General features: G+C 45.7%; 2 protein-coding genes and 2 long non-coding RNA genes across 6 annotated transcripts in view; 1 reads left to right on the top strand and 3 right to left on the bottom strand.

The window, feature by feature from the left end:
* Positions 1-2049, bottom strand: part of LOC117860010 (probable L-gulonolactone oxidase 4) — a 2437-nt gene extending 388 nt beyond the window's left edge. The window contains exons 1-2 of the mRNA XM_034743215.2: positions 1225-2049; positions 1-943 (exon numbers count right to left, since the gene is read on the bottom strand). The exon at positions 1-943 is cut by the window's left edge and continues 388 nt beyond it. Coding sequence (XP_034599106.1) covers positions 1-943; positions 1225-1944 — 1663 coding nt within the window. The 5' untranslated portion in view covers positions 1945-2049. The remainder of the gene's footprint in view (positions 944-1224) is intronic.
* Positions 2050-14804: 12755 nt separating this feature from the next.
* On the bottom strand, positions 14805-16682 carry LOC117861284 (uncharacterized). 2 transcript variants are annotated; one of them, XR_011898515.1, is made up of 6 exons: positions 16275-16682; positions 16073-16171; positions 15566-15669; positions 15410-15473; positions 15257-15321; positions 14805-15144 (listed from the first exon to the last, which is right to left on the bottom strand). It is a non-coding gene; the product is annotated as an uncharacterized lncRNA (long non-coding RNA). The 2 variants fall into 2 exon arrangements; XR_004641737.2 differs by having other exon boundaries at positions 15410-15669.
* Positions 16683-32049: 15367 nt separating this feature from the next.
* Positions 32050-34912, top strand: LOC117860244 (uncharacterized). Of its 2 annotated transcripts, none has more exons than XR_011898488.1 (3): positions 32050-32500; positions 33568-33738; positions 34558-34912. It is a non-coding gene; the product is annotated as an uncharacterized lncRNA (long non-coding RNA). The 2 variants fall into 2 exon arrangements; XR_004641423.1 differs by lacking the exon at positions 32050-32500 and adding an exon at positions 32507-33227 and having other exon boundaries at positions 33309-33738.
* A 14557-nt stretch (positions 34913-49469) lies between these two features.
* On the bottom strand, positions 49470-52229 carry LOC117859525 (protein IQ-DOMAIN 17). The gene is made up of 4 exons (XM_034742648.2): positions 51507-52229; positions 50739-51368; positions 50502-50648; positions 49470-50389 (listed from the first exon to the last, which is right to left on the bottom strand). Exons 1-4 carry the CDS (start codon positions 51657-51659, stop codon positions 49601-49603), a joined length of 1719 nt encoding a protein of 572 aa, XP_034598539.1. The 5' UTR covers positions 51660-52229; the 3' UTR covers positions 49470-49600.
* Between the last annotated feature and the right edge of the window lie 19860 nt (positions 52230-72089).

The following is a 72089-nucleotide window of genomic DNA, read 5'->3' as shown; positions in this document are numbered from 1 at the left end:
CCCCGACGACGTTGGGGCTGCCATTGATGCCGAGCACCTGGTCGCTCCACTCGCTGGAGAAGATGCCGTCGGGGTCGTACCTGTCCTTGACCTTGATGAACTCGGCGGCCTTGGGGTACTTGGCGATGGCGCCGTCGAAAGCGAAGTTGCGGTTCTTGCCCCAGTGCGGCATGGCGCCGTACTTTCGCAGCGCCATCTGCTCGAGCTCGTCGTAGACGTCGGCGTGCGCCCGCGGCGCGCCCTCGGCGTAGCTCCGGTAGTAGGTGACGTCGAAGTCCAGCGAGTCCTCCGCCTTGCCGAGGTACGCCGACGAGGCCTTGACGTAGCGCATGAGCACCCCCATCTTGGCGTCCATCCCGCAGAAGGCGCGCGGGTTGAGGTCGCGCAGCCGCTGCACGTCGGCGACGAACGCCGGGACCTTGGACACGGCGACGCTGAAGCCGGACTGGTAGAAGAAGGGGCCCCGGATGCGGGAGTCCCACGTGCAGGCAGAGAGGAGGGCGTCGTCGCGGCCGTCGATGCAGGTCCCCGACGCCTGGATCCGGTGCTGGAACCCCACCACCGGGTACCCCGTGAAGAAGACGCCGTCGTTGGTGAACCCGTAGGCCTGGAGCTCAAACGTCGCCGCCGGCAGCCGCGCCGCCAGGCACCGGGCGATGTCGGTGCCGTTCTCCTCCAGCCGCTCCTCGGCGGCGCGGGCGGTGAGGAGCCCCAGCGTCGGCTGCGCACGGAAGCCGATGTAGTTGTTGAGGCCGTTCCCCGGCGTGGAGACGTCAACGCGGTTGTCCTCGCGGTAGATGGCCTTGCCCTGCCGCGGCAGCCACGACACGTCGCCGAACTCGTGCAGGCCGCCCCACGCGGCAAGCTTCGCCGCCATGTCCTTGTCGTCGCGCGTCACGAACGTCACCGACCGCTTGAACTGCGGCTGCAGCTCCAGAGTCACCTGCACTTGCATGCATTGCACACACATGCATCGACTCGTTATCGAGATCCAATCGATCTTGGATTTCTTTTTATGTCAACGCATTAGGTTGATCTACTCCATAAATAATCTAGCATGGTAATTGTCAATCAAACTTGTTTTTCACTTCAACTTTCGATCGTTCATGGATGGATGCATGGTACGGCGACACGCATATATGCTGCAGTTAATCTTTACGGTACATGTGCGACATGCAGGGATGTTCACCGACGAGAAAAGCTAGTAGTACGGTGCAGTACTACCTGAGAGATGACGCCGAGGACGCCGAGGGAGACCTTGGCGGCGTCGAGGTCGGGGTCGCCGGCGGCGAGCTCCCTGACGACGGCGAACCCCTGGCTGGCAGGCGCGGGCGTGACGATCCTGAGCCTGACCACGTACTCGTGGACGGCGCTGCCCTTGCCCCACAGCGAGCTCCCGTGCGCGCCGGTGGCGAGCATGCCGCCGACGGTGAGGCCGTACCAGTAGGGCGAGTGAGGCAGCGCCAGGCCGGCGCCGGCGGCGACCTTGATCAGGTCCCTGAGCAGCATGCCGCTCTCCACCGTGAGCAGCCGCCGGGCCTTGTCGACGCTCACCGTCCGGTTCAGCCGCTCGGTGCTGATGATGGTGCCGTCGCGGCCGCCGGGGCAGGCTAGCTTCGGGAAGCTGTGGGAGTGGCTGGTCGCGACCTTGACCTTGCGCTTCGCCGCAGCCGCCGCCGCCACGGCGGCGACGAGCTCCTGCTCGGTGCGCGGGAACGTGGCGTTGGCGGCGCGGCAGATGGTGCGGTCCGGGAAGGAGCCGTACGTGCTGGTCACCGTGCAGTCCGACGTGCCGCGCGCGCAGGACACCGGGTCCGGCGGCGGGCTGCCGCCGGCGAGCCGGCTTAGTAGCAGAACGGGGAGGAGGAGGAAGAAGAGGACCCGCATCATGATTGTGCAAGCTAAGATGAGCTGCTTAGATGCTTGAGGCCTCCCCGCTAGCATCAAGGCAGAGACCTTAATAGATAGCTAGGGTCGGCCGGGGCGTTGAGACGACGGGGTACTGCAACTGGGTCGCCATTTGTTTTAGGCACGTTTGATGGTGTCGACAGCATGCGAGAACAGAGATCTGCTTCGTACCAAACCTCCGCGTTATGGTACTATCGGTCACCTGCAGACTGTGACTTTTTTTGCCCTCGATGTCATAATTTATTCGTACCAAACCCAGGACTCCCGGCGATGGTTCCTTCATTTCTATGACTAAGGCCTTGTTTAGTTTCCAATTTGGGAGTGGTAAAATTGACATTTTGCCATAAATGCGTAACTGTAACATTTCGTTTGTATTTGTGAAATATTATCTAAATATTGACTAATTAGGCTTAAAAGATTCGTCTCGCAAAGTACAACAAAACTGTGCAATTAGTTTTTGATTTCGTCTACATTTAGTATTCCATGCATATACCGCAAGTTTGATGTGATGGGGAATCTTCTTTTTGCATAGTGCCAAAGTTGGAAATTTGGGAGTAACTAAATATGGCCTAAGATTAACTTATTCTCCACGAAGGTTTATTTTAGATTTGATCATGAGCCACCCGACCCAACAAACCCAACCCAACCCACCCAAAAAACCCAACCCGACCCAGTCAATATGTTGGGTGGGCGTGGGCCGATATTTATGACCTGATCTAAACCACGGGTCGGGCACGGTCCAAAATTTTTACCCAAAACCCGACCTAACCTGAAAATTGCACATAAAAATCCGAACCCGACCATGTGACGGGTCGGGCACGGGCCAAAAATTCGACCCGATGGTTGGCACGGGTCGGGCGCGGGCAAAAAAAACCTAAACTAGTTGTTGATCCAACCGCCCATATAATTATTTACCCGAATCCAGTGAGAATTGATGACGAAAAGGATATCGAAATCTGAAAATGAGTACACCTTCTTTCTCTCTCTGTGATCGCCCAACCCACTACCAACAGCTAGCCTCTCCAATGCTGAAAGCAACCTGTCACTCGTATCAAGCTCAAGCCGTCCACGGAAACGGATCCAACCAACAACTACACCTGCAGTTTTTATTTTCTACGCGCACAAGTTAAGCATGCATGGATCGTTGTTAAGCCATGTGATGATTATGCGAAAGTAAAGTTGCTAGACTAGAGTGCAATGCACCTTGCTGTGTAGTAGTAGTCTCAACCGATGCGGCTGTCGAGTCTGGATGGTGCCATGTGACACGTGCGAGCGAGAGATAAGCACAGCCCTTGGAGAAGCGGCCGGGGTTGTACACCTTGAAGCGTGCGTCACCTACCGCTTGCTTGTTGGATGGTTCGTTCGGCTGATGACTTTGGAGCAGCAGCATTGCCAAGCCACATAGGTAACTACTACTATAGTACTATTATACCATTATCGTCACAAGACCAAAGGCCCATCAGCCCATGCATGGAGAGACTTTTCATAGCAAGCTGTTGCTGCGGCCTGTTACTTTTCAACAAGCAACTCAAAGCATTTAATTTGCTGAGATTGCCATGCATTCCTTCCAAAGATCTACTATACCACGAGCTAATTAAATATATATATCTTCGCCATTTGGGAATCGATTAGATCTCCACCTTGACCTGTCTCATTTGTCTTTTTGTATTTGGTAAAGTTTTGTATGTCTTTACTGCATATTATTCAGCGATGATCAAGTTGCATGGGTTAGCGATGACCTGTACTACAATGGTTTGGTGGCATGTTCGCCCGTTATTAGTATATATTGACGCTGAGAGATTAAGTAGGATCGTCTAGCTAGGTTGCCCCCTCCTTGCTGTGTCTCAACTGACGCGGCTGTCAACAAAAGGTCTGGATGGTGCCGTGCGACCTTGGGAAAAAACGGGGTTGCACACCTTGAAGCGTCACCTACGGCTTGCTTGTTGGATCCTTCATTCAGCTGAGATAGATGACTTTGGAGGCAGCAGAAGACCAAAGAACCATCCGCCCATGCATAGACTTTTTATGTTTGCAAAAGGTTAATTCTGAATGGCAATCGATCGCAAGGCGCTGCTGCAGCAACCCGGAGCAGTGGCGTTTTGGATTTTGGAGGCGGTCGATCTCCACGTGACCATCAGTACCAGCGTCTGGTGCGTCAGCATTCGCATCGGGATTCTCCTGCTTCTTGCCCGCTCTCCGTGTGCCCTCGCGCCGGCCAGGCGTCGCCGTTGGCCTCGCCACCTCGGCCTAGTCGTCTTCCTAGAGGTGGTGGCGAACTAATTAACGGCGGAGGTAGGCTAGGGCCTTGCACTTCTCCTCGAGTTCGCTGAGGTGGCCGGCCTCCTCTACGGCCTATCCGCTTATTTCCCGCTTATCGGTGAAAATAAGCGATAAGCCCACCCAAACGCCTGACTTCACTTGTAGAGAATTGACTTTCGATGTGCCTCCTTTTATCCCGGTTTAAAGTTAGCCCGGGACAAAAGGGGGTGCGCCACGGTAGGCAAAAATGGAGGGGAGAGTTAGTCCCGGTTGGTGATGGGACCCGGGACAAAAGGGTACGTCCACCAGGTGGGACTGGGAGCCTACCCTTTTATCCCGGGTGCCACCACCAACCGGGATAAAAGGGGGGCCTTTTATCCCGGTTGGTAATGGGACCCGGGATAAAAGGTCCTTTAGTCCTGGGTGCCATTACGAACCGGGATAAAAGGGGGGGATAAAAGGCACTGTAGGCTCTTCTACCCTCACGCCAGTTACACTTAGCCAAAAATTCGCCAAGATCCCACGCTCTGCTCCATCGCCGCCCGTCCGCCTCCCTTGCCCGCCGCCGTCGTCATCCCCCATTGCCCCGGCTATCGTCGTCCCGCCGCCCGACCGCCTCGCCCGCGCCCGGACAGCCTCCTCCTCCATCGCCCCGGCCCGCCTCGATCCTCCTCTGTCGCGCCCCCTCGACCTTGTTGCCGCCGGCCGCCTCCATCGCGGGGCCTCGTCGCCACCTCCGTCCTCGTCATCACCTCCGTCACGCGCGCCGCCTCGTCGCCCCTCGTCGCTAGCCGCCTCCGCCCGGCGTTTGCTTCGCTCCGTCCTCGCCTCTGCCGTCCCGCCGCCCCGGCCACCTCGTCGCCCCGGCCACCGTCGACCGCGTGAGGTCCGCCGGCAGTGGCGCCAGGAGTACCACTCTTGCTGACGCAAGCCCACCGGATTGCATCAGCAAGGGCCTTTTTTTAGTTAGAAAATAAATAGAAATAAGTAGTAATTAGTTAGAAAATCAATAGATATTTGTATATGAGTTAGAAAATCAAATTAGTGGAAATTAGTAGTAATTAGTAGTAATTAGTTAGTCCCGGGTTACGAAGGGCTCCGCCTAGGTTAGAAATTAATCGTGTTTCGTCGTGGTTCATTTCTTCGCATAGGAGACGGTGGCTAATTCCAGAGACGTCCGTCCTCGCCTCCGCCTAGGTTAGAAATTAATCGTTGCCACGACCACCTCGCTCCGTCCCCGCCTCCACCGTCCCGCCGCCCCGGCCGCCGCCGTCCCAACCTAGGCACCGTCGACCGCGTGAGGTCTGCCGGCACTGGCGTCGGGAACGAATTAGTTATAACATCAATAGATATTTGTATATTAGTTAGAAAATCAAATTAGTAGGAATTAGTAGTAATTAGTAGGAATTTGCTAGAAATTCCAATAAATATGTATAAATTAGTAGAAATTTGGTAGAAATTCGTACAAAGTACTACTAATTTGTTGAAATTTGTATAAACATTCTGGACTTTGTGGGATTCATGTTATTGTAAAATTAGTAGGAATTAGTAGTAATTTGCTAGAAATTCCAATAAATATGTATAAATTAGTAGAAATTTGGTAGAAATTTGTACAAAGTACTACTAATTTGCTGAAATTTGTATAAACATTCCAGACTTCGTGGGATTCATGTTATTTTATGATTTCATGTATATACCCTTATGTACATATAACTAAGGCGATTTCTATGACTGTCATGTATGATTCCATGTATGTTTCAATCAATAGTTGAAATGGTAGACAACGAGACCGCAAGGTATCTCATGGAGCAGATAATCGCTGGTGATGGTAGTGGCGACAACCTTCCACTATCGTACACCGATGAAGAGGGCACCTAGGCGGACATGTTCCTCAACATGTTCGCCGATGGGAATGAAGAGCATGAGCCCCAGCAACACCTTGCCATGGCGGAAGGTTCCGACGAGGTATATATAACGAATCTTGTATTGTTTCACACTACCGTTACTACTACGTACTAATTAACGAATCTTGAACTATTAGCCCTCTAGATCGACGCAAGGGCAGAAGACCCGAGGTCGTACAAAGGTGATGGAAGGGAGGCTTGTCATCACGGAAGTGACAGAAGAGGGCAGGCCGGTTGCTCCCGAGAAAGTAGCAAAGAAGTACGTGAGTCAGATCGGGGCAATCGTTCGGGACAACATGCCTATCAGCATCAGAGAATGGAAGGGCAGAAGGACTAATCCGTACACCCTCCCGGAGATAGAAAAGAATATGCTGTGGGAAGACGTCAAGAGACATTTCACATTCCCCAAAGGATATATTGAAAAGGATGTGAAAGCGTGGACGCTGAAGAAGATGGTTACACAATTCCAGACATTAAAGAAGATGCTGGATGCCCACTACATTAAGAAGGGCCGAACTCCAGACTTCAACGCGTGGCCAAAGTTGAGGGACCACTGGGAGGCATTTGTTGAATATAAGAGGAGTGAAGACGGTGTGAAAAAGATCCTGACCAACACTACAAATGCTAGTCAGAAGGGCTACCATCATCATCTGGGGCGAGGTGGTTATGGCACAGCAATTCCCAAATAGAGGAAGATGGAACAAGATCTGATCGAACGGGGAATCGTACCTGCAACTATTGAATGGCACGAACGATCAAAAAATTGGTATTACGCTCATGGAGGCTCCCTGAGCTAAGAGGATGTGACGTTGATTTTTAATGACATAATACGTGAGAAGGCCGAACGTCTTATGAAGAACATTGAAGATTCTAAGGCTGTGAGGTTGAAGGTGGACCGAGAGAATGGTGAGCTCACATTGGCCCTCGGTAATCCCGAGCATCCAGGACGTTGCCGAGGGTTCGGGGTCATTCCGTGGAAGTTTGCTTTCCGAGGCGACAGCGCATTGTACAGAAGCCGCAAGCGAAGAAAGGAACAGATCGAGGAGAGCTGACGGCAAATGCTAGAATCCAAAGTACAGGCACAAGAAGAAAGAATGTTGGAGGAAATCAATCGTCGAGTGGCCTACGCAGTTGTGGAGTTGGCCCAATCTGGAGCATTGCCGAATCCAAACTACGCCAGCCCTTCTCAACGTTCTTGAGCAGTTGTGCTTCTACAGGGGTCCCTAAGGCGCAGACGCCCAGGTTACCCGTGGAGGAGCAACGGTTCCCCGTGGATGCCATCACGCAACGCACCACATGTGAGCTGCATGCACCGGTCGGCAACCTCACTATTAAGGTATACTTATACATAATATTTATGCAATCTTGTCAATTGATCCACGCCTCGTGATCGGAGTTTAATAACTTGTTTACTTCTGCTATATGTACAGGTAGCGTACGGGAGTGCGTTAGCAACCCTGGTGGGGCAGAGCAGTCATGGCATGGAGATTCCACCTGGCTATGCCAGCATTCGCGTAGAGCAAATTGTTGATAGCCAATATGAAGGCCTAGAGCTCGACCTCCCGGGAGGCGACGGGGAAAGGACACTGGCAGATGCGCTTCATGGGATCATTCTATGGCGAAAACGCTACATCATTGTTCCCGACACGGAGCCATCTTCTCAGAGCTCAAGACCGCTCCCCGTAGATCCCCAGCAGCGACCTTCTCCTCATAGCTCGAGACCGTCATCTCCTGCACAACCTGCTCCAGGACCATCGCTTCCTGCTATATCAAGGTCGCCATCTCCACCACATCCTAGTGGTGGGAGCGACGATGACAATAACAACACCCCTCCCCGATCACTGTCGCCGGCACCAAGAGCAGCCCCCATGAAGGAACCTGCAGCACCACTAAAGAAGTCACGAGCACCGCCTCCCAAGCAAAGACAGAGAAAGAAGAAAACAAAAGAGCCTGAAGTGACTCGTAAGGAACGCTGGGAGGCAATAACTCATGTGGAACAGTGGGCAGAAATGCAACGAGAGGCCAGTGAGTGGTTCAAGAAACAAGCCGAAGAAAAAAAAGCAAGGGAGATGGAGCTACCGCCAGTAAATCGAAGAGATTTAAACTTTTTTATCAGGATGGAAGAAGGAGCCAAGAAAAGGATACCACTCTTATCAAACTATGAACGGGCTTTAGTAAAGGCTGATTAAAAGGACAAAAGGAAAGGAAAGTCATCTTCCAGTGGTGTTGTCCCCGACCTCAGCCATTTATCAAAAAAAGACGCTCAAAGGGTAGTAGCAATGCCCTTGGATCAACAAGCAGAAGTATTGAAATTCATGCAAGAAACAGGTCTGGGACTTGATGAATGTTTAGGGCAAGTTGAGACGCCAACTGCACCGCACCCTGAGCCGAGATGGCCTTATGAGCTAGGCAAACCTCTTGTAAGGCCTTCGTTGGTACGGAAGCTATCAACAAAGATGTACGAATTCCATCAATGGTACATGATGGCCTCTGCCGACTCGAGGGAGATGTTCAGCCTGAAGGTAAAATCGATAGATTTTTACGGCGAAGGCGAGAAAGTGCTGTGGCTAGACTTCAAGGATATATACAAAGTGTACCATCATGATGCCCTGGACGTCTCTCTGATCAGCGCTTGGGTTCTGTAAGTGTCCGTTTATCTCTACATGTAAATTTTGGCGTGCGTCACCATACTAACTTCGTCTTCCATTTTATGTAGGATGCTAATTCAGATGTGCCGACGAGAGGCGTACCTACATATAGGCTTCATGGATCCATCTGTAGTTAACCAACAACAGATACAATTAGCGCCGGAAAAAACCTTGGTGGAAGTATACAATTTCCTAGACAAACAAACATTCAAGGATTTCATACTACTTCCATACAACTTCAAGTAAGTGTGTGTATACCATCTACTTTCGTTGTCTTTTTCCTTATCTCTACACGTTAGTTAGCTCTAATATGCATGAACATTTTACGTATGTAGCTTCCACTGGATCCTTATTATAATTGAGCCTGAAAGAAGCCACGTCACTGTTTTCGATTCATTGAGGAAAGATCCGGTGGAGTACCAAGACATGCAAGACATGTTAGGCTTGTAATAATTCTGAACCTTTATCTCTATGCAAAAGTTTGTTTCCTAAATTTTATCCCTGTTACACTAGATCATTCATTATTCTAATCCTCAGCGTATGGAAACAATTCATAAGGACACTGTTGGCACTAGAAATTGGTCAACCGAATCCCAACAGCCGACACACGACCCGGGAGAATCTGCTTAGCTCCTGTTCGGGTGAATGCCCTGGTGCGGTTCACGCGGCGTGCCAGCCAATCTGACCTGTTGATTGGCAAGGAAGAACACGTGTCAGGTTCAGAAATTACGATCGGCTAAGTTTCCGATCGAGAGAGTTTATCGACGAATCGGCCGATTTTCTGTGATAATGAAATCGGCTATAAGACAGCCTGATCTCTGTAGCCTTGTAGATAGGAGATTGCTAAAGTGATCGATGCAAAGTTTATGATAACAACACTAGGAACAGATCTAATCAGCAATAGATGAATCTAACGATAGAAAACAAAGAAAGCCGACACTACCGATTCCTAGCTGGATAACTGGTGATAGAGACTAGAAAAACAGGTAGAAACCTATGAATCTAGCAAATATCGATAACTAGTGAATAAATCTAAACGAAACAACAGCGATACGCCCGGAGTTAAAGCTTAGATATTACTCGATAAACGGAACTTACAGAATCGGCCGGAGATCAAGATGATGCAGCCCTGCCAACCCGCACGAACTCGTGGAAGAGAAAAGCAATAGCGAAGTCGCTTGAAAGTAAGTACTAGGAAAAAAGTAGCTTGTTGTATTGATTGGTTGATGATTACAGATTTACAAAGGTAGCTATTTATAGCCCCGTACAGATAATTCCTTAACCGACTAGAATCCTATCTCTAATTCAAACAGAAAACGAATATCTACAAGCACAATTCGTGCTAGGTTAGTTACTCCACGCTTTGTGGGCTAACCTCCACCTTATCCTTCCATTCCTTTCCAAGCCCATACAGGCCCAATTAGTCCACCCTCCTAATCGGCCGATTCCTTATCGGCAAAAGATTACCGATTGGGACTCTGGTGCATTCGTCCTAAAGCGAGACAAAAGTCACCGACCGATTCCGCACTATAGCACCATTTGGCCGATTCCCAACTGTGCTTCCCCGAATTCCTCTCTTCTTGGCGCTGATTTTACTAGTGACGAAATCTGGCGTCAACAGACACACAAAGGTCCATTCAAAGAAAAACTTACATGGAACACAGACTTCCCGGTACGTATGAAGTCTGCACATTTATTACATTGTATAACACGAATATTTCATAACTTATTTTTTCCGCACTGAAGTGCTTAAGACAGGAACCCGGGAATAATCTATGTGGCTACTACATCTGTGAGCACATGCACAGTTTTATGGAATCCAAGGGACTAAAGATGACGCCGCACAACTTTAAAGTACGTAAAATAAAACTATTACTAGTTAATTATTTTCTAGCTTCTTATATTTATTTGTTCGTGTAACATTCACAAATTTCCAAATTATAGATGTTAAATGTTCAACAAGGATTCTTGAAGGAAGAAAGAGTAGCGGCAATATGTGAAGGTCTCATTGGATTCCTAATGGACGAGGTGGTAAATACAAAAGGAGAATTTTATTACGATGGATGACAATTAGACGCTCCGAGTAGCAACACCTCGACAGGAAGATTGTAGATATATAGTTTGATATATTTGTATATATAATATACGCTAATTATGATTGATTTGTACTAGTTGAATTGTGTATATGAATTGTGTATATATATAGTAATTGTATAATTACAAATTTCATTCGTTTAAATACTAGTTGATTTCATTCTAAAAAAAATCTCAACTACTAAAGGTGAACAAAAGGGCCGCCGCCATGCAGGGTGCCATGCAGGGCGCCATTTAGTCCCGGTTGGGTTTCCCAACCGGGACTAAAGGGGCACCCTTTACTCCCGGTTGCTTTTACCAACCGGGAGTAAAGGGCCTATCCCGCGCCTGGCGTGGCAGGCCCTTTAGTCCCGCTTGGTGACACCAACCGGGACTAAAGGGTGACCTTTACTCCCGGTTGAAAGACCCGGGACTAAAGACCCCCTCCTTTTGTCCCGGTTGGTTTATCCCGGATGGATTTTCGGGAGATATGCACCCTACCAACCGGAACTAAAGGCCAATTCTCTACTAGTGCTTATTTCCCGCTTACCACCCAAGCCGCTTAGCCCACAATCTAGAAAACAACTAGTGCCCCGCTCATTCTCTACGCGGTCTCGAGGCCGCTTCTCGGGCAAACGAAGCTCTTTTTCCCCGATACCCTCACCCGTCCACCGCCTGCCGCTTGCCGCTCTCCGACTGGCGCCGGCGCCGGCTACGTCTCCGTCCGTCGCCCACCTACCTCCACCGCTTCCTTGCACAAATCCCGCCCAGATCCCGTCGCCGCCGGTCGCCAGCACTCTTGCCTAGATCCCGTTGCCGCCGGTTCCGTTCGCCACCCGCCGTTGGCCGGCCCTGCGCTTGGCCCTTGCTGCTTGGCCTCCAGCCGCCCCTGCGCTTGTCCTTGCGGAGTGCTGGCCGTGCGCCCCTACGCTTGGCCTCCGGCCGGCACTGCTGCTTGGCCTCCGGCTGCCCCTGCTGCTTGGCCCCTGCGCTTGGCCTTGGCGGAGTGCTGGCCGTGAGTGCTGGCCGTCTGCTGCTGAGTGCTGACCGTGAGCAGCATTTGAGCTGGCCGTGCATGCTGTTGTTGTTGTTGAGAAGGAGCTATGATATGGGTGCATTGCATGATGTTATTGTTGTCGTATGGTTTTGTGATTCGTCGTTGTACCTATGACGGATGTTTCCATATAGACCGATCTATTGTATGAATTTCATATTATTGTAATGAAATTTCTATTTAACAAACTTCAAAAATATTGGAATTATTATCTTCTCCTTATATTCACAACAAAAATGAGCTATTATCAGCCTCAGGGGCATTTAGGTCAATTTACCAGCCAGGACAGACAATCGACATAAAATAATCAGGATTGCCAAACACCTAGCTTATTCAGACTGCAGATTCTCTAGACAACAGTCTTATCAAATAAGCATGCTTGCCAGATAAGCGAGTTCCAGAAAAACGTATACAAAAAGGACCTACGTCGCCCCGCCGGCCTCCAGTTCCTCCCTCCTGTAATCACCCTGCGCTGCGCCGACCAAGGTGGTCGCTGCAAAAGCAAAACTGCGGATCCGATTTAGGAGGTTTTCTGCAAATATTCGGATCGTGAGTAATAATCGCGATCCGACTAAGGGGGCTATATGTAAATACTTGGATCGCGACCAAATGGTCGCGATCCAATTTAGGAGGTTCCGTGCAAATATTTGGATCGCGATTAATGTTCGTGATCTAATTCAGGGGTTTGTATGTAAATGTTCTGCCCGTGCCGGCGAGGTCGCCATGGCTCTCACCTCCTGCAGCCGACGGCGACGACCGCCTCCTCGTCGCTCATCGACTCATTGTCGCTCAACTCCATGTCTCTCATCCTCGCCTCCCAACCAAACCCGCCGCCGTTACATCGCCCCGGCCTCTCCTCCATTGGAAGTGGATGGTCCCATGCTCCCGTTCCCAATCCGCGCCCCAATTCTCACCCACCTCCTCTTCTTCCGCTCCAGGCGAAAGACCTGAAGCACGAGACACCTCCGCCTCCGCGAGGAGCTCAAGTTCTGTTATGTTGTATCTGTGCGGTTGAAGGAGGAGCGATGGCGAGTGGTGATCGATCTGTTCCCATGAGTAACTTGATTTGTCGGTTTTACTGGCATTTTACTGAAACCTGAACTTTACATTTGGGAGTTCTTTAGATAATGATACACATTTGGAGTTTGGACTGCACTGCTACTGCAAAATACAACAGAAAATTTTGGAGAATAGCTCTCTGCTTCCAGATTCAGTTTACCATAGGAGTAGGACATTCAGTTGTCTGAAATGTAGTTTCAATTTTTCCATTTTGCAGCTTTCAACTGTGCGGATGAGATGCAGAAACTTGGCTTGTCAGCTGATTTCCTGGGTGAAACTATCAGGCAGCATTTTCTCTAGACTAAGTTTCTATAATCTGCATGTAACTAGTATCACTTGTTCAAGTATTCCTAATGTTATTTGCTTGTGCATAGTGAAGCTTGCTCCTCATTTGCTACATTTTCTCAACAAGCAGTGGACTTCATTGGGTAAGCTACAATTGTGCTGTTATATGTTTAATTGCTCTTGAGCAATAGTCTAAGTTATGGATTCTGCTTGTTCAGACCCTAAAGAAAAGAGCCCTTTTACGGTGCACAATACTACCAGGTGGTAGTATAGAGTATAGGTCCTTTTTTAGTATGGGTAAAATTGTAATTAGCACCACGTATATTATCTGGAGATTTATTTTTTTCCACGAGTCGTATAGGTCCTTTCCCCACGCGCCGCCAGTCCCCCGCACCGCGCCCCTACCGCCGGCATGCCGCTCCGCCCCCACCCGTCGCGTCGCGCCGTGCCTCCACCGCCCGCATGCGCCCTGCCGGTCGCGCCGCCACCGCTGCCTCGCCGGCACCGCCCGCACGCCGCCCCGTCTTTGCTTGAATCTCGCAACAGCTCGTAGCTTCCTTCCCATCTCGATTTTGTTGTGATTTCAGGTCAGCTGTTGCTCACCTTCGCCGATTTGTTTGCTCCCGAGAGCCAGCCTATAAGAATCCCCACCCCACCTTTCCTTCTTCCACTCCACGAGCTCGCGTGGTTTCTTCTCCCAATGGGCAACACGTTCGCGTGCATGCCATGCAAGGAATAGCGGACGCGGCCGCGGTGTCGCGCAACAAGCGGATGGGAAGCATGCGGTCGGCGCGCGTGGGCCCAAGCTGACGCCGGCGGAGGAGGAGCTCCTGCACCGCCAGGCGCTGGCCATGGCCATCCACCAGCACCTCGACGCCGGCGGCTCCATGTCGCGCCGCATCGACGCCGGGGCCTCCCTGTCCCGACGCATGGGCCCCGGCTCCACCAGCTCTCGCCGCCGCGGCGACCTGCTCGACTCCGTCACGAATGCAACCTTGGGGATTGTGTTCTCCCACAATCCAGTCTCAGTATCATTCATGTTTCGTTGTTAGTTCCATCTTAGTATTGTACAATTTGGTGTTCCAATGAACTTCAGTATCAGTCTGCGAAAATTCTGTAATTCATACTCCATTACTCCAACATCGGCCTGGACGCATTGATTTATACGTAACTGCTCCAGGTTGAGTTATTGACTTATAATGTGGTTGTTAGTGTTGGACTGCTTGTGATTGGGTGAGTTCAACTAGTTGCTTGTGGTGTACTCTTTTGGTTGTTGAATAATTTGTCTTCATTTGTACATGGAAACTGTCCTAAGATTTTGATCTGTTTCTTTGTAACTTCCTTCGTTTGGTAAATTTGATTTGTATTTGAACAGTGAGCTCCTGTCGGTTGTTGAATTATAACAACTTGGCATTCCAGGTTCAGAAAGATGTTAAAACTTAGAAGTAGCTCCATTGTATGGACATGTGCCATACTGAATAAGAAGTTATACTTCCATGCTTGCTTGGTGCTGTGCTAAATGCTTTTTTCAAGTATATACTTCAAACCTAAACATAAAACAGAGCTTGCGTCTTCTGAAAATATGTTTCTTGTTTCAATAAAAAATACAGCAAACACACCTCTCCCTTCATCTGAAAAATGCTATTGTATGTCAAAAAGAAAAACAACAACCGTGTCCATGTTCTAGTTATCAACCCTTCCTTTTTTTCTCCTCACATCGGATAGCAAAAGAATATTACATTTCACAACCACAAGCGTGTCCGTGTTCCATTACAAGTAGTTTTGTAGGCATTTGCCTGCTACCTTGAGGCAGTAGCAGCTGATGAAAACTCCTTGTTGGAGGCTGGTCCATCATCTCCAACACCAGGAACTTGCTGTCCGATTCCCCGTTGCAGCCTCTTCGTCCCTGGCCCCTGTGACCTGTGCAGTTTCTTCAGCCGTCTGCTTTCAGCCCCTGCTTGCAGCAGTTTTAAGCGGTGAGTAGTGACACCAGTATAGTATCATACCTATGTCCGTATCCATGGTCAGAGACAACAGAAAACTGAAAAGCAGAAAAGCCACAATACTTGTATGAGTAGATGACAAGGCCCACCGCTGTGCCGGCAAAAGCAACGAAGTACATCCAGTCAACCTGAAGATGGGAAGAGTTTGCTCCCACCAGATCAATTTATGGAGCCATTGTGATGAATTAATGGAGAAGGGAACCCATATATTCATACCTTCTCATGATAAGCCATGATACGGATTAAAACAGCCCACATATCTGAGATCAGTAGTATCCGACTGTCATGTATAAACAGGATGTCATGTATAAACTATTCATTTTCAACAATCAGTACATCAATAATTAAAAAGCTGAATGTTGGGCTACGAACTCTCAACAATGAAGACAAATTAAAAATCTGATTCTACTTTTAAGAATATCCGTCCTCGAGGCCCTTTGGGGGATTGTCCGGGGTGTATTTCCCTATCAGAGCACCTGAACCAAGAAAACAGGTAAACCATTACGACAGGATTTTTCATATCAGGTAATACAGCTGAAAGGTCGATTTTAGCATCCATTAAGCAAGCCATTCAGTTCTGAAATAGGCAATCTGTGTACACAGTACACAATGCCAGCTGAAATAGGAAATTACTCGACACGATTCTTATGCACGATAAAGAAAATGCTGAAATAGGAAATTTCAATCTGTTTCTGCACGCTCATGTAGATACATGAGATAAACAAACCCTATACAGGAACTAAACCTTTTCCAGAAATGTGCTAAAACTCTAGGGAAGCAGAAAAATGCAATACATATCGATGTCAAATTATCAAATATTAACTATGATAGCGTTGCATAGTCATGACTTGTGACCAACATGCTTGGAAAGAAGATTACCTTTTGGGATCTCAGTTGAACCTTCTGCAATTCCATTTTCTATCCGCCAAAGCTGATAATGCCGTTCATCCGCTTCTTTGTCAGACTAAACTAGTGGTGCTGTAAATACAAAAGCAGGCTAAGTGTTCAAACGGGTCATTATTCATGTTAGATATTGAACATTATATCAGAGAAGCTTTATGACATGCCAAAAACTACTTACGTATTGTGTCAGCTGGGAAAATTCCTCTGTAACCAAGGTAGTCCAACCTAGGATCTTCGAGCCATTGCCAACCATGACCATTCCCTTGTGCAGCTGACTCACCAGCATGGTCAACCATGACCATTCCAGAAATCTGCAGAGCGGAGGGTTGGGCGAGCCGGAGCTCGAGGCTGCCCGCCGGAGTTGCCGCCGCCCGCCGCCGACTGTCGAGTCGAGGACGGTCGGCGCGGACTGAGGAGCTTGGGACGGCGCTTGACCGCCCAGGATGGAGAGCGGAGGGTTGGGCGAGCCGGAGCTCGAGGCCACCCGCCGGAGTCGCCGCCACCCGCCGCCGCGTAGTCGGCGCCGCCACCCGCTGCCGCCCCAGTGCAACCCGACCGATTGGAAATGAGGAACCTAGCGCACCGATTGGAATGAGAAGAGGAATCAAAGAAAGAAAGAAGACGATAATTAAGAAAGATTTGATCTATTTCCACAGTGCCATTTTACATCTTTCCAATTATATCCCTATACTACTCATACTGCTCATGTATACTAACTATACTACACCTTAAGGTTTCAGTAGTATACAATTAATTTCAACCATCGGATCCTTATATACGAGTCCTTTTCGAACAGTAGTATATGGTAGTATTGTGCACTGTAAAAGAGCTCAAAGAAAATGTGTGCGTTAACTTTCATCACTGAAGTGCATAGCATATTAGTTCTCAATCGTAAATTCATGATGAACTGCTTAAGTGTCAATGTCAACTAACCTAATGCCTGAATTAGTGCATACTAATGTGAAAGAAATTACTGTCAATGTCAACATACCTACAACCCAAATTCAGTTGCCTGCATCACATTACACTCCACTTTCACTGTTTTCTTTTTCCATGCTATCATGTTAACCTCTCAATACATACTTAAAGCATGCAGGATGAGATCTCAGAAATGTATTAGAACATGTGCTTGTGGTTGTATGGAATACTCAATATGTGATAAATGCATGTCAGATTATTGTACATCTTTTTAGTATAAAGTACTGTTATACCCAAGTGTTTACCAATTCAAGCAGGATATAATAGGCACCCATAACCATCATGCATGTTTTAGCATGGCAAGGCAAAAACATGATGTTAAATGGATGTTAGTTATGTCAACGGTTTTATTGTCCACGGTTACTTCTTTGGCAGAGAAAGGGTGATCCTGAAACCTTGGTTTATCTTGTGCCATTTTCTTGTAGTTGGAATACGAGTTATGAAGTTACCAGCCTTAGCTTTCCTTTTTTTATGGTTTCTATTTTACAGATCAATAAATTTTATAAAAACTGCACTGCCATACCAGAAGAACATTACAAGAGTTCACACCGTTTCAGGATTTCTAATATTTAGATGAATGACAGGAATCTCTATTTATTATATCAGCTCCATGCATATTTGATTGAGACAACCATGAGAGTAATCATTTGGCAGTGCCTCCTTTCAGCTTCGCTGAAGAACATTTTATCATCAAAAGGGAAAAAGGAGATAGTTGAAGAGATAATTGATGGTTTAGAGACTTAAAAACACGTTTAATGAAGAGGAGCTGCATTGTCCCTGAAAAGGCTGGTTCTTCAGATTCAGGCAATACATACTTACTATACTCCTAATACATTTTCTACATTTCGGGTAGTCTGTACATATTCTTTGTGTGTGACGCAATGAGTTGTCCGAAGGTGTGTTTCTTGAAGTGCACAGTGAACCTGACCTGTTAAATTGTTTTTGGTTTTGGGAAATTAAGTTATTTTGCTGTTGGTGCTTGGGCTGTTTTCTTTTGCAGTAGAGCACAAGGTGCTTGATGCTCCGAGGTTCATAGTACTGGTGTCATGTCTATCTTAAAGGAGGATGTTAAATCAAATCCATAGAGTCATTGTTCAAATTATCTGAGAGATATTGAAATGCTACTATAGTGTATTTTCCTTAACATTTCAGCTTGCAGCACATCAGGGGGGAACTAGATGTTTCAAATTTCGTCTTAACTAATAGAGCTCTCAGGAGTTTATGTTTGCTTTGAATACTGTCCAAGAAGTAGCGTCAAGAACGTCTTAGGTACCATTTGAATACTGTCCATTGGAATTGGTACAGTAATGTTAAATTGGTTAGAGGCCTTATCATGTTTTGTTCTACATGGTTTCTCTGAATTGTGATTCATACTGATCAGATGTACTGCCTCTGTGGTCTTCTTTTCTTTCTCTATCTCTACCTTTCTTTGTTACCTTTGGTAAACCTTGTGCTTAGTAAACTACAGTACAGTAAAATAGGATTGTTTAACTCTAATAAATCTGATATGCATTAACTGTCCATCAACCCGTGCTCCCGCACGGGCTAATATTTTTAGAAGTTATTGTATTTAAAAATTATTTAGAAATTAAACTCGTAGTTAATAATCAAAATTGTTTACCTACTACTCTCTTATTTTTCAATACTTCAATATAATACTTATATAGATGTGTACCTATATTTGTCCAGTTGTGGTTGATTTTTAATTAATAATTACTCAATGCACTTTTTCATCATATTCATATTTTTTCCATTTTGCATCACACCTCCAATCCTCCATACATTATGTTTAGCATACAAATCAATATTTTTCATCGATTCCTCACATACATGTATAAATGGTCTAAATGGTGGCACTCATCATGTGTATATATTTTAACTTAGTATTTTTATATTAACAACGATATAAATAAGTAATTTAAAATAATATATTAGTTTACTTTTGACATTTCCGTATGATGCACATGAAGATAATTAGATTAAGATTTTGGTGTTTACTTTAGGTTATTTTTAATAACGACATACGTGGATAATATAGATAAAATTTTAGAATGACATTTTAAGTTATGATTTATAATGATGTGTATTAGTAAATTGGATGAAGGTTATGGGGTTACTTTAGATTATTTTTTATAATAGCTGAGCTCGATAATTGAAATATAGGTTTAGAGCTCATTTTTGAATATTTTCACAATGGTAGTGGTGGGTAACTTTTTAGAAAATATAATAGATCAATGGCTATGATTATTAGAGTTTACAGGATTGGTGTTTGACGTTTTTAATTTTTATGAGAATTTGTCTCTTTTTTCTTGCTTGTCTCATGGGAACTAATGCGGAGCCTCCAATGGAAAAAAAAATGAGACTACATTACTAAAAAACTATTACCATAAGCTCGCTCTCATTTGTTAAATATTCGAACACACAATACTTATGTAGATATATACTTAATATCTTCATCTAATTGTGATAGATTTTAGATGATAGATTTTAGTTAGCATTTATAATCTTTAACTTTTCACTTTGCATAGCAGGTATGCGCTTGAATTTGTTTAATGAACCTTAAGTTTGAGATACAATTTGATAGAGTCGGAGTGCCCGATCTTTCGGTGAGTGAAAATAAATTCGACTTGGTGGAAGTAGAGCCTCACGATCCGACTACGACGAGCGAACCCGAAGCGCCAATGCAATCGCTGAACCAACTCCTTGTGGTTACCAACCTTGCCAGCGCAAGATCAGCCTGATCACGAAGATCAATTTCTGTCCGCAATTGAAGAACGAACAAGAAAAAGAGGCGAGCAATCTAAATATCACTCAAAGGTGGAGTTCTGAATCACACAAGGACAACGCGTATTTGCGCGTGTTCGAGAGTAGGTAAAGCTAGATGTAAAATAAAACTCAAGTCTGGAAATAAACATAGACTCTATTTAAATAGAGGAGAGGAGGGGGCGCAGCCCCTAGCGGCCAAGAGGAGGCGTGCGACCAGGAGGGGCGCGCGGCAAGGAGGGGGGGCGTGGATGCCCCTGACGCCCAACCCTAGGCGTCCACACATGGGCCTCCTGTTGGGCCAGCTTCTATTCTTCTGGGCCTTCATTCTTTAGTAGCATGATAAAGATCAATTCTCTCACACGGGCCTGGGTAATTGGCTTAGAAGGTGGCGCCTGGGGTGGAGGATCATCTGGTGGCGCTGGAGAAGGTGTTGCTGGTGTAGATGTATCCGTGTTGTAGTTGGTATCCTCATCACAATTTTAGCATAGAAATCAATATTCTCATCACTTTATATCCTTATAAATGGTGACACACATCATGTGTATAGACCTTAATTATTATATCGTATACCAATAGTGCAAGATATAGATGATTTAGAAACATATATTGTTGTATATTTTTAATTAAGGTTATTTGATTCAAACATAGAGTTACCTCATGTTATTCTTAATAATGGCACGTGTGAGTAATATAGATGCAAATTTAAGGGGTTACATTAAGTTTTTTTTAAGTAATAGTGGTAGGCAATTCAATTGCAAATTAGGAGGTTATTTTAAACATTGTTTATAATGGCATAAGTGGGTAATTTTGATGAAGATTAGGGGTTACTTTAGTTTATTTTATATAATGGCAGAAGTGGGTAATTTATATATAGATTTAGGGGTTACTTTAGGCTATTTTCATAATGGCATAGGTGGGTAATTTTTTAGAAAATATAATAGATCCAATGGCTATGATAGTTTGAATCTATCGATTGATGGTCGGATGTTTTGTTTTTTTGAGAATTTTTAGAATTTCTCTATTTTTCTAGAGTGTCCACCGAGAAATCCTAAGTGGTTTTACCTGGAGACTTCAAAAGGAGCCTCCAATTAGTAATAGTAAGATTATATTGATATGTGTTCCTTCTATATTGTTCAGTGGTTTGCAGGATCAGCTGACTACTCATATGCACAGTTCAACGGTTCCTTAAGTTAGGAAACGAGGAGTTCATTAGTCATCGGATAATCGTTGCAGTTTCTCAAAAGATCTCAAGTATATCAGAAAGATTGCTTCTGTCTGACCCGTTTGATCAGAAAGGGTGTTGACTCATTAAACCAATATGGTTGCCCAGTGTATCGATTTTGACTTCATCATTACCCAGTGTATCCATTTTAACTCCATGATTGCCGGTGTATCCATTTTAACTCTCAATTAAGACCAAATAGTTGACTTCATCAGTGCTGAGCTATGGATGGAAAACTAAGCACTTGGGGCTTATTGCTGATGCATAATGGTTGTTATGTTGAATGTGAGGCTGTAACTGTGCTAAGATACAGTCGATTATCTGCTAATGTGCTGTAGTTTCTGCTAAGATACAGTCGATTATCTGCATGGTAGTCTTTTCTTTATTTAATTTTTTCGTCATCAATGTTTACCCAAAACAAGCTAGATTGTGATATATCCAGCTGAACAGTTTGGAATGCATTGGTCAAGAATATGATTGACTCCGCGGCCACCTTCTCCACGAAGTTCTCCCGCCGCGATCTCCAAGTGACCATCAGCACCGGCGTCTCTGCCGCACCAGCAATTCAGCATTTCGTCGGGATTCATCGTCGCCGCGGTGGCGCGCCATAACCCGCATCTCGGCCGCCGCTCTCGCCGTGCCGATGAACAAGGAATAATCCCAGCAAGCCTCCCCAGAGGCAGCGTACGGCGGCGTAATCCGAAGCACGGTGCCGCCTCCCGTGCTCTTCTCGTCCGCCGGCAAGGCAACGCGCCCCTCCGTTTCGTACTCGTCGCCGTCGGCCTCGTCGTCTGGTGGCGGAGGAATGCTTTGAACTTCCACTTCTCCTCGACTTAACCGAGGTTGTCGGCCTCCTCTACGTTGCCGCGCCGTCGTCCAGTTCCTCCCTTCGGGCTCCGGCGCTCGCCGTGCCCCTGCGCCGGTCAGGGTGGTCGCTGCAAAACTGTGGTTCCATTTCAGGGGGTTCTATGCAAATATTCGGATCGCGATTAATAGTCGCGATCCAAATCAGGGGGTCACATGTAAATATTCCGCTCGCCCCACCGAGATCGCCGTGGCTCTCCCCTCCCACCGCCGCCGGCGACGGCCGGCCGCCTCCCCGTCGCTCATCGACTGTTGCCGCTGAAGGCTGCACTCGCCATGTCTCTCGTCCACTACAACCGCCTTCCCACCAAACTCTCCGTCGCCCCCGCCTCTCCTCCATTGGGAGCGGAAGGTCCCATGGTCCCGTTCCCCAATCCGCGCCACAACCAAGCCCAGCTCCACCCCTCGCTCGCCTTCTCCTCTTCCGCTCCAGGCCAGAGACCTAAAGCACGGGATCCTCCGCCTCCGCGAGGAGCTCAAGCTCCTCCAATGAAGCCTTACGCGCGCTCGACCGCCCACTGACGCACCCTTACTGCTGCCTGTAACGCCTGTTGCAGGTTACCATAGGAGTATGAGATTCAGTTGTCTGAACTCTGAAGTGTAGTTTCATTTTTTTTTCCTCATTTGGTAAATTTCAACTGTGAGGATGAGATGCAGGAACTTTCCTTGTCAGCTGATTTCCTGGTTGAACTATCAGACAACATCTTGTGCTGAGTGCACTATAGCAGAGTAAAGTAGGATTTTTTAACTCTAATAAAAAATCTGATAGGCATTCACTAATATTATATTGATTTGTTTTCCTTCTATATTGCTCAATGGCTTGCAGGATCAGTTGACTGTCATATGCACAATTCTGTGAGCAGCATTTGTTCTGTATGTCAGGAAACGAGGAGTTCATTGGCCATCTGATAATCATTTCAGTTTCTCCAAAGATCTCAAGTACAATATATCAGAAGGACTGCTTCTGGTTGACCCGTTTGATGATACTTTCCCTGACATGCATGGAAATATATTCATTCCTAATGTAAGTTGCTCTTGTATTCATTCTGAGTTAGATTACAATAAGAGGGTGTTGACTCACTAAACCAATGTGGTTGCCCACTGTACCTATCTTGACTTCATGATTGCCTAGAATATCCATTTTGACTTCATGATTGCCCGGTGTATCCATTTTAACTATCAGATAGGTGTAGGAATCAGAGGCATTTTACGGTTCATTTTAATCTAAAATATAGAATAAAACATGACAGTTAAGATAATATAAACAGGAACATGATCCATCATTGTATTTGCAGTGAACATAAAGCATGCAGTAGGTACTATGAAACATAAGAATTGAATGATAAAGTTCAATAGGAAATACCCAGAGGCGGGAACGGTTCCAGAGGAACCGATTGCGCCGTTACTCGACATTGCTAGTCAAGGCTGTTCGATGTAGCCGTTCAGGAGTTGACGCAGTGCAGAACTGAAGCAGTGCAGATGCGTCACGAGGAAGTAGTCGTAGACGAACAGTGAGCAGTCGCGCTCCCCAAAAACTTGATCGCCCTTCTACTCCTCTGGTGCAGAGTCTCTGGTGAAGAGCGCAGCTTCGGAGGCCTGCTCTTCCGGCGAAATCTGTGCACACAGATCGCCAGAACGGAGATGACAGAAGCGCAGCACAGCAGTGGACAAAAGCTCTGGTGGTTAGTGTTTCGCATATGAAAGAATGAGAGGCAGCCTCACACTTATAGGCAGTAGAAGACCTTTGGACGTCCAGGTTAATGCAGCAGTTTCTGGTAACTGCCAGCCATTAGCAGTCGTTAGTTACTAGTCACTTGAATCGTCAGTTACCAGTTACTAGTCACTGAATGAGTCATCAGTTACTAGTAATCAACCGTGACAAAAAACTGCAAAAACCTGACAAAGCCCAGCCCAGCCCACGCCTCGCCTCGGCACGGCTCGGCAAACGAGCGCGCGCGCGTGTGGCATCCTGTTATCCCTCTATCAACTTCTCAATAGGTGCAGCATAGCTTCACCATATAAGTTGGTTAGGGACCCTCTCAACTTCCAAGTTGGTTTTAACCTTTTTGTAACTACCACCACTAATGGACCTTGGGATTTATTTGATTAATTAAGTAATTGGGCCTGCCCAATTATTCTAACAATCCCCACGAAATTCCAAGGCTCATTTGGGAATTTGTTCCACTGTTGTTGAATATACCAGAATTTCGATGGAGACCTGAATAAGGTTGAACATCCACCTAGAACATAAGCTACATTTGTCCACAACTAAACAATGGACTATGCCTTGAATTGTCAGTTTTGTGCGAACAAGTTTCACTTAAGTCCTTTACTGATACTAGGCTGCAAAATGCACCTCCTCTGATTGAAGCGTATAAGTCATACTTTTTGGCCTTTCATGAGTCTCTAGAGATTACCCAATCTCATAGACTGTGACTAGCAGTCAAACTCATATAGGTGTGTTCCTTAAAAGATGTTTCTGCAGATTAACATCTTTGCCTAAACCTTTCGGATCACATTAAGGTGTTTACCAACTTGCCATGCAGAATTAGGAGAGAATGCATCTCCAATGGAGTGGGTTAGTACAATAGTACTCTCCTTCTCAGTTAGTCAAATAGCTTGTTTCACCACCCTAGTTCACGGGATCTCCGATCAAATAGAATAGGTTACCACTATGACTTAACTCTCATGTGGGTCTCATTCCCAACTCCCTCGATGCCTCATCTATCACAATTCGTGAAAGACCTTTAGTAAATTGATCTGCTAGATTTTTAGTTGTTTGGACATAGTCCAGTGCTATCACTCCGGAGTTTCTCATTTTTCCGACAGACTTCAGCCGCCTTTTCACATGTCTAGATGACTTCATATTATCCTTGGAATTGTTCACCTTGGCAATCATTGTTTGATTGTCACAGTTCATTAGAATAGCCGGTATTGGTTTCTTAACCACCGGCAAATCCAACAAGAGATCTTGAAGCCATTCAGCCTCAACTGTGGTGGTATCCAGTGCTGTGAGTTCTGCTTCCATTGTTGACCTCATTAAGATGGTCTGCTTGCAAGACTTCCAAGAAACAGCACCACCTCCAAGTGTAAACACATATCCACTTGTGGCTTTTATCTCATCAGCATCTGATATCTAGTTTGAGTCACTATACCCTTCCAGTACCCTAGGATACCCAGCATAGTGAATTCCATAATTCGTTGTGCCTATTAAATAGCGCATTACTCTCTTAAGAGCATGCCAATGATCATCTCCAGGATTTGAGACAAATCTACTGAGTTTGCTTACAGCAAATGAGATGTCAGGCCTCGTTGCACTAGCTAGGTACATCAGTGAACCAATGATTTGAGAATATCTCAACTGATCCCTTGCGATTCTACGGTTTTTCCACAATATCACACTGGAATCGTAAGGCGTGGGAGCAGACTTGCAGTCACTATAACCAAAGCGACTCAAGATCTTCTCCACATAATGGGATTGCACAAGTGTTACCCCACCATTGCCTTCTCTCAGTAGTTTAATGTTCAAAATTACATCAACTACTCCCATATCTTTCATCTCAAAACTTTAAGACAAAAACCTTTTAACTTCCTCAATCACATTTAGATTAGTACCAAAGATCAGTATGTCATCAACATACAAACATAAGATCACACCTTCTCCCCCACCAAAATGATAGTACACACACTTGTCGGCTTCGTACACAACAAAGCCAGCTGATGTGAGAGTCTTGTTAAACTTCTCATGCCATTGCTTAGGAGCTTTTTTTAGGCCATACAAAGATTTTAATAACTTGCACACCTTTCCTTCATGACCCTCTACTACATAGCCATCAGGCTGATCCATATAGGTTTCCTCATCCAACTCTCCATTAAGGAAAGCTGTCTTAACATCCATCTGATGGATGAGAAGACCTTGTGAGGCAGCCAAGGATAGTAGTACTCGAATCGTGGTCAATCTGGCAACAGGCGAGTAAGTATCAAAGTAGTCTTCGCCTTCTTTCTGGGTGTAACCCTTAGCCACAAGTCTCGCCTTGTACTTTTCAATAGTACCATCAGGCCTAAGCTTTTTCTTAAACACCCACTTGCATCCTACAGGTTTGCACCTGTATGAACAATCAACAACCTCCCAAGTTCCATTAGACATTATGGAATCCATCTCACTTCTGATTGCTTCCTTCCAATAGTCAGCATCAGGAGATCCATAAGCCTCAGCAATGGTTTTTGGAGTGTCATCTACAAGGTACACAATGAAGTCATCACCAAAAGACTTTGTAGTCCTTTGTCTTTTACTCTTTTGAGTCCTTTCATTATCATCCTTCTCATGATTCTCCTCAAGTGGTTGTTCAAAGTGTACTATTGTATCATTACGTTTAGAGGAATTAACAGATTCATAACTAGAGTTGCTAGATGTTTCTTTCATAGGAAAAATGTTCAAAGAATGTGGCATCTCTGGACTCCATGATTGTACCAACATGCATGTCCGGTACTCCAAATTTAATTATCAAGAATCTATATCTGATACTATGAAAAGCATAGCCTAGAAAGACAAAATCAACCGTTTTTGGTCCGAGGTTGCGCTTCTTAGCAATTGGTACAATAACCTTTGCCAAGCAACCCCATGTACGCAAGTATAAGAGTGTTAATCTTTTATTTTCCCATTCCTCGAATGGAGTTTTCTCTTTGTTTTTCATAGGAACTCTGTTAAGAGTATGACAAGCAGTCAACATAGCTTCACCCTACCATTCCCAAGAAAGTCCAGCAGTCTCTAACATGGCGTTAACCATCTCAGTTAGAGTACGATTCTTCCTTTCAGCCACTCCATTTGACTCAGGAGAATAAGGTGGTGTTCTTTCATGAATAATGCCATGTTCCTCACAAAACAAATTAAACTCATTTGAAAAATACTCTCCACCTCGATCCGATCGAACACGTTTTATCTTCCTCTCAAGTTGATTTTCAACTTCAGCCTTATAGATCTTGAAAAATTTAAACACCTTATCTTTTGATTTAAGCAAATACACATAGCAGTATCTAGTAGAATCATCTATCAAAGTCATGAAATATATCTTTCCACCTTTAGTCAACACACCGTTCATTTCGCTCAAGTCCGAATGAATTAATTCTAAAGGTGCCAAATTTCTTGCCTTAGCAGCCTTGTGAGGCTTGCGGGGTTGCTTAGATTGCAAACACACTTGGCACCTAGAATTTTTGACCAAAGTGAATTTCGGAATTAAACTCATACTAGCTAGCCGCAACATACAACCAAAATTAACATGACAAAGTCGTGAATGCCAAACATTTGACTCATCGTCACCACACACATGATTCACAACTTTATTACAAGAGTCCGATAAAGATAAATGGAACAAACCATCACAGTCATATCCTTTACCAACAAAGGAGCCAAACTTAGAAATAACACACTTGTTCGATTCAAACACCAACTTAAAACCATCCTTACAAAGAAGGGATCCGCTAATAAGATTTTTATTTATTGAGGGGACATGCTGCATGTTCTTCAGCCGCACGGTCTTTCCTGAAGTAAACTTCAGATCGACCGTACCAACACCACGAACAGCAGCACCTGAGCCGTTCCCCATCAACACGGATCCAGTCCCTGTGACCTGGTAAGAAGAAAACAAAGAAATATCAGCACACACATGTATATTAGCTCCTGTGTCAATCCACCAATTTGGTAAATGACAAACTAAGAGAACAAAACCATGATTACCATACCCTGATGTTCCCTTCTCAGCATCGCTAATAACAACATTAGCAGACTTCTTCTGCCCGTGTTGCTGCCTGTCCTTGCGATCCTTGCAATCCTTGGCCCAATGGTCAAAACCACCACACACAAAGCACTTTCCCTTGTTGTTCTTCTTTTTCTTAAAGTTAGTAGTCTGAGTAGACTTGTGCTCAACTTTTGCTTTTCCCTTATTCTTGTGGGATTGGAAGTTCCTTTTCGCACCATATGGGCACTAGAACCTCCCTCATTGCCACGCGCACGTGAATCCTTTGCTCTCGCCTTTTCTTCAACATCAAGAGTGCCGATAAGACCAGCTACAGTGAACTCCTGTCTCTTGTGTTTAAGAGTAGTAGCAAAGTTCCTCCATGAAGGAGGCAATTTGGCAATGATGCCACTGACCACAAATTTATTTGGCAGCTCACACTTGACATTGACAAGATCCTTTGCAAGAGCATGTAACTCATGAGCCTGTTCAACTACAGAACGGTCATCGACCATCTTGTAGTCATAGAACTGCTCCATGATGTACAACTCACTCCCTGCATCGGATACTCCGAAATTTGCCTGAAGTGCATCCCACACTGCTTTGCCAGAGGGAAGCTGCATGTATAAATCGATCAAGTTCTCAGCCAGAACACTGATCACAGCCCCTTTGAACAAATTGTCAGCAGACATGTACACACTATCCACTGCAGAGGTGTGCGGTCCCACAGGACGCTCTTTGGTAATGAACCACACGTTCATAGCCGTGAGCCATAACTCGAGTCTGCCAACCCATCTCTTGTAATTCGTTCCATCAAATACATTCGGTTTCAATTGTGCAGCAAAGCCAACCACCGAAAAAGCCCTATCAAGTTTTTGGATTGTAGGAATCAGAGGCATTTTACGGTTCATTTTAATCCGAAATATAGAATAAAACATGACAATTAAGATAATATAAACAGGAACATGATCCATCATTGTATTTGCAGTGAACATAAAGCATGCAGTAGGTATTATGAAACATAAGAATTGAACGATAAAGTTCAATAGGAAATACCCAGAGGCGGGAACGGTTCCGGAGGAACCGATTGCACCGTTACTCGACATTGCTAGTCAAGGCTGTTCGATGTAGCCGTTCAGGAGTTGACGCAGTGCAGAACTGAAGCAGTGCAGATGCGTCACGAGGAAGTAGTCGTAGACGAACAGTGAGCAGTCGCGCTCTCCAAAAACTTGATCGCCCTTCTACTCCTCTGGTGCAGAGTCTCTGGTGAAGAGCGCAGCTTCAGAGGCCTGCTCTTCCTGCGAAGTCTGTGCACACAGATCGCCGGAACGGAGATGACAGAAGCGCAGCACAGCAGTGGACAAAAGCTCTGGTGGTTAGTGTTTCGCGCACGAAAGAATGAGAGGCAGCCTCACACTTATAGACAGTAGAAGACCTTTGGACGTCCAGGTTAATGCAACAGTTTCTGGTAACTGCCAGCCATTAGCAGTCGTCAGGTACTACTCACTTGAATCGTCAGTTACCAGTTACTAGTCACTGAATGAGTCATCAGTTACTAGTAATCAACCATGACAAAAAAAACTGCAAAACCTAGCACGGCACGGCACGGCTCGACGAGCGAGCCGCGCGCGCGTGGTATCCTATTATCCCTCTATCAACTTCTCAACAGGTGCAGCACAGCTTCACCGTATAAGTTGGTTAGGGACCCTCTCAACTTCCAAGTTGGTTTTAACCTTTTTGTAACTACCACCACTAATGGGCCTTAGGATTTATTTGATTAATTAAGTAATTGGGCCTGCCCAATTATTCTAACAATAGGAACAAACAATTTGACTTCATCACTGCTGAACTATGGATGAAATACTGAGCAGCAGGGGCTTATTTGCTGATGCATAATGGTTGTTATGTCGAATGTCATACTGTAAATAGTCTGCTAATGTGCTGTAGTTTCTGCTAAGAACTTAAGATACAGTCGATTCTTTGAATAGTAATATTTTCTTTTCTTTTCTTTTTAATTTTCGTCATCAATATTTACATGAAACAAGCTAAATTGTGATATGTCCAATTGCACATTTTGGAATGCAATGGTGCACATCTTGGAATGCAATCTTACTATTACTAGGAGGCTCCTTTTGAGACCTCCAGGTGAAGCCACTTAGGATTCTTAGGTGGACAGTCTAGAAAAAGAAAGAAATCCTAGAAATTCTCACAAAAAAGTAAAACATCCGACCATCAATCGATAGATTGAAATCATCGTAGCCTTTGGATCTATTATGTTTTCTAAACAATTACCCACCTATGCCATTATGTAAATAGCCTAATGTAACCCTCTAAATCTACATATAAATTACCCACCTTTGCCATTATATAAAATAAACTAAAGTAACCCCCTAATCTTCATCCAAATTACCCACTTATACCATTATAAATAATATTTAAAATAACCCTTAATTTGCAATTGAATTGCCTACCACTATTACTTAAAAAACTTAAAGGAACCCTTAAATTTACATCTATATTACCCATACATGCCATTATTAAAAATAACATGGAGTAACCCTACGTTTGAATCAAATAACCTTAATTAAAAATATACAGCAATATATGATTCTAAATCATCTATATCTTTCACTATTGGTATACGATATAATAATTAAGGTCTATACGCACGATGTATGATGTTTGTCACTATTTATAAGGATATAAAGTGATGAGAATATAGATTTCTATGCTAAAATTGTATCTTAAACTTAGGATTCAGTAAACAAATTCAAGCGCATACCTGCGATGCAAAGTGAAAAGTTAAAGATTATAAATGTGGTTGAAAACATTATAGAGTAATTACTAACCATTTATAAGGATATAAAGTGATGAGAATATAGATTTCTATGCTAAAATTACATCTCAAACTTAGGATTCATTAAACAAATTCAAGCGCATACCTGCGATGCAAAGTAAAAAGTTAAAGATTATAAATATGGTTGAAAATATTATAGAGTAATTACTAACTAAAATCTATCACAATTGGATGAAGATATTATGTATATATCTACATAAGTATTGTGTTCGAATATTTAACAAACGAGAGGTAGCTTATGGTAATAGTTTTGTAGCAATGTAGTCTTATTTTTTTCATTGGAGACTCCGCATTAGTTCCCACGAGACAAGCTAGAAAAAAGAGATAAATTGTCATAAAAATTAAAAATATCAAACACCAATCCTGTAACTCTAATAATCATAGCCATCGATCTATTATATTTTCTAAAAAGATACCCTCCACTATCATTGTGAAAATATTCAAAAATGAGCTCTAAACCTATATCTAAATTAGCGAGCTCAGCTATTATAAAAAATAATCTAAAGTAACCCCATAATCTTTATCCAATTTACTAATACACATCATTATAAAGCATAACTTATAATGTCATTCTAAAATTTTATCTATGTTACCCACGTGTGTCATTATTAAAAATAACCTAAAGTAAATACCTAAATATTAATCTAATTATCTTCGTGTGCATCATACAGAAATGTCAAAAAGTAAACTAATATATGATGTAAATTACCTATTTATGTCATTGTTAATATAAAAATACTAAGTTAAAGTATATACACATGATGAGTGCCACCATTTAGACCATTTATACATGTATGTGAGGAATCGATGAAAAATATTGATTTGTATGCTAAACATAATGTATGGAGGATTGGAGGTGTGATACAAAATATAATAAGTACGAATATGGATGAAAACGTGCAGAGTAATTATTAATTAAAAATCAATGACAACTGGACAAAGATAGGTACATATTTATATAAGTATTATGTTGAAGTATTGAAAAATTAGAGAGTAGTAGGTAAACAATTTTGATTATTAGTTAGGAGTTTAATGTTTAAATAATTTTTCAAATACAATAGCTTCTAAAAACATTAGCTCGTGCGCGAGCATGATGGACTAGTGGTCAAGAATTATGATACAGGCTTGCTTGAAACTTTTTTTTTGAGGAACCAACGTGGGGAACAAGAGCCCACCTGAAATTTGTATTCCATCATCAGGCCAAATCCAGTTGTTGTGAGCAGGTGCGGCGCTCGCTGAGATAGTACAGCTTTTGCCTTAACGGGGCAAGGCAAAGCGGTCTTGGAAAAGGAAAAGAAAAGAAAAAACACAGAAAAATGAAGAAAAGGGGAGAGAAACACTGAACTGAAACAATTCGCAAGCCCGATGTCAAATTTTTGAAGGCACGTAAATTGGAAAGGCCTGCGAATTGAGACCCAAATACAGAAATCTCTCCCATTATTGTCGCTCATCAGGTGATGTCGTTGTCCATTATAGATAAGAGAACTGTGCAAAGTTCAGTTGTGAAGGACCGATTCCAGACTGATGAATCAAATCATGCATCCACCATGATAATTTCAGAATGAAAAATGCATACTGATTATTGTAGTTCAGTAATACTTCATTTTGAATTAGTCACTAGTCAGTGAATTCTACTCTAAAAACTACTGCAGCAGTAATACTTTGGAGCGGCTGGCTTGGCCCTGGACGGAGGTTGCTGACGGGCTGCCGCCCCGCCCACCTGCTTAACGAAGTTCTCCTTGATGGCCGCTCGCCGTGCCGGTGAACAAGGAATAATCCCGGCCAGCCTCCCAGCGGCAGCGTGCGGCAGCGTACGGCGGCGTACTCCGAAGGCATCGTGCCGCCGGGCGCGGTCGCAGACGTGGAGCGCTTCTCGAGCCCCTCCCGTCCGCCGGTAACGCGCCCCCGCCGCTTCGTCCTCGTCGCCGTCGACCTCGCCGCCTCGGCCTCCTCTTCATCGAGGTGGTGGTGGGCTGGCGGCGGAGGTAAGCTAGAGCCTTCCACTTCTACTCGATTTCGCCGAGGTAGTTGGCCTCCTCTACGCCGCCCCGCCGGCGTCCAATTCCTCTGATCCTCTCTCCGGTGCTCGCCGTGCCGCCGGCCAGGGTGATCTCTGCAAAACCATGGATCCGATTAGGGGGTTTTATGAAAATAATCGGATCGCGATTAATAGTCGCGATCCAAATCAAGGGGTCATGTGTAAATGTTCCCCGCCGCCATGGCTCTTCCCTCCCGGCGAAGGCGACGGCGAGGGCCGCCTCCTCGTTGCTCATCGACTGATTGTCGCTCTAGGCCGCACTCATCCACTGCAACCGCCTCCCCACCAAACCCCCCCGCCGGCGCCGCCGTTACATCGACCCCGCCTCTCCTCCATTGGGAGCGGAAGGTCCCCTGCTCCCATTCCCCAATCCGCGCCCCAACCAAGCCCAGCTCCACCCCTCACTCGCCTCCTCTTCTTCCGCTCTAGGCCAAAGACCTCAAGCACGGGATCCTCTGCCTCTGCGAGGAGCTCAAACTCCTCCAAGGTACGCCGTGCGTGCGCCCGCTGACCCACCGCGTTTGCTCGGCTCCAAAATGTTCGGATCGCGTGATCGATTTCTGCCCATTGCGGCCCCAAATGTGCGGAGGAGACGGAGCCGCCGGTTGTGTCATGCCGGTGCCACTTCTTCGACGGGTGCGGGGACCTGCCGCCGCCGCGGCCTGGAGTCGATGGTGAGCATTGGGTCGAATTTCGAATTTTGTGGCGGTTTTCCAGTACAATTTTAAGTTTCTGTTCTGTTGTAATTGTAACAGTGCAATGGCGTGTGGATCGATCTCTTCCTAGGAGTAACTTGATCGGACGGTGTTCTTGAGATTTTACTGAAACCTTAACTCTACAACATCTGACAGCTCTCTAGATAACGATCTGGCTTTAGACTGCAGTTCTACTGCAAAATACAGCAGAGATTTGGGAGAATAGGCACTCTTACTGCTGCCTATTTCAGGTTACCATATAGGAGTATGATATTCAGTTGTCTGAAGTGTAGTTTCAATTTTTTTTTTCATTTTGCAGATTTCAACTATGAGGATTAGATGCAGAAACTTGGCTTGTCAGCTGATTGCCTGGTTGAACTATCAGACAGCATCTTGGCCGGAGTAAATCTAATGTTGAATTTGCTTGTGCATAGAGAAGCTTGCTCCTCATTTGCTACATTTTCTCACCAAGCAGTAGACTTCATTTTGGGTAAGTTACAGTTGTTCTGCTATGTGGTTAATTACTTTAATAACTAGTCCAAGTTATGTATTCTGTTTGTTCTTACCCTAAAGAAAATGTGTGTGTTGACTTTATCACTGAAATTCATAGAGCTCTGCATCTCAGGTTGGTATCGTATTAGTTCCCAATCGTAAATTCAGGATGAACTGCATGAGTATCTATGTCAACTTACCTGATGCCTGCACTAGTGCATACTACTGTCAAAGAAATTACTGTCAATGTCAACATACTACAACCTAAATTCGGTTTGCCTACCGTACATCGCATTACACTCCACTTTTACCGTTTCATTTTTCCATGTTATCATGTTAAACTCTCAGTATATACTTAAAACATGCAGGATGACATGTTAAGAATGCATGAGAACATGCGCTTGTGGCCATATGTAATACCCAATATGTGCATGAGAACAGGAACTAGAGCTTGCAATTTTCCCCTTAACTAAGAGAGTGTTATGAGGAGTTTATGTTTTCTTTGAATACTGTGCAACAAGTAACCTTGAGGACAACTTAGGTATCACTTGATGCCTACTCCATTGGAATTGGTACAGGAATATTAAATTGGTTAGATGCCTTATCATGTTTTCTTTTACATGATTTCTCTAATTTGTGTTTTATATTGATCAGATGTGCTGCCTCCATGGCCTGTAGCTTTCTCTGTTACCTTTGGTAAATCTTGTGCTGGCGTGTACTATAGCAAAGTAGGATTGTTTAACTCCAATAAATCTGATTTGCATTCACTAATATTATATTGATTTGTATTCCTTCTATATTTTTCAATGGCTTGCAGGATCAGTTGACTATCATATGCACAATTCTGAGAGCAGCACTTGTTCCGTAAGTTAGGAAACAAGGAGTTACATTGGCCATCTGATAATCATTTCAGTTTCTCAAAAGATCTCAAGTATATCAGAAGGATTGCTTTTGGCTGACCCGTTTGATTGATACTGTCCCTGACATGCATGGGCATGGCAATATATTCATTCATCATGCATGCTATTCTTCTATTCGTTCTGATTTAGATTACATAGAAGGGTGTTGACTCGTTAAACCAACATGGTTGCCCAGTGTATCTATCTTGACTTCATGATTGCCCGGTGTATCCATTTTAACTCTCAGTTAAGAACAAACAGTTGGCTTCACTAGTGCTGAACTACGGATGAAAAAGAACTAAGTAGGGGCTTTATTTGCTGATGCATAATTGTTGTTACGTAGAATGTCAGACTTTAAATAGTCTGCTTAGGTGCTTAGGTGCCGGCAGAACCACCCAAGTTAATCCGGCTAAAGTGTACTCAACCTCGCCTCAAATGCGAATGGTCACTTTAATCAAATTAAAATAGTAGTCGGTCAGGTTTCACCCGATAAACCACTTGTCTCGGATCGAAACAAAGAATACTCACACGAAGGCGAGTCTAGAGATCACAACAATCCATATATTTCATTACAGGTTCCAAATTAAGTTATTATAACTAAGAGTTCAAATGCATAAAAATAGAGTTTCAGAGTTCAAGCAGCGGAAATAAAACGGTAGTCTAATGTCGATACAATTTACCATGGTGAAGCCTGCCATGATATCAATCACCATGTTCCTCGCTGACCGAGGACGGGTTCCACTCGACTGTCCATCCCGGAGAGAGTTGGGTCGGTCAAGTCAAACTGGCAACTATTTCCTCAAAATCAACATTACCTGAAAACATAGCCACCAGCAAGGCTGAGTATACCAATACTCAATAAGACTTATGACAGTGGTAACTATTCCATCGACTCCAAGGCTTTTTGGCTAAGAAGTTTGTTTTTGCCAAAAGCGTCTAAAGTAGGTCCTTACTTTCAAGTTTTAGCATCAAGTTCTAGTTGATTAACCATTCTAGGTAAGCACTTAGTCTAAGCAAGCATGGTAAACAAGCAATTTAATTCAAGCATCAGCATTAATCCACATCCTTTGTTTCTCTTCTTACTCAGTGCAGAAGTGGGTCAAGCAGTCTCAAATTGTGAGAGGCAGACAATTCGAATTGAGTTTCTTAACCTTGCAAGGTGAACCTAAACCCACGACATAAGCGTACCACACCGGGTTCACATATGTCAGTCGTTCCCATCAATCCCCAAGCACGTGGATAGGGCCCACTTCCCTTGGATACAATGCCCCACGGTCCCGAACGACACCGTACCGTGACTGCACTTGTACCCACATGATGCATTAGGGGAACTCAGTTCCAGAGAGAGAGGGGATAAAGCCACGCCCTAGTTCAATTAGGTACTAGGCTTCCCCATCCCATACTAGATATGAGCTTAGTACTTTCAAACACTTGACCACAGCTCTAAACGCATTTCGACCTTACAACTTTCTTCTAGACAGAGAGTGCACTACACCAATTAAGAATATAATGCCCGGCCCTGCTCGTCAACCTTATGGTTTCAACATAAGTAAGCAGGCAACTCAACTCGCGAGTGACAGGAAATCACTCGACTTTTACCGAGTCCCTATTTAGCATTGCATCTACTCGACCTATCATACTAGTATTCAAACATAGGTACTTAGGATCATGCAACTAGGGTTTCAAACAACGCTTATAAACTTAATGCACAAACATAAGTAACAGATGTATTGCATAAGCTTTAGAAATCAAGGTTATGCTCCGGCGCTTGCCTTCTTGAACTAGGTTAGTTTGCAGGTTGTTGGAAGCTTGACTTGGGTCTTGCTCAGCCTCGATCTGGTGCAACTCCGCAGATGGTTCCTCCTCAGCTGCCGGGAGTAGTTCATAGGTTCCGTTGGCGAGATTCGCTTCTACACGAGATGCATATGCAACAGTTGAAGGTTTCGTGCTTTCATATGCATGATGTATTTCATGAATTATTGCAGAAGTGGAAATTGCATTTCGACCACATTCACCTGGACAAGAATTTAAACTTGATTTCTCGCAAAGTAAAGTGTGTTGCGATTTAAAACCTGGGCTTGATTTGATGGTGATTGTGTACACATATAAAGTTCTAACCGCTTAAACTTCACAAAAGAAAGGTGGGGGCATTTAGGGTTGCTCAACATTTATTTAGAAAGTTATCCTGTTTCTGAATATTAAACCAACCAACTTAGCATTTAAGCATTTACTATTCTACCCTTTCTAATTAACAATTATTATTACTCATTTAACTAGCTATTAAACTTGAAGAAAAGTTTCTGGGAGCATATGACAAGATATGGTTCTAAAATTTTTACAGAGACTTCATAACCACATAAGTGATCTACTGTAAAAATTTGATATGCATTTGACTTTTGCAAAATTTACTAAAAACCCAAACAGTGTTAAATTGCAGAACATGAAGAAAGATTTTTAAATAGAGTTTCATCATCAGCCTGGCTCCACAAAATTTACAGAAGGGTCACCAACACTAACAGAGGCTACCGTAAAATTTCCAGGATTTATTGACGATGAAAACTATTTATCACATGAAAAGTACATTAAAACAAATGTAGTTATTTAATCAAGGTAAAACATGTACATTACAAAAGCAAAGTATTTTTTTCTAGTTAGACATGCGCATCAAGAGTCTAAGAAAATTAATTTCACATTTTTACTATTTTCCTACATTTTTCTACACCTTTTTAAAGTTTCATCTTTTTAATCCATTTTAAAACAGAAAAGGTTATATACGTTTCGCGAGTAAGCCCCTGGATCTTTTGAAACCTTACAACGATACCCTAAGTTTGCATCTAAGACCTTGGAAAGATTTGGGATCAAGCAATTGGGTCTGTGGCTCGGCCGGCGGCAGTCCGGCACGATTCCGGGGAGCGGCGGCGGTGTGGGGGTGAGGGGAGGCTACGTGTGTGAGGAGAAGCTCACTGAGGGTCAGCGGGCTGAGGAAGTTGTGGGCTGGGGGTGGCCGGCGGCGGCCGTTCGCGGCGGAGCTGCTCCTTCTTCGGCGACGATGGCGGCGGCGACGAAGAAGATCAGCTACGGGGTCGTGAAGGTAAAGTGGCGGTTGGGGTTGGCTCTGGGGTGGTTAGGCGGTTGCGGGAGTGCTTGGAGGGGAGGGCTCCATAGGCGATGCTACGGGCGGCGGCAGAGCTTCAGCGCAAGGATGGCGGGGCAGTGCCGTCGAGGGGGCGAGGGGTGGTTTTTATAGGCGCTGGAGGGAGCGAGGAGGGGCTAGGGGGCGCCGGGATGAGCTTGGGCCCACCGGGGAGCACGGAGGCGGCCAACGACTGGCGGAGGAGAGCAGGGGCGCTCGGGGTTGGTCGTGGCGGCGAGGGCGCGTGGCCGGTGAGTGGCGAAGAGGGATCCTGGCGTGGTGCATCCCCTTTGTCTCGCGCACAAAGTGGCGGAGGCGGTGTGCTCGTCCGGTCGCTTCAGCGGCGTCATTGGCCGAGCGGCAACGGCTGGTGGCGGGCTTCGGCCGGGGCGCGTGGGCGTGCGATGGTCACTGGTCAGGGGAGATGCGGTGTGGGGAGGGGTGAGATTGCGCGGCACACGGTTGGGCGACACCGGGGGAATGTCCCATCCCATTGCCGGCAAGGATAGGCCGGCGGCGCTGCGCCAAGGGGTCGCCGTGATGTGGTGCGACGCGCCGTGCACGATCACCCCCTGATCATGTGCATGCGCGTTCACGGTGGCGCGCGAGAGCAGTGTGTTTGGGGTGATTTTGCTTCAAATTTTTAATTGAAACTTCAAAATCTTCAAATACAAAACTTGTTTCCCAAACCCTACTCTACAACTTTTACAAAAGCCTATGTGTCAAAATCTGGCTAGTTTTTGAGATAAAGCTGTGCAAACTTTAGTAGAACGCCGGATATGGCTTGGTTTGAATTTCCCCCAATTTTGCTGAACTTTGATTCAAATTTTGAAAGTCTTCCACTCGAAATCAGCAAAAGCTCAAATAACAAAAGTTATTTATTTTCAAAATTTCTACAACTTTCATATTGGCCAAGAGTTAAGTTCTTATATAAAATTTGGTTTTTAACTTCTACCCCCAAACTAGTGCTTTTTAGGATATTTTCAACACTTAGAAAGTTAAGGTACATTTGAAATTTGACAAGTGGCAAATTTGAGTGTAGTGTGATTTGTTTGCTTAAACACTTGATTACCCTTGATTTGCTTCGCTAAAAACCAGGGATGTTACAGGTGCTATAGTTTCTGTTAAGATACAGCCGATTATGTGCATAGTAATCTTCTTTTTAGAAAAAGAAACGTCATCAATGTTTACCCGAAACAAGGTAATTGTGATATCTCCAGCTGCACATTTTTGGAATGCATTGGTCAAGAATTATGATTCAGCTTGCATGCTTGAACCCATTTGGCTTATCTGAACTCTGAAGTTTTTTCTGCCATCCAATACCATATCAGAAGACCAAACGCTGTTGCAGTGGTGCGCTGTGCCTGTGTTTAGATTAGAAAGACGAGATCGAATCAAGCAAACACAAAAAGGCAAATTTTGAATGGCTACACGATCGATGGCAACCCGTGATAATGACATTTTGGATTTTGGAGCACAGTTCGTCAACTGTAAATCTGTAATATGCTCCATTTTGGATTAGCGAATGATCAATACCGAAAACTTCTAGAGTAACACTTTGGAGCAGCTGGGCTGGATGGAAAGTTGCTGTCGATCTTCACGAGCCCCGACGCGGCGGCGATCTCCGCTGGGAGCTCGCCGGACATCCGGTTGTTGGACGCGAACAGCAACGTGAGGTTGGCGGCGCCGGTCACCGCCGCGGGCACGAGGGCCGTCAGGCGTGCGAGAAGCCGAAGACGCCGGGCGGGACGTCGCCGTCCAGGTGCTTGTTGCTCACCCGGAACGGGAGCAGCGGCGAGCACGCCGCGTACGCCGCCGGGATGAGCGGCCCCGTCAGCAGGTGGCCGTTGGCGCCGGCGTACGGCGGCAGCGGCCCCGGCAGCTGGTTCTCCGACACCTCGATCACGTTCAGGGCCGAGTGCCGCCCGTGGTCGCCGGTGAGCTGGTTCCGGTACACGGACAGGATGTGCAGCTGCGTTGAGTTTCCGACCACCGCCGGGACGGAGCCCGTCCGCCGCCGTGCCCCTGCGCTGGCCAGGGGTGGTCGCTGCAAATTGTGGGTCCGTTCAGGGGGCTTTCTGCAAATAATCATGATCCAATTTAGGGGGTAAATGTAAATAGTTGGATCGTTTCGACGGAATCAAAAAGTCATATCTGGTAGAATCGTAACCGTAGAATACGAATCAAAATGCATACGTTTGTCTCATACACTATGGGATGGTGAGAAGAGATATATTTTATCCAAGAGGGGGCTACAATTGGAGATATTATTGTTTCTCATATATCAATGGGAAATGCCCTATCTTTGAGTACGGTTTGAACTATTGATTTACGTAATTGGAAGTAACCAATTAGATTTACGACGAAACCTAGAAATCGATCATTGATCCAATTTGACTACCTCTACGGGATAGACCTCAACAGAAAATTGTTCAGTAGTAAATTATTGACTTTAGAGATATGTTAATATGGAGAAGACAAAATTATTTGAAGCACGCATAGAACCAGAAGCACCCCTTGTTTCAAAGAGAGGAGGACGTGTTATTCACATTTAATTTGATGGTCAGAGGTGAATTGAAATCTAAGTAGTGATAATTAAGACCCTCCGGGTGAAAATAGACATGTCTCCTACGAGTTACCCATAATATGTGGAAGTATCAACGTAATTTCATAGAGCCATTCGATCTGAATGCTACATGAAGAACATAAGCTAGATGACGGAATGCGGAGACCTAGGATGTAGAAGATCATAACATGAGTGATTCGGCAGACTTAGATTCCTTTTCTATACACTCATGTGGTACTTCATCATACGATTCATATAAGATCCATCTGTCTAGAGATCGTCATATACATCTAGAAAGCCATATGTTTTGGAAAAAGCTTGTACATTTTGGGAAGGGGGTTTTTTTGAGAAAAAAGAAGAATCTACTTCAACCGATATGCCCTTAGGCATAGCCATACATAATATAGAAATCACACGTGGAAGGGGTAGGCAATTAGCTAGAGCAGCAGGTGCTGTAGCGAAACTGATTGCAAAAGAGGGTAAATTGGCCACTTTAAGATTACCATCTGGGGAGGTCCATTTGGTATCCCAAAACTGCTTAGCAACAGTTGGACAAGTGGGTAATGTTGGGGTGAACTAAAAAAGTTTGGGTAGAGCCGGATCTAAGTATTCGCTAGGTAAACGCCACGTAGTAAGAGGGGTAGTTATGAACCTTCTGGACCACCCCCCTGGGGGCGGTGAAGGGAAAGCCTCCATTGGTAGAAAAAAACCCACAACCCCTTGGGGTTATCGTGCTTTTGGAAGAAAAACTAGGAAAAGGAAAAAAATGTAGTGATAGTTTTATTCTTCATCGCCGTAAGTAAATACATAACTAGGAATATGGAAAATTATATTTTTGGAATTTGCAATAATGCGGTGGGAGAACAACGGGAATTGAACCTGCGCATGGTGGATTCACAATCCACTACCTTGATCCACTTGGCTACATCCGCCCCTTATCCAGCTCAAGGATTTTCTCTTTTTTCCATTCATCATTATTCTATTTATTCTGACCTCCATACCTCAATCGAGATAGTGGACATAGGATGCCACTCTTTAAAATGAAAAAAAGGAGTAATCAGCTGTGACACGAAAAAACCAAATCCTTTTGTAGCTCGTCATTTATTGGCAAAAATTGAAAATGTTAATACGAAGGAGGAGAAAGAAATTATAGTAACGTGGTCACGAAAAAACCAAATCCTTTTGTAGCTCGTCATTTATTGGCAAAAATTGAAAATGTTAATACGAAGGAGGAGAAAGAATTATAGTAACGTGGTCCCGGGCATCTAGCATTCTACCCACAATGGTTGGCCATACATTCTACCCGCAATGGTTCGTGGTATTCCACCTCTTGCTTGCTTCTGGTCCAAAGATGAAATCCTTAGTAATAGTTGGTTGTATTTACCTTTTTTTTTTGAATAATAGTGTTGATACCGAATTATCGGACTTCTATAGTTAGTTTCGGAACATGAAGCCTTCATACTCCGAAACTAGGGGGCCATTGTAAACACCAAAATTTGGAAATATATTGTGAAAGGAAGGAATCGGCCGATGATGCAAAAAATGACGAAATCTCCTAACTAAGGCTACTTGCGAGCTGGCCGTAGAGATCAGGAACATGTGCTTGAAGAAAGAGAAAGCAAGAAAGCTAGAAGATTAAAAGAAGTCAACACACACATGTACACGGCAAGAGTTCCAACAGTCTGGCATCCAAGGGAAGCGCACGTACGGGAGGTTGTTTTATAGAATAAAATATTTTGGAGACAGAGTTGGTTAGGGATAAGCTTGATTAGAGATAGAGTTGGGTTAGTTAAAGATAGAGTTTTGATTAGAAAATATTATGTACGTGACTTGCCTTGTATGTGATTAAAATGCCAATTATGTAACGTCAAAGGCCATCCGCTCTATAAATATAAAGGGTCCTGGCCATTGTAATTATCATCACACGATCAATAATACAACATATTTACCTTTACCTTTCGGCTTCACGCCATTGCCCTAGGAGTAGGAGTAATGTAGCTTCTCGACGAGTTCCTTCTAGCAAGCTGGGCTGCATCGACCTCGATCTCCGGCGAGCTGAAAGTTCCGTCACCAGGTGTTCTAGGCTTTAACCACCGGGCGCATCGTTGTGGTTTCGTCTAGTTTCATCTACCAGTTATCGAGTATCTTGGATCCTTGACTTACGGCACATCGCTTCTATCTCGATCTACGGTATTCACCAGTTATCCCGCCATGATTAAGCTTGCATCGGCTGATATTTATCTGTTCTATCGTCTTGCCGTTTACGACATATTAATTGTTATTAATTCTGTTGGAATAGACGATAGATGTATTTTTAATAGCCTGTTGCATCTTGATCTTGGCCATCCTTCGAGTGTTGTTGGGAGTAAGTTCCGTTGTGATTGGATTCATCGGCTAGCGGGGTTCAGATTAACATCCAGCCAAATATTTCTAGACTGCAACTACCGGGCGCATCGCTGTGGTTTCACCTAGAAATATTAGCGGTGACGTTAGTTTAGATCTCATCGGCTTGTGGCTCTAGCTATGGTGGGGCAACAACTCAACAGCATCCTATTTTCTATCGGCCGTCTGACCAATGGTTATTGTAAATTATATTAAATCGGCCCGATCGGCCGACTCCATCGAACTTTGAGAGAATTATCTCCACCTTGTCAGTTGAATGGTCAAACTGACTGGTACGCCCGCGCACACCATGCGCGCCGATTTGGATTCTGCACTGGAGTTAAGCAGATCTCCCAGGTCCTCATATGGTGATGCAGGGTCCACCATTATCATGATTTTGCGTCAACACATTTTGGCACGCTCGGTGGGACACGAGGAAGCATTTGCTGATTAAAAATGCATCGGGCAATTGGAATAAAAAAAGGGAGTTGTATCGGCTGATTACAGAAAATATCGACCGATTACAAAAATCGGCTGGCTTCTTTATTTACATTGCCTCTTTTCAGCCGATGGACATAAATTTGTTGTAACCAGCAAGCTTTTGTTGTCAACAAATAGCCTCTTTTACTGCAAGATTAACTGCATTTTGTATGTTTCAGATATATTTACTTACTTTTGATGGGTATTTGCGTGTTCCTTTTCAAAATTACAGTAGTACTAAAGAAGGTTCATTGTATTCAATATCCTTATGAGGAAAAGGCATATCCAAAGGAGTCAATAGAGATTTTGTTTTATTAATAATGAAGGGTGGAGTTTCTTTTTTTTCACGAAATATACCCCAAATTCCTGGTAATACAAGAAATAAGATAGGATCCTTTAGTACTCCCTTTGGGGCTAAAAACACTTTTGTCTATCTTCATGAAACGGGAAATACTATGCTATTTCCTCTTCTTATATTACTTCATTTTACTTTGTTCATTGATCCATAGGAATCCATTTTGATAATGGAATAAAGGGTAATGGAATATCGGAGTTATGTTAACCATATTATCAAAGTGGCTAACTCCTTCAATAAACTTTTTCTAGGAAAGTTCTAATTCTTCCATAAATTCATATGAATTTCTCATTAATGCAATTTCTTCTATAAGTTTAGCAATTCTTGGTCTATTCATAGCATATATCTTCTATGGATCTACTTATTCTTTTTTTTTTAGAATTTGAATTTTCTAAATTCCCTTCTAAAAGGGAATCCAAAAAAAAAGACTTTTTGGATCAAGTAAAAGAAAAGATATACAGCTGGTCATATAATTGTGGTTATATAGATGTTTTCTATACTAGGGTCTTTATCTTGGGTATAAGAAGATTAGCCGAACTAACAATTTTTTTTGATAAGGGTGTTATTGATGGAATTACCAATGGAGTAGGTCTTGCTGGTTTTTTGTATAGGAGAAGGAATTAAATATGGGGGGGGGGGGCGAATATCGACTTATCTATTCTTTTTTTTATGTTATGTATCCTTATTCTTATTTTTTTCCATGAAAATGGATTATTCCATGAATTCCTCAAAACGAGGCTCATCAAAATGCAAAATCTAAGACTACTACAAGACTACTAATAAAATAAAGACTACTAATAAAATAAGAAAAAAATTTGAATGATTCAATTACTTCTCCCGAACATCCAACTGACTGATTAATTTCTTATAATGTACTCTATTTTTCTTTGCCAAATAAGCCATCAATTGTTGATGTTTTCCCAAAAGTCTTCATAGACCTCTTTCTGATGAAAAATCTTTTTTTTTTGTAATTCCAAATGTGAAGCAAGTCTCTATATCTTATTGGTGAAACTGAATACTTGAAATTCAACAGAACCCCTGTTTTCTTGTTTTTCTTCTTTAACCATAAATCAAAAAAAAATTATACCTCCTTTCTTTTTCATGTATTTTTCTGATTAGGAAAAATAAAAAATTATGTCAGTTATTTTGAATTTATTCTAATCTCGTACACACAAAAGTTTGCAATTATTCATCTACTGCTGGAATCTGGAATTTGGATTTATTTTTATCGATGCAAATTGGATTTGCATAGAAGGGTACATTCTTTTATTTTAGATAGAAGAAACATTTCTTCTATCTAAAATAAAAGAATTTTGTACCATTCAATTGATATAATTTAGCAAAATGAAACACAACATATGCATCCATCTTTCGGCTCGAGAATTTCACGGGATAGAGATGTAGTATAAGAAATCAGCTATTAAGTAACTCTAAATGAATTGTGGATACATTTGTATCGTTAACATATTGAATCGGCTGCCTACTCGTATCAAACCAATAGCGATTCATAAAAGCTAAATCTTGTAATCAATGGTGGGCCAATAATGAATTTTTTTCATATGTATTAAGACGCTTGGTCTGATTTTGAAATTGTCCAGAGTTTTTTATGTTGTTTTCATTGCAAAATGATAGATCTCATTCCATAACTTTCCAATTACGAGTACGAGAATTGAAAGACATGAAAATTCTCAATTCTCTACGGCATCTAGGAGATAGATAGAATATTTTTAGGAACAAGAAATTCAGAAGAATCTTTTTCTCTATTCACTACCATTCCGATTTCTATTAGTTTCTTCTTTAATGCAATAGCTATAGTTTGATATAGAATCCATTTCTCAAAGTAATGGAAACCATTCTCTTATAGGAAATGGTTCAAAAATCGCTATTCCACCTTTTAGGTTTAGGTATCGTGAAAAGTGATACCTGTGAAGATCGTGCATTTCAGTCATTCAGATCCGTTTTTCGAGTCCATGATATAACCAAATTGGATGGATCTTCCACCCGTTTAGCTAAGAAAGAATAGATGCAGAGGTGGATAATAGATCAATATGAAGATCATGAGCTGCCCCATAATGAAACCGCCAGTAGTCGTGAATATCTCCTTCTTCCCTAACCCAAGATTGGAGAAAGAAGATCTAAGAGGGACCTATGGAGAATGTGGTCAGAAATACATAATAGAGTCCGACCACAACGACCAAATTAATTATCCTCATCGATAAACTTGGACTACTAAATAGAAAAGATTTGAAAATCATGGCATGGGTCTCCTTTTTTTCTTTCTTTAGAGTTTTCTATATGCACAATTTCTCGATGTTTCGATGAGAATTTCTTGACTTTCCATATATAGAAAGAGATAGACTATAAATGATATCTCTTATGTCAATAAGACCAAAGGGATGGATATTAAATGATAGGAAGTGCTAGGAAGTGAAATAGAATGAAATAGAGCCACTTTGGACTTCTCTATGAAATGAGGCATGGAACGGAGCCACTACGAAGAAATTCCGGGAGTTACAAAAGAAGCTTTGGACGCATATTGTTCACGGGTTGAGAGCGGGAGTTGAACTCTAGGAGGTCGAATGTCGGGAAGGATTACATTCAGCTTCCAAATTAGATGCATTCTTATTTAGGAAGTCAAGTAGCTTACCATCCCATTTCGGTGATGTCAGGTTAGTCTCTCTGGCTTGCTTGCACACAGCTTTAAATTGAGATGTACCCGTCAAAGTTTCGTTGTCTACTGGGCACAGAATTGTCCAATTCTGTACCAGCCCGACAATTCTTCCCAGCAGCTCCCCCATGTTCTTCCACGAGAAGTTCTGAAAGCACGTATCATTCCTTAGTTTCCACAGGCCTCACAAGGCTGCCGAGCTAATCATATTGGTAAGCATAAATTTTTTAGGGATGTTTGAATACGAGCTACTAAAATTAGCAGGGTCACATCGGATATTCGGATGCTAATTAGGAGGACTAAACATGAGCTAATTATAAAACTAATTGCACAGATGGAGTCTAATTCGCGAGACAAATCTATTAAGGCTAATTAATCCATCATTAGCAAATAGTTATTGTAGCACAATATTGTCAAATCATGAACTAATTAGGCTTAATAGTTCGTCTCGCGAATTAGACTCCATCTGTACAATTAGTTTTGTAATTAGACTATGTTTAATACTCCTAATTAGTATCAAACATCCGATGTGACAGCTGCTAAAGTTTAGCATGGATATCCAAACATCCACTGTTTGGGAGGCATGTGTTAAATTTTAGCACATGTCACATCGGATGTTTAGACACTAATTAGGAGTATTAAACATAGCCTAATTACAAAACTAATTGCACAACCCCTAGGCTAAATCGCGAGACGAATCTATTAAGCCTAATTAGTCCATGATTTGACAATGTGGTGCTACAGTAACCATTCGCTAATGATGAATTAATTAGGCTTAATAGATTCGTCTCGCGATTTAGCCTAGGGGTTGTGCAATTAGTTTTGTAATTAGACTATGTTTAATACTCCTAATTAGTGTCCAAATATCCGATGTGACAGGTGCTAAAATTTAGCACCTGCTATCCAAACACCCCCTTAAGTACACAGCCGGAGCTTTCAAAGCCACCACCAAGTTCAGTGCCTACAACCTGAGATACACCCCCTTAAGTACACAGCCGGAGCTTTCAAAGCCACCACCAAGTTCAGTGCCTACAACCTGAGATATCAGGTTCCACATTTTGCTAGCTACTACGCATTCGAAAAATAAATGATTGCAGGTTTCCTTTTCATCACGATACAAACAAGTACCATCCTGTACCTGTCTCCTTTTGTGTAGGTTTGGTATGCCTAGCGTGGAGCCCGAGGTTAGCTCTGTTTCATGCAATGCATCATGGTTTCTCAGCCCTCGTTTACTTTACGAATTTGGGAGGTGCCAAATTACTGTAGCAACACTGTAGCGTTTCGTTTGTATTTGTGAATTATTGTCCAAATATTGACTAATTAGGCTCAAAAGATTCGTCTCGCAAAGTACAATAAAGTACAATTAGTTTTTGATTTCGTCTACATTTAGTACTCCATGCATGTACCGCAAGTTTGATGTGATGGGGAATCTTCTTTTTGCATAGTGCCAAAGTTGGGAGTTTTGTAGGAAGTGAACAAGGGCTCAGTTATGTAGCCAATCCGGTCCTGACATTTTAGCTGCAAGATTATTTCTAATCCGGGGTCATCATCATCATTCCCATGCTGAGGACTACTAGGGCCTGGATTGGTTCTTTTGCTTATTTTTAAGCACCCGTCACATCGAATGTTTAGATACTAATTAGGAGTATTAAACGTAGACTATTTACAAAACCGATTACATAAGTGGAGGCTAAACGGCGAGACGAATCTATTAAGCCTAATTAGTTCATGATTTGACAATGTGTTGCTACAGTAAACATTTGCTAATGATGGATTAATTAGGCTTAATAGGTTCGTCTCGCTGTTTAGCCTCCACTTATGTAATGGGTTTTGTAAATAGCCTACGTTTAATACTTCTAATTAGTATCTAAATATTGATGTGACACTTGCTTAAAAATAAGCAAAGGGAACCAAACGCCCCCTAGGAGCTCATACATGAGTAATTAGACCTGTTGAAATAATGCAGCCTGGAGCAGAGTGGCTAACTATGAACTTATGATTGGGAGCCACACTGCAAGCATCTGACCTCGGTCAACGGGTGTAGCAGGATAGAGGGCATGTGGTGACGTTTGTCGCGGAGAGAGGGGGATGGCAGACAGAGGCTACGGAGACCAGTGTCACAATCTACTCGTAGTCGTAGATTCGTCAGCCTACTCGCATCTGCATCTGCATCTGCATCTGTACTGGCCTAGGCCTACTCTACAGTTGAGGCTCAAAGCTCATTAGGCTGACGGACGGAATGGAAGGATCAGAGCAGAGGTAGCCGTTGAAAAGGATGGTAGCCGTTGCTAGCTACCCCATCGGCGTCGGCGTCGGCACGGCCATGTGCGCGCTGCGCCCCAACCGGCCGATGCGCTCGCGCTCCCCGCCACGCCTAAAGATGGCAACGGGTAAAATATCCGCGCGCCGCGCGGGGCCCCGAGCGCCCATTGGCCCATCGCTGCTGCCGTCGCCCGTCGCCAGCATGCGCCGCACATGCTCCTCCCCCCCGGTCCCGTGCGGGTGCGAAGACATGTCGTGTCCCGTGTCCGCTCCATCCATCCAAGGCTACGGCGTATCGTATCGTACGGCCTAGCCTAATAATGGAGCTGCAAGTACGTACGGGCCGTAGCACCACGGAGCGCTGCCCGTCTCCCTCCAACCGTCTACCACCTGCTCTCGCCTCGAGTAAAGATGGACGGATCGGATGGATGGGTCTGGTATTGGTTGCACCGTTCGATGTACCCGTACAAAGGCACCCGGCCTCGTGTTACCTGTACCATAATCAAGATCAAGGCAAGTCTCCTGGCTGTTTTTGTTTTGCTTTTTTTTACTATTTCCCCCCAAGGCCCCAAGGAGGCATCTCTCGGATTGGCAAAACAAAAAAAGGCCTCACGTTGCAGCTGTTGCCTTGCATCGGTTCTGCTGCCTGCTGGAGAGCCGGATTGGGTGGAGGGAGGCGAGCGGTACCGGTACGGCGCCTATGCTCAGAGCCTCAAGACTGAGACACTGACGACCGGCCTAGGAGACGGCGAAAGCCAACAAAAGGCGCCAACGCTCGCAAATGCAAAAGGATTCGCCTGCCTTTCCCGCCTTCCCAAACGATTCCCAAACTCCCCTCCCACCGCGCGCTAACCACCTGCTACGCTTTCCAGTTCCAGTCCAGCCTGCCTGCCCCTGCCTCCCTCTGCAAGCGCGCGTGCTCCTGACGCTTGGGCCCACCACACCTCACACTCTGACAGTGGCACACTCCCTCGCCTCGCTCGCTTGCTCAAAAAAAGCTGCCATGGATTACACCGAGGGAGAGAGAGATACAGGAGCACGTGGTCGTGTCTCAGTGTCTGACAGGGCAAGGAGGGATTACAACGGGCGAGGCGGCTGCATCGCCGCCGGCGAGTTCACCGGAGCCAGCGGCGGAGGTCGGTGGTGGACGACGGCGACACCACCACGTCCCCGCCGAGGCTCTCCGCGCACGACGACGACACGGTCGACCGCTGCTCCGACGAGAACCGCCCCGCCGCGCTCTTGAAGCTCGGGCTCCGCAGCGACTGCGCGTACGCCTCCACCGCCGCCGCCTGCTGGGCCGGCAACGCCGGGAACGACAGCCGCTTCTTTGCCCCCGCCGACGCGCCGAACCCGAACCCGAAGCCTCCGCCGCCGCCTCCTCCGGAGGATAGCCGGTCGCGCTCGGGCGTCGCGGGCCGCTGCCGCGGCGCGCTCTGCGACCGCACCCGCGCCTTGGCCGACTCCGTCGCCGCCATGTAGTTGGGCACCCCCGCCGCCGCGTGCCGCTGCGAGTGCAGGCTCGGCGTGTAGCTTCCCCCGCCGCCGCCGCCGCGGTCCACGCGCGGGCTCGCTGACCGCACCTGGATCGGCGGCCGCGCCTTCCCCGGCGACGGCGTCACCGGCGAGTGCCCGTGCCCGTGGTGGGCGCGGTGCATCGGCGAGGACGACGGCGCCTGCCGCCGCGGCGTGGAGTAGGACAAGGGCCGCGCCGTGTCGATCTCCAGCGTCTTCACGGGCTCACGGTGGTCCATGGACGCGCGACCGGGGGCCGCGCCGGCGGCGCCGCGGATGGTGCTCCGGCTCGTGTCGAAGGACGCGCGCGACGCCATCCAACGCTCCGCCCACCGCGGCTGCCCGTCCACGTCCATCTCCTCCGCAGCCGGCGCCGGGTTCCGCCACAGCTTCAAATCGCAGCAACGAACAATCAGCGAACACCTTCCAGCAAGATGACAAAAAATCTCGTCTTGCAAAACTTAAAGAAAGAATATTTTTCATTCAAAAAAACAGATTTACCTGGTGCGAGAAGGCGTAGGAGAGCGCCCTCTCGCGCTTGAGCGCGGCGTCCTTCCTGGTCTGCAGCAAGGCCTGGATCTCCTCTATCGTCCGCGGCCGGTCGTCCCAGTCGTCGGCGGCGAAGCTGCTGCCGTCGCGCGACCGCTCCTTTTTTTTTTCAGGCAAAGCAAATGAATCAACAGGGGGGAAATATAAGGAAAAAAATCATCTACCAAAAGCAATGACACGAGTACTCACTACGGATCGGCGGTCGGCGTAGTCGTGCGTGTACTTGGAGTCCCAGAAGGTGGATGTGTCGACGCTGTACGACGACTTGCTGCTGCCGCACGGCGCGGCACCGGCGGCCGCGGCGGCGGCGGACATGGACAGCGACATGGAGTCCTGGGAGAGCCGCATCCGCTGGTCCCGGACGCGCGCCTGGACGCGCACCAGCGCCTGCATGCAGCGGAGCGTCATGTTGGCCTGCTTGCGGACGTTGTGCCCCCGCACCAGCGCCTGCAGCTTGACGAGGCCCCTGAGCGCCCGCAGCGCGCGGCGGGCGAGGTACCCCCGGAACGCGGTCTGGATGGCGACGGCGGCGTAGTGCTCGCGGACGAATCCGCCGCCGTGGTTGGTGCCGGGGCGGGTGAGGCGGACCACCTCCGCCGCCGCCTGCGCCGTGGCGACCGCGGCCTCGGCTGTCGCCGCCGTCGCCACGGCCAGCGCGATGGCGTGCCGCTGCTCATCCGTCACGGCCGGGGCCGCCGCCCCGGGCTGGGAGTGTGGACGCGTGTGCGGGTGCGGGTGGTCCGGCGCGGGAGGTGGTGCTGGCGACGGGGACGGCGACGAGGATCTCCGGAACAGCCATCTCCTGCGCTCCCGCTTGCCCTGCACGACGCGCAACTAGGAACGTGAGCCGCGGGCTTGGCCCTTGGCGAGAGGAGGAGGAGGAGAAGGAGAAGGAGAAGAAAAAGCAGGGGGACGGGGGACGAGAGGAGAGGGGAACGAACGGACGAATCGCGAGACCTTGTCGTCGTCGGCGTCGGCAGCGGGGGCGGGTGCGTCGTCGCGGAGGCGCGAGGCCTTCCTTGCGGGCGAGGTGCTGTCGGCGTCCTTAGAGGGCGAGCGGAAGGCCCGCTTGACGGCGGTGAGCCAGGACGAGGCGCCCTTCTTGCCCATGTCCAGCGACGGGCATCGGCGAGCTGGCTACAGCAGGGGAGCTTGGTGTGGCAACGGCCGGCAGGCGCGGCTGGTGGGGAGTATGATATTATTGCTGGCGCGGGGGGCAGAGGCAGAGCTGCTCCATGGCGATGGAGTGATGGCTCGTCACGCGCTCCCCCTGCACTGCACCTGCACGGCGTCTCCTTTTTATGCCTGCAGCTCCCTGCAGGGGAGATGAGTGATGAGTGGTGATGGAGATGAACGTAGCTCGCGGCTGCTGTCTGTCCTTGCTGATTGCTGCTGGTCCCCTCACCGTCGTGCTCTCCAGCGTAGGCCCTGCAGCCGCGTGCCGTGCCGGGTGACACTGTGACCAACATCATGCGTGGGAATGAATAATGGGAGGGATCGATGAGACCGACCGCGACGAGACGAGGGCTTGATCGAATCGAAGTGTGGGTTCGGCTCTCAGCTTGGCGCAGATCACCCCGCCGCCGGAGCCCACAACATCGATCCGAGGACACGCAGAGCGTGGTGGTGCACGCAACACAAGGCATGGCCACCACGAGGCTAGCATGTACTGCCTGGTTACGCTCCAAGCTAGTGTTAGTGACAGATAAACCATCAATGGATGAAGAAGCTATCAGGCCGCGAGGGGATCTGAGGCCAAATATCCGGTCAGTGCGAATGAGGGCGAGTAGGATTTGGTGATGCCGCTATCTGCTCTGCTCACCGCAACCAAATATAATCTGTGTCTGTCTGTCTGTCTCGTAGCAGATGGAGCAAAGCAAGAACTTGGGTGACTCGGTGGGTGCGTATCGTATCGCGGCCGATGAACCAGCTCGCCGGTCGAAAGGCCATCCACCTCGCAAACCTGATTCGCAGCATCATGACCGTTGACTCACTCCCCAACCCGTGACGTGACTGACCATCATCTTCCATCGATCCCATGGCATGGGTTCGCTCGTTAGTGGGCGGGGTGCTCGAAATGAAGATCTGCAAAGCCAAAATCGCGCCCCGCACCTACAACAGGCGCGTGCGTGGCTCTGGGACCGACCGGGCGGCAGGCGTCGTGGATGTTGCTAAGAGGAGATTTACTGGAAACTAACTGGGAGAGATGAGTGAGGTCCTTTCGGTAAGTAACCGCCAAGAGCAGTTACTGGTGTTGATCACCAATAAATGATTCACAACCCTCCCCTTAATTAACTCCATCAATGAGATCAATGTATTGGTTAATTTCTCAAAAAATCCCATGGGAAAAATATGAGGAATGGGAAAAATATGAGGAATGTATATGTGGATATGCCATCAAAACTCCTTTAAAACCCAGTATGAAAAATAAGGAGAAAATGATATGACATATATGGTCATTGCTCAATCACAAACCCATAAGAGTTTACGGAGCAATGCATGTCTTTGATATCATCTCAAAAACCCCTTTTAGGGGAGAAGATATGACATGATATATATTGGATAACTCCCTTAAGAAACCCCGATGGGGAAAATAGAAGATATAACATATATTCTTGTATTGATATTGCCTCATTAAAAACTTTTATATGAGAAATCTTGAGAGGAAAACTCATAAAAAGAAAAGAGTACAATATGATGCATGAATAAGTTATAATTCACGAGGAGACTCCCCTGAACATTGCAAACCTCAAAGTCATCGCATGCCAATTCTACAAACACTTTGGAAGTGTGAAAGTTGGTAGAGACTTCGTGAATAAACTTGCAAAGCACTTGCATGTTTAATTTGCAATATAATTATTCCTCAAATGTATTACAATACAATACATGAGGTTAAACCATTCTGCGGACAATATAGTAATATTGCTCACATATAACCTGTTTGCATCCAAGCAATACAAGCACCATTATCTTGATAGAAAATAGCTAGTGATTCAAAATCACAACTAATCATTCAACGAAGTCATACATGTACATGTTAGATTTCGGAATGTATGTGGGAATGACCATTTAGAGTCTATGACGACTCCCATGAGAATTCTACCACAAAGAGATCAGTATGTGATCTGGCATACATTATGGGGATTAATTGACCAGTATCTTCATATCCCACTATGATCATATCTCAACTTATCTAATGACAAGTTAAGGTCCTTTAGCACCATATAGATATCAATGGATTATCTTTCTCCAGCCAAATGGCGTTATTGGAGATGCGCTATATTAAGCTAGCAAGTATCTACAAATGCAATATCAGACATGTTGTGATTTGCAAGATACATATGCGCTTTGATGGCACAAAGGTTTAATCCTAGGGTCGAAATGAATATTGAACCATTTTTAGGGATTGTCGGTGTTTAGATCCGGCAACCTACCAAGGGAGGGTGACCGAGGTAGTGTTTGGTTTGTGGGGCTCGCCGAGATCAGAAACTCGAAGGTGAACACGGACACACGATTTAGACAAGTTCGGGTCGCTAGATTGCGTAATACCCTACGTCCTGTGTGTTGGTTGGATTGAATTACTTTGTAGGGGGTCCCTGCCTCACCTTATATTACCGGGGACAGGGTTACAGGTCGGTTGATTTACAAGAATACTAGTCGGATTCGACTAGGCGAGTCCTACTCTGATTGCTACGAGTACTTTTCCTAATCCTCGAGTAGTTCCTATCTTGCCACGTAGACTACACCGTCCTGTGCCATAGCATCCATGTCAGATACGTCTCGATAACCAACCCTATATTTAGAACTATCCAAACCTTCTGGTGGGCCCATAGATGTATGTATGACAAGCCCCCGAGTACCTTTTAGTTAAATGTAGCAGTTTCGAGTACTTCTGTAGATTTCACCAACTAGTTTTGCTGTTCTTCGAGTACTTTATCGGGTTGAGTCTTCAAATGTACACGAACACTACCATGCGGCTAGAATGTGCCCAAGCCTCATTTAACTTAGTCTTGACCCTTCAATCTTGAATTTTTATATGGAAGTGCGACGAAAGTCGCACTCCATCTGGAGTAGCCCCCGAGCCTTAGGTTGAATCGAAGAATCAGGCTGAGAGTTAATTTGTAATTTGCATTATTTTCCCCTTAAAACCTAGAGAATTTTATTTTGCCGATGGGCACATGGCACACAGCCCCCGAGCCGTTATTTGACTAGTTTGGTGGGTATAAGGGTCAATCTTTGGTCAACGTGACCATCTCTGAACAGTAACCTTATCTCTTCTGAAAATAGAGGTAACTGCCAATCAGGTGCGTAAAATCTTCGAGTCCATTAAACCTAAATATTCCTTTATTCCCACTGTTGGAACTGCACCGCGGTTAGAAATAACGGAGAAAAACATCCCTTCTGTTCTACCTTTGACATATGCTCTTTCAACTTCCGCACTGTGGCCCTAGCACCGCCGCTGCTTGATCTTCTAGAGCTAGCACCGCCGTCCCCCACCACTCAGTCCCTGAGTGTATGTGAAAGAAGACACTCATAACAACGAGAATGGGGAAGAAGACAACTGCATCCAAGGCGGTTGAAGGTGGCAAGAAGAAGGCTGACAAGAAGAAGAAGCTGCAACTATCGGCCCCCAAGTATGGGAAGACAGACCAAACTGCACCGCCGATCCCTGCATGTGCCTAGAAGCGATCATCGCTGAAGGAGGAAGACATCAAGGTGCTGGTAGCCTCCAACCTTCTCCAAGAGAAAGATGTCATCAACTGGAGACCCGCCTTCGGCAACCCGTGGTCGCTAGAGGAGTAACCGGAATAAATGGTAATCTTCGCGCATTTCATTGAGCAAGGTTTTGCTTTACCTGCATCAGATTTCTTCCAGGGTCTCTTGGATTATAACAAATTGGAGCTTGTACATTTGAATCCCAATGGTATTCTGCACGTTGCGATTTTTGTGCATCTGTGTGAAGCATTCTTGGGGATCCAAACACACTTTCAATTGTTCCCGAAGTTCTCCGTGTGAAGCTACAGCTTAAGAAAGAGCACACCGAGGTAGTCGAGGCACTGGAATTCAAATGAGGGAGAAGCTCAAGGGCCTCTATCTGGATTATGAACTGATTGATTCACATTCCGAGTGAAAGGAGAAGTGGTGCTACATCGGCAACCACAACCCCAAACTCCCCAAGCTGACAGGGCAATGTCCCACCTAGAATAACAGATGGTTAGATGAGCCAAGCTATGGAGACTGTCTGCAATTACCCGAACTCCTGGACAGGATATCCAAGCTGAAGTAGGAAGGATTAACAGGAGTCGAAGTAGCATTTAGCTTTGTGAAGCGGCGAACTCAACCCCTACAGCTGCAATGCCACTGGGGTTACGAGTACTCAGGAGTTAATGATCCATCCAGGATGTCTCCCGAGGAACTGAGCACAGACGAGGTCATGGTGTGGTTGAAGCGTATGTTCAAGAATGCGGGTGAAATCCCCACAATTGTGTGAGAGTTCTACACCGCCAACCCGTCAAAAGCTGTAAGTACCCGTGGCTGCAGCCCCTGAGTACTCATTTTGATAATGTTTGGATGTACTAACTTGTCTGTCTGTGCAGGAAGATGTGCATTTGTACTGCTCTGCTCCTCTTCCTCCTAGATTAGAAGACATTGAAGCTGCTCCTCACGTTCACACGGTAGTGAGCGTAGAGAGTGAAGCTGAGGAGGAGGAAGAAGAAGAAGTAGTCGAAACCTCCAGCAGCTTGGATTCTAAAGCTGCAGAGGACTTCGAACTCAAGGCTCGACCATCTGATAAGGATGGGTCATCCTCTGGATCATCAAAGTGTGCAGCTGAAGATGATCTTGAGGCTGCACTTGCTCCACCACTAAGGAAGAAACGGTCCGTCGTTGGAAAGCTGGCTATGAGGAAGCCTGTCACTGCGGAAGACATACCCCTAGTGGTAATAACTTATGAGGAGGGGCAAGATCATGAGGATCGAGTACTCTCCGTAAGTAAATCCAATACTGCCATGTTTGCTCAATATGGCATTGGTGGTTTGCAGGTAGTCGGAGAGATGACCGGGGCGGAGAAGGTGACTACTGAGGTCGTGCAACACAAGCTGCCGATCATCGAAGAGGTGATTGAGATCGAGGATGATCTAGAGCCTCATGTCTCTGTGGTGGATCCTGTAAGTGTGAGGGCTACTCGAGGAACAGAGGCGGTAGCGAAGGTTGGCGATGATCAAGCTGCATCTACTCAGGTCGCGCCAAAGAAGCTGTCTCTGATGATCAAGCCCCTCCGCTTGATGGGGAACCTTCCCTGAAATTGAGGAGATCTTCAAAGTAAGTCTTGCTACTCCTTTGAGTACTAATTGCAACTTGTGACCAACTTATTGTATGTCTCTGAAAACTTGTTTTATGTAGGAAATATTCTAATGTGGAACTTGTAGGGCTTAGCATGAAGCCTGTGACCGATGGCAGTAGCCACTCAGTCCAGTCCGTCGCCCCGACGCCAACAAGTCCGTCACCAGAAGAACATCCTGCACCGACAAGCAACCCAGGTACCATATCTCTCCTAGCAGTGTTGATGCAAGATGTAATATTTTCATTGACTGATGCTGTAGTGCTAGCCCCCGAGCAACAAGCACCTGAAGTTATGGAGGTGACTACCTCTCGCACCATGGCTACTCTTGTAGCCTCCGAGCTAGAGGTAGCAAATGAAGCAGCGGAAGTGCTAGAAGTCGTGGTGGCCGACCCATCTTCCGAGCTGGGTCCGTCGACAAGTCGTGCCATGCTTCCACTTAGCGCAACGGATTTTGAAGCACATGGGGACCTGCTGGCAGCTGGAGAACTTAATCTTGAAGACAACCAATTGATCGTCGACCCGCTGCTAGCATGGATATAGTGGCTGGAATGATGGAGATGTACCGCTACGTTGGTGTATATGCAGAGGTATGCTTTGATCCAGCTCTTTCTATCCCTTGTAATCAAGTTAGGACCCGTGCAATGATGTGAGTACTTACTCTGTGGTGCAGAATATCATCAGACACTCCCATTGGAAGTCCCAAATGTTGCAAGGCTATAGGGACTTAGTAATTTGTGCTGAGACCCTTGCAAAGGAACTGGCGAAGGAGAGAGAGTACTCCTTCTAGCTGCTCATGAAGTATGATGGACAAGCCGTCGAATATCGAAATCGTGTCCAACAGCTGGAAGTGGAGAAAGACCGCCTCAAGAGTCGCAATAAATCTCTGAACTAGCAGATGAAAGGTAATTTCTCTTCTTCCTTAGTCTTCAAGTACTGATTTTACTTGCAACACTGATCTTCTTGTGTATTATTCCTACAGTGCTCAAGAAATCGAAAGAAGATGTCCAGGGCCAAGTCATCGACTGGAAGAACTACTACCCGTTGATGGACCAGCACAATAAACTGACTGCATTATATGAGAACTTGGACCATCACCTGAAGAAGGAGAAGAAGATGCGTGAAGATGGTGAGGTTGACTTGGTCAATGCCATGAAGACCCTCTAGGAGTGCGAGGCCGAGCTGGAAGCTGTGAGACTGGCTCTAAAGGAAATATCCGAAGCAACCCAGCCGATAGTGGACATGGGGGATCCCCCAGTTGAGGGTGTAGAGCCCCGTCCTCTATTCGAGGTACTCAAGGATGTACGAGCGAAGTTCACCGGCTACGTCCACAAGATAGCGAAGTCTGTCTCCAAGCAGTTGTTGAGCTTCATGAAGTCCTTCTACCCGCAGGCTGATCTAGCTCCTGTTGCCGAAGGAATAGCGGAGGACTTCTCAAATGAGCTCTTTCAACAATACCTGCAAGAGATGGACCCTATCGCGGAAGAAGTAGCGAATCACTGAGACCTTGAGTAGCCTTGTACAAAAAGCAAACATTAGTGCTTGTAATGTAAACATGATATGATGGCTCTGAAATGTAAATAGTTCTAAGTCTTGTTGCAATTTTTATTACTTTCGACTTGTGTGTTTTAGTGCATCTTACGATCTACCTTGATAATTGCTCGTACGGTAGATGTAAGTGTTTGCGCACAAGGCTACTTTGATGAGCCCATTCGGATACACGATGTAGAGTACTTTAGGATGCGACTCCTTTTCTGCGAGTACTAGTACTCAAGGTATTCGGGTAGTTAGACCTCTTGGGCAAGTAGTCTCTTCAGGATTTCTTTGACTGGAGCCTATCTTTACAACGTCTCTGGATTGTATTGATGTTGTGCTCCTAAAAAACCCTAGAACTGCAAACTTGTTATTATAAGCCGTGACTAGACAGACTTGTCTAGCAGATAGTAACTTAGGTATTTTAGTTAACTCCTTAATTACTGACGACTTCTTTTCTAAAAGCCACCAAGGGACAAATTTGTCCAATGAATTGACTAACTCATGAATTTTAATGCGGACTTGTCTTTGCAAGCCGCGTTTGGACAATTTTGTCCGGTGAGTTGAATAACTCGAAAATTTTTGCAGACTTGTTATTACAAGCCGCAGGTGGGAAATTTTACCCAAGTAGCTGAATATCTTGCTGTAGTTGTGCAGACTTGTTATTACATGCTGCGAGTTGGCAATTTTGCCCAAGAAGCTGAATAGCTTTGCGAACTTGCTTCTGCAAGCTGTAGTGTAGGCAAAAATAGGTAGTCGTATTACGACAACAAATAAGTCTGCTTTATTGAATTGTAATTCTACAACTAAGGCCGGTAGCCAGTGTACATGAATATGTAAACTAGGGGTAGAATCGACAGAGTTGCTCGATGTTCCACGAGTTGTCGACGTCTTCACCGGAGAGTTGTTGGAGCCTATACGACCCAGGTCCAGTGACCTTGGAGACGATGAACGGACTCTCCCATGGTGAGTTTAGCTTGTGCAGCCCCTTGGTGTCTTGGATGCGCTTGAGGACCATATCGCCTATATTGAATGAACGTTCTTTGATGTTGCGATCATGATAGAAGCGGATTCCTTCAAGGTATCTTGCAAATTGGATGAGTGCTGCACAGCGGGCTTCTTCGAGGCTGTCTAAGTCTAGACGCCATGTTTCTTCTGCTACGCCCTCCTCGTACTGTTCGACTACTGAAGATTTCCACATGATATCGGTAGGGAGGACAGCTTCGGATCTGTAGACCAGGAAGTAGGGCGATTGCCCTGTAGGCTTGCACAGCTGGGTATGGAGCCCCTAGAGGATATTAGGTAGTTCTTTGAGCCACCTGTCCTATTTCGTGTTTCCAATATCATGCAGCCTTTTCTTGAGAGCCTCCAGTACCATCCCGGTGGCGCGCTCAACCTGGCCATTGGCCCGCGGATGAGCGACAGAGACATACCGGATGTCAATTCCGCTGTTCTTGCAATATTCCCAGAACTTGTGATTGTTGAAGTTGGAGCCCAGGTCTGTGATAATGCGATTGGGGAAGCCAAAGCAGTGGACAATCTCATCGAGGAAGTCGAGTACTCTACCTGCCTTAGGGCAGGTTATTGGTTTCACCTCGATCCACTTGGTAAACTTGTCGATCACCACCAGTACTCGGTTGAATCCTCCAGGCGCCATAGGCAATGGGCCAATCATGTCTAGCCCCCATCATGCGAAGGGCCAAGAGGGTGGTAAGGTGATCAGCTTGTAGGTAGGGATGTGTTTTTGTTTGGCGAGGAATTGATATCCTTGGCATCAACGTACTAGTTCCTCGGCATCAACGAGAGCTGTAGGCCAATAGAACCCTGCTCTGAAAGCTTTGCCCACGATCGTTTGTGAAGATGCATGGTTGCCGCAGATGTCTTTGTGAATTTCCTCCAGTATGTCCTTGCCGTCTTGTCGTGAGACGCACTTCATGAGTACTCCTGATGATGCGCCTCTTCTATAAAGCTTGTCTCCAACTAAAACATAGTTCTTGCCTTGTTGTGAGACTTGTTCTACTTCTATTTTATCTAGAGGCAACTTGTGCTCTTTGATGTAGTCGATGAAAGGAGTTCTCTAGCCTACGTCGATCATCATAACCTCCCAATTTGGTGTGTCATGACCCCTATCGGTGGTTGTTGATGGTGCTGGCTCCATTATGGATGGCTTGTGCAGCTCGTGGATGAAAACCCCAGCTGGAACTTGAGTACAAGTAGATCCAAGCTTCGCTAGGACGTCCGTGGAAATATTGTTGTTGCGAGCTACATGGTGGAACTCCAGACCGGAGAATTTGTTCTCTAGCTTGCGTACATCTAGGCAGTACACATCCATGTTCTCCTTGTAGCGGTCCCACTTATCGTTGACTTGATTGATTTCTATCAATGAGTTGTTGTAGACCAACAATCGCTTAATTCCCAATGAAACTGCTAGGCAGAGCCTGTGCACAAGTGCTTCGTATTCAGCTTCATTGTTGGATACCTCCCAGAAGATTTGTAAGACGTATTTGAGTTGTTCGCCTTTGGGAGATATTAAGAGTACTCCGGCGCCGACGCCCTCAAGCTTGAGTGATCCGTCAAAATACACGACCCAATGCTCTAGACGCTCTGCTGGTGTTGGTAGTTGATACTCCTGCCATTCTGCCATGAAATTGACTAGTGCCTAGGACTTGATCACAGTCCTCGACTTGAATTCCAGGGACAATGCTCCGAGTTCTACCGCCCATTTAGATATTCTTCCCGTTGCATCCCGATTGTGGAGGATTTCTCCCAAGGGGAAGTTTGTGATGATGGAGATGTTGTGCTCCTAGAAGTAGTTTCGTAACTTCTGCGAGGTGAGTAGTATTGCGTATAGCAATTTCTGAACTTGCGGGTAGATGGGCCTCTCTACTTTGAATACATGGCCGGGTTCTAGTCTTTCAACCATGATTGCCGTACTGATGATGTTTGTAGTCGCAGTGATGTAGAGCAGCAAGTCTTCATTGGGGTTTGGTGCCGTAAGGACCGGTGGCTTTGATAGGAAGTTCTTTAACAGTTTCAGGGCTTGATCTGCCTTCTCAGTCCACTGGAATTAACTTGCCGCTTGAGTAGTTTGAAGAAGGGTAGGCCCCATTTTCCAAGCCTTGAGATGAATCTGTTGAGGGCCACCATGCATCCAGTTAACTTCTGGACGTCTTTGATGCACGATGGGGCATGCATGTCGGTGATGGCAGAGATCTTCTTAGGGTTAGCTTCAATTCGTCGATGACTGATGATGAACCCGTGTAATTTCCTGGAGGGTACGCCGAAAATGCATTTTGTCAGGTTGAGTTTCCACCGGAATGCTCGCAAACTTGTGAAAGTTTCTTTCAAATCCGCAATCAGGTAGTCAGGATTTTTGGTCTTTGTGACCACGTCGTCCATGTTTGCCTCTATGTTGTGTTGTAGTTGCTTCTTGAAGCACTCTTGATTGCCCGTTGATAAGTAGCGCCTGCGTTCTTCAGCTTGAAAGACATTGTAGTGTAGCAGAAAGCTTCGTATGGGGTGATGAACGCAATTTTGATTTGATCTTGTTCCTTGAGAACTATCTGGTGATACCCCGAGTAGCAATCGAGGAAGCAGGGTAGGGCACACCTAGCTGTGGAGTCGATGACTTGATCAATCCTAGGGATCCTTTGGATAATGTTTGTTGAGGTCTATGTAGTCGACACGCATCCTCCACTCGTTGTTATTCTTCTTTTGTACCAAGACGAGATTGGCAAGCCACTCTGGATGATAGACTTCTTTTATGAAGCCCGCTGCGAGTAGTTTGGCCACATTTTTCTTGATGGCTTCCCTTTTGTCTTGGGCAAACTGGTGTAAGCGTTGCCTTTTTTGTGTAACTTTTGGATCCACATTTAGCGAGTGCTCGATTAACTCCCTGGGCACCCCCAGCATATCCGCTAGCTTCCACACGAAGATATCTCGGTTGGCCCAAAGGAAGCTGACGAGCGCGCTTTCCTATTCAGAATCCAGCCCTGTGCCAATAAGGGCTGTCTTGGAGCTATCACTAGTCTCAAGGTCAATAGCTTTGATGTCTACTTCACTTGTTGGCTTGACCTTTGTTGCCCCCGACTTTTTTTCTGGTATCTCGAGTTTTGATAGGGACAGTTTCTTGGATGCGACGAAGAGTTGCATCATCTTATTTGGTAATTGTGTAGTTGCTGCTAGTCATACGACCTCTTCAAGTCTCCGCGCAAGGAGAATACTCCCTTGGGTCCCGGCATCTTGAGTCCTAGTTACACATAGTGCGGGATGGCCATGAGTTTGGCCAAGGCTAGTCTTCCGAGGATAGCATGGTATGATGTTCGAAATCTGCCACCTCGAACCGGATGTATTCTATCCGATAGTGTTCTTTGATCCCAAAAGTAACTGGCAAAACCACCTGTCCAAGGGGTACATCCGAGTTGCCTGGGGCAATCCCGTATAATGGAGAGTTCGTCGAGATGAGCATATCAGTGATGTCGAGGCTCATCTTTTTCAGTGTCTTGGCGAAGAGTACATTGAGACTGCTACCGCCATGGATGAGTACTTTGGTAAGTCTGGAGCTAGTGACTACTGGGTCTAGGACGAGGGGATACTGTCTTGGGTCTGAGAAACTAGTCCATTGGTCCTCCCTGTAGAAGGTAATTGGCACCTCAGACCATTTGAGGAACATTGGTGTTGCAGGTTCAATGGACATAATTTCTCGAAGGGCTAATTTCTGGGACCGCTTAGTAGCAGTACCCAGTGTGTCACCAAAGATGACGTTGACGGTGTTGGATGGGTTCTAGAATTTGCCATTGCCACCATCATCTTCGTATTCCTTAGCCTTGCCCTTGTTTTTAGTGCCAGATGGTTCCGGCAGGTCCTTCATGACTCTGCGTGGATTGAAACAATCTATCGTAGCGTACTTGTGATATGGGTGCCATGGGTATTGTTTCTTCAGGAGCTCGTTGAACGAGGGCCTGTCTCGATTTTTGTCACCACCTTTCTTGGATGACTGTGACGTTGCTGCGACAATATTGTTTGGCTTTCACTTGCAGTTGTGATCTCCCGAGTAGTTATTTCGGTTGTCATTGTTGGGGCGATCGTTGCGGTTCTTGTCGTTGCGTTTGCCATTGTTCTAATTATTGTTGTTCTGGCCCTTGTTGTGATTAGACTCAAACCTCTCGATTTCCCTATCTTCTTCATCCGCCCACGTCTGTACCATGATCTTAAGAGATTTGACATCAGCGGGGCGTCTTCTGCCGAAGTCTTGGAACATCTGGAGGTCATAGAGGCCGTTCTCGAAGTAGTCTATGACATCACGCTCCGTGATGTCCACAATTGTGACTTTCTTGTTGATGAAGCGACGTAAGTAACTCCGCAGGGTCTCGCCTTCTTGCTGTTTAACTTGAGATAAGTTGATCCTATTGCCAGGACGCTGCATTGCCTCTGCGTAGTTGTTGGTGAATGCCACCTTGAGGTCCTTCCACATGTCGATGGAGTTTTTATCTAATGACTCAAGCCATGTGAGTAGCGTCGCCTCCATGCAGATGGGAAAGTAGATGACTTTGGTGTCGTCGTTTCCTCCAGCTGCTTGCAGTCACAGCGAGTAGTATCAAAGCCATTGGCTGGGTCCTACTTACCATCATACTTGGTGATACCCGGGGGTTTGAATTTTTCGGGTAGAATTGTCCTCCTTACATGTTTGGAGAAGGCGGGGAACCCATCAGAATCATCCCCTGGGTGTTCGACTTCTTGCTCATGTTCGCGGCGCCGTCCGTCAATGATGGTACGGGTGTCGCGCCCGGCATTGATCTTGTTGCGAAGATCTTCTACTGGGTGTTCAAGCTTTGGGTTGGCCCTACAGTGGCCACAGCCTCTCGAGGGTCCCGCCCGACTACCCTTTGCTCTAGCTTGGCTTGGTCTGGCTCCTCTAATTTTACTTGGTCTAGATGGAGTGTGTCTATGGCTACTGCCATGTTGACTATGCTGGGATGGGGAGTGTTGAACTGAATGTATCGGGTTCTGCTGATCGAGTTGTTCATACGCGCGCTTCACCAGTTGAGCCAATTGTCTGGTGTACTTGTCCTATGGCATTGCGCGGGTAATGAGATCAATGGACGCGATAGTGGCAAGGGAGTACGATGTTGACGTGATTGAACTACTTTAAATGTGTTATCTAGGTTCATGATTGGCAGGTTTGCTACAAGACAGCGGCGGCGCTGTGCTCTTGCGGCGTTTCTTGCTCGCTGTCGAGTTCTTTGAGCTTCAGTCTCTTTTCCGACAACGTTGGCGGTGAGCTCATATTGTGAGGCATCATCCGGGGTGACGTTTATGCCGCGGATTTCTATCTAGTTGCTCTTCTTCTTTGCCCTCTTGTCCAACAATAAGAGCAAAGAGTTCTCGTTCCGGAGAGTAGCTTCCCGAGCTTGAAGTGATGACCTCTGTGGAGCTGCCTTCTTCTTAGATGGCTGACAGAGGAGCTCCCTTTTGGTACGGGAGGGTGTCGAGGTAAGGATTGAGGCGTGAATCATCATCCTTGGCGAGAGCAGGTGGCTTCATATTGGGCCAGTAGACGAATCTGCCTTGGGGAGTCGATGTGTTCTCCAGGCCTTGCTACAAACCTGATAAAGGGGTCTCCTCGTCTGGGTCCGAGTACTAGTCGAGGGTCGAGGTCCTCGATTGTATCTATGTCGGGTTGTGATCTGGACATGGTAGCTTGGTAAATAGCAGCCGCGTTGCGGAGTTTGAACGGGAATCAACTTGGGTTATAGTTCGATTTGCACGAAGTTGAGTTGTACTTGGATTCATCCCCTAGTCTCTAACTAAGTCAAAAATTGAAAATTCGCCAAAATTCTCGATGAGATCCTCCAGAGCTTGACACTGGAGCTTCATGGCTTGCTGTTTCTTCTTCGGGGCCGGCACAATGTGGCGGTGGAAGTTTCCAGCGCCGTTTGCGACACAAACCCAGGAGCCAAAGATGAACGTCACGTCCACTTCAAAAATGACAATTGGCTTGATGATGACTTGGGCCATTGAGTTCGCTAATGGATTCTCAGCGAGAGCCCCTACTTGGCGCGTCAGCTGTTGGTGTTTAGACCCGGCAGCCTACCTGGGGGGTGCCTGAGGTAGTGTTTGGTTTGTGGGACTCACCGAGATCAGGAACTCGAAGGTGAACACAGACACACAATTTAGACAGGTTCGGGACGCTCGATTGCGTAATACGCTACGTTCTGTGTGTTGGTTGGATTGAATTGCTTTGGAGAGGGGCCCTACCTCACCTTATATTGCCGGGGGCAGGGTTACAAGTTGGTTGATTTACAAGAATACTAGTCGGATTCGACTAGGCGAGTCCTACTCTAATTGCTACGAGTACTTTTCCTAACCTCGACTAGTTCCTATCTTGCCACGTAGATTACACTGTCTTGCGCCATAGCCTCTATGTCAAATACGTCTCGGTGTCCAGCCCTGTATTTAGGACTGTCCAAATCTTCTGGTAGGCCCATAGATGTATGTACGTTAGGGATTAAGCGATCACAAGTGTTAATGGACATGATCGTCCAATATAATTGGATATTGGTAGATCGATTTATATACTTAAGTTGTAGACTTAAGCATGATTTGGTTTTACCCAAATTTTCATTTCATAATCTGTCTTAAGATGATTGCATGATTGTTGTGTGTGATTAGAGATGGTACAAACCCTATTAGGATTTTGGTACGAACACACATATGCGATCATCGTGGTTGGGAGTAACCCTTCAGAGGAAGGAACTCACCCAGTCAGTGTACCACAATCAACTGACTGTTTGTTTCAAGTCATGTAGTGACTTGAGTTGTACACAACGTATGTCGCGATTTTGATTCAGAATACAAAGTCTATGAGGACTTGTATATTCGAATCTATCAAATTCATAAGATCTGCCAATGATCAAATATAGGAACATAATTTTCACACATACCGAGGGTATGCAAGCTAGGTCTCTGGGTGAAACCATATGCAACAAGATCTTGCTATCTCACCACCTTGCTTCTATAAAGAAAGCATTATGAGAGTAAGATATTACTTAATCATTGTTTAGCGAGAGCAAAATCTCCTCCATTGCCACATTTGATTTGACCCAAAATGAGTGTAGAAACACTCTTGCCTAGGACTTTTAGTCTGGATCCAGTAGGTGTACGGCAATCTGAGAAGGAGAAATGTCAACATTTGTAGACTTTGTATGATTGATTCAATGGAACCAACAATGTTTGTGAAAATATTGACCCTTGAACTCCATGTCAATTCCCACAACAATAGAGTTAGGGCATTCCAATGACCCAGCGCCTGAATATGTGTACACATATGCTGGGCTTTTGGATGTAGAACATCCATGGGCTTTTGGATATTTGATATCCATAAGGTGTCAATCAACTTGATGTTGATTTAGCATTTACTCTTTGTTTCCATAGAAGCTTGCAAGAAAATATAACTCTCATGACCATACTTCTCCCCCTTCTTATTGGGAGTTGAGTGGTTTTGAAATAGGTACCTCCACTCTTTCTGGCATAATGAGATTGGAAATCAGATAACACCTTTAGTGAGTAAATGCATTTGGCAGAAACTTGTAAAACTGTCCAGAACTCAGAAGTCCTGGTAAATGAATATGCAAGCATTCATTTATATTTTAGACAGTAATACTTTCGTTGTTGATCATTCCTTGGAGGAGCACAAAGAATAAGTGGATCTTTTTCCATTAAGATTTCATAGAAATCTTAGGAAAGGAGATGTAACAAAAATGTAAAGTTGCACAATGGTCAACTATACAAATGACTGAGAATTTGGATTGGTTATTGGCTATAGTGACTTTACAACCATTAGCCCTCACCAGTGGGATAATAAGTCCCATCCAATGCAAGTGTGGAGAAAAATTCCATCTTGAAAATATGAACCATGTCCTACATGAGTTAATCATGTATGAAATTAATTTACTCAGAGAGTAAACTATATAGCATAAAAAATAGTATTGCCAATTTTGGTATCAAGGTGACACTTGATTTTGGATTACTATTCAAAGGCGATGAAGTCGCTACCACAATTTTGGGAACAAATGATGCAAGATCATTGTCAAAATGTAGTCTCTGTGATATGATAGAAGGTAATCACCAAAATGATGCACTATTTTCTGCTATTTATGCGAGCTTGCATCCTTTTAGGGAATTATGGTATAATTCTCTATTCTCTCTGTGCAATGGATATTCACCTCCGATTGCATTCGCACTTGCCAGATGAGTTCATTGGATTACTAGAAGTATATCCATTAGAACTCTTGTTAGTCTCAACATTACTCAAATACTATGAACCTTAGGGATAAGCTCCGTACCAATGTGGTACTAATGATGACGCTTCAAAAAAAGTTCATCAAGCTTTTCAACCTAGATCAATGTATGAATGAGATGAGAACAGTACTAGTAATTTTGCGAAACTTCAACTTGGAGCAAATATTATGAACAACAAGATTTGTAGTCTACAACATTTTTAAAATCCTGGAGACATACATGCATGGTTCAACTCATAATTTAAACCATATGAGTTTCTTTTGTTGTTCATAGCGCTCTTTTAAGAGCAAGCCACAAAGCACATTAGCAATAGATGTTCATGCTTGAACTCCTTATGAAAATAGAACCGTAATAAAAGAGAACACCATACTTCATCTGACTAGGAGTGGAGGATCCTGTATAGGGTTCACTCATTGCTACCAATAGTCCATGAGATGCAAAGTTGATATCGGAAGCCATTTCCTTCCAAGGCATAATCATAGGTTTCATTAATTTACACATTGGTAAATTAAGAATCACTAAGGTAATGCTGTAATCATGATGCAAAATAATCTGAAATCCATATCTTGTGGTTTGGAATAATTGTAAGTAATCACACATAGTGTGAACCTCAACAATTGCGTCATTATCAATGTTGGTATACACTTGTAGATAATCTCCATGTAATTAAACATTAGAGTAGATCTCTCAGTAGTAGGCAAAATAAATTGTTGCTATAGGCATGGTCTTAGGGCTAACAAATTCACGAAGAATAAGTTGCAACCAATGCCTAAGACTCTACTACCCTGTGTATAACCAATGACGATGAATAATGGTAATGAAAGACCATTTTACAATTTCAAACATTTACTTGGAAGAACACTTTGTAGGTAATCATTAAATCATGATGTAGACCTGTCAGTAATGGGTGAATATATCGCTGCAGTAGACGTGGTCTCTGGGCTAATATATTAAAAATGAACATATTACAGCGGATGTCTAAGACTCCATCACCTTTATGTTCAATCCCAAAATAAATTATCCAAGATATGCATTGATTATTTTTCATAGAATCCATCATTAATTAAGTAATACTTAATTAAGAGAATTCATATGTTAAAATGCAATTTAATTGAATTGCCAAAGTAACAAAATTGATATAGATTTCTGGTCTAATAACCAATGCATAGGAGTAAAAGTACTCTACTATACGAATACTGTTAAAGTAAGGTACTAAAATAGGATTACGTAGACTGAGAAAAAAAAACTCAATTAAATTTCAGCGCAAAATATGTGTAAATGCAGAGGGTCTTTTGTTAGGAGGTAGCAATTTTATCGACCCATGACTGGCAACTGCCCCCGCCGCCGCCGCCCTCGGTATCATCGCGGGGAGGCCGGAGGAGGCTTGTGCTGCAGCTCCCCATTTGCGGGCATGCCACGGCTCACCACAGGTGCGGCGAACGGCTGATGCCTCCGCCGCTTGCTGCAGGAGCGTGGGCCGGAGGATGTGGCCTCCACTTGCCGCTGGAGCGTGAGCGAGAGGGCGCCGCCGCAGCCGCAAGGGCGCAGACAGGCGGTCGGCGCCGCGTCCGCAGGGATGCTGGCGTGCTCCGCTGCTGCCTGGTGCTGGCGGGCGCGTCCGGTCGATGCTGCCGCACGCCTTTTAGGCCACTTGCTCGGGGCCGGGGCCGCAGCCGGTGCCGGACCGGTTCTGCCGGGGCTGCCACCGTCGATGGTCATGATGAAAGGGTGTGAGGTACTTTCGGTTGATCACGAATAAATGATTCACAACGGAGGTGGCGGCAACCCAAGCAGCCCGACAGCCTGACTGCCGCCTCTCGTGTTGCCATCGATGCCGCTCTGCTGCGGCTGCATGCTTGACTGCCGCTTGGACTTGGGCTGCCCGCTGCCCGGCCTCGACGCCGTTACAGGTTCCCGCTGTTCAGTGATCCTGCATTGCATTGCATTACAGTTTTTCGTCAAGCACTAATCTCTGGCCGTACGTCCAACAACAACTGCCCTTTCGGCATAACAAGTCTAGCCACCACCAAGCACCGCTACTACCACTAGCAGGAGCAGATGATTAACGGCAATGTGCATGTGCCGCGCGCGTCGGGCCGAGCACCAATCCTGCCTAGAGTGCCGCCCCCGGTGCGGTGCACGCAGGCACTGTTTGCCGGCGTCGGGATTCCGAACGGATGGGCCAGAGCACGCCGGCAATGTTTGTTTTCTCGCCCACCCATGCTGCTACTACACCTACGACAGGCTTTCTAATCCGGTCAAATCCCCCGTCAAGCCTAACCCTTTTTGTCGTATCGCTTCTCCCCTCGCTCGCTCACTTTCTGCAGCTCTACCTCCCATGCCGCTACGCTATATCGCATGCCGCCATGCCCTGTGCCCATCCAGCGTGGGTGACCGCGCGCCCCTGTTTGCCCGGCACCGGGCAAGCAATGGGCATTGCACGCTGCGCCGCTGCCGCTACCACCTCTATGCGCGCACTGCACCATGTTCGTTAGCAGCGTGCAGTGCTAGCGCACCAGTTTTCTTTTCCTTTTTCTTTTGGCAGCGATGCGATATATCGCGTACGTTTTCCTGGCATGCAAATGCAGTGCAATATAATGCATGCATGATGTGACGGTGCCACTGCATACCGTGCGTGTCACGTACGACGACTCCATCCATCCGGCCACATCGATCGCTGCCCTGCACACCTGCGCTGCCGGCTGCCGCAGCCAGTCGAGCGATTCACGGGCGCAGGGCACTCCGTGAGTGACCGCCACTGCTGCCCCTGCACTGCACGTCTGCACCTGCGCTACTGCCCGTCTGCCCCCGCGCGTCCTTAGCTTCTTCATCAATCTTCACTGCGTCCACTGGCATATCCTGCCATGTCTCGTGAGCGAGCGAGCGAGCGAGGAAGAAAACACACATCACGGCGTGCGGCAACAGCCAACAGCATGTTTGTTTGTTTGTAGCTCGCTGGGCACTTATTGTGTGCCAGAAATGTTAGCTTCTTGTTCGTTGTTGTTAGGTGCCGCGCCAGCAGCATGCGTCGCGGTCGCGGACCAGGTTCTGCATCCGAGCGATGCCGGCCTTCTGCGAGACCAACGTACGCTAACGACGAGACCATGCATACAGATACAGTGCACGGCCGGGACCTATACGCTGGTCGTCGTCCTCGCCGTGCCTCGCGCCAAGCTCCTTTATCACCGTGCTCCCTGCCCTGCTTAATGGTTAGTATTCTTTTCATTTAAAGAAAATCGCATAATACTTTCGCTCCGTACATAAAAACAAGTTGTTAGGGCAGGGCTCTTTGAGTCTTTTCATATACACATGTTTTAAATCGTCCCAAGGATTATTGCAGAAAGCGAGCACAAAGGTACTGCATACTTTCGGGTTCTCAAAGACATAACATCTGACATCTTCTTTTTTTAAAGAGAAAAAAGAAACTAACAGCTGGCACCTGGCACCTTCTTCTTTATTCATCGTGGTATTCGGTGCGTTGCGTGTATTCACATATCTTGTTCGATCTACTAGTTCTAACAAGTACTTGTCCAAATGCATAACTATAATTACATTATTTTCTGGATGGAAAGAGTACCTTAGAATATTTTGTAACTTTATATTTATTCTTCACAGTTCACAATGACACACGAGCCTATTTAGTTGTGTTCATGTATGATGAATCTATGAAAACAATGACGAATCTAGTGGGTGCGTAGGGGGGCTCAAGCCCCCTACCTCTTCACAAATAATGGAGCCCCCTATATTTTTGAGGAGAAAGAGGAAAGAAAAAGGATAGAAAGAAGGGAAAGAAGATGGTCCTCTTAAACTGTACGCCTGGATTTACCCTATATGAAAATTATCAAATATACTATGAGCCTGATTGGTTGGGCACCAAAATTTGCCATACCAAATTGAGGCAGGACAAAACATAGTCATGCTAAAAATTGCCTGCCAAAATCATGCCAAAATTGGGTGGTGGTGGAACTCCGGAGAACTCAAGGAGAGGAGATATGGCGGGTTGGCTGGCGGCTGCAAGAAGAGAGATGATAGGGAGAGGACGAGAGCGCAAATTAGTAGGGAGCAGGGGTGGATCCAGGCCCCGGGCTGCCGGGCTGCAGCCCGGGGCGAGCCCATAAAACTGCATGTATCTTCATATTTTATGCAGTATAAATCAGCCCATATAGTATCAAATCAGCCCATTATTTCATTGTAAAATCAATTTGCCTTAGTCCAGCCCGGGTCCGGCTGTAGTTTTGGTTCCGCCCCTGGTAGGGAGGGGAATATGGGAGCGTGGCAGGGACAGCTAAACACATGGGTAAGCTGACACATCACCGATGTGTCCAGAAACTTGTGTCCAGAAACTTTAGCATGCCAGGTTTTTGGAT

The sequence above is a fragment of the Setaria viridis genome, chromosome 6 (genome assembly GCF_005286985.2).
Source record: "Setaria viridis chromosome 6, Setaria_viridis_v4.0, whole genome shotgun sequence".
Taxonomy (NCBI): Eukaryota; Viridiplantae; Streptophyta; class Magnoliopsida; order Poales; family Poaceae; genus Setaria; species Setaria viridis.
Note: the sequence above shows the minus strand (reverse complement) of the source record. Positions and strands in the feature narration are given on the sequence as shown.

Excerpts from the sequence above, each read along its gene's own strand:
- LOC117859525 (XM_034742648.2), bottom strand. The coding sequence starts at position 51,659 with ATGGGCAAGAAGGGCGCCTCGTCCTGGCTCACCGCCGTCAAGCGGGCC. Across the intron at positions 51,369-51,506 it reads CCGACGCCGACGACGACAAG|GGCAAGCGGGAGCGCAGGAG; the intron begins GTCTCGCGATTC and ends CGCGTCGTGCAG. Across the intron at positions 50,649-50,738 it reads ACGCCGACCGCCGATCCGTA|GAGCGGTCGCGCGACGGCAG; the intron begins GTGAGTACTCGT and ends GAAAAAAAAAAG.